General features: G+C 33.4%; 8 protein-coding genes across 15 annotated transcripts; 3 read left to right on the top strand and 5 right to left on the bottom strand.

The window, feature by feature from the left end:
• The first annotated feature begins 12571 nt into the window (after positions 1-12571).
• LOC129304857 (uncharacterized) lies at positions 12572-14711 on the top strand. Of its 2 annotated transcripts, XM_054944686.1 has the most exons (6): positions 12572-12894; positions 13011-13063; positions 13369-13597; positions 13884-14169; positions 14305-14382; positions 14486-14711. In XM_054944686.1, the coding sequence occupies exons 3-6, from the start codon at positions 13371-13373 to the stop codon at positions 14534-14536; spliced, it is 642 nt and encodes a 213-aa protein (XP_054800661.1). In that variant the 5' UTR covers positions 12572-12894; positions 13011-13063; positions 13369-13370; the 3' UTR covers positions 14537-14711. The 2 variants fall into 2 exon arrangements, with proteins under 2 accessions (XP_054800661.1, XP_054800660.1); XM_054944685.1 differs by lacking the exons at positions 12572-12894; positions 13011-13063 and having other exon boundaries at positions 13076-13597.
• A 1680-nt stretch (positions 14712-16391) lies between these two features.
• Positions 16392-20925, bottom strand: LOC129304858 (uncharacterized; the record flags this gene model as incomplete). The annotated part of the gene is made up of 13 exons (XM_054944687.1): positions 16392-16937; positions 17043-17128; positions 17477-17541; positions 17758-17808; positions 18216-18281; positions 18375-18598; positions 18833-18923; positions 19016-19081; positions 19261-19356; positions 19728-19826; positions 20251-20337; positions 20490-20555; positions 20773-20925. Coding segments are annotated over 12 exons (1122 nt in total), but the record flags the coding sequence as incomplete, so codon positions are not given.
• Positions 20926-23525: 2600 nt separating this feature from the next.
• On the bottom strand, positions 23526-27981 carry LOC129305097 (adenylyl-sulfate kinase 3). Of its 2 annotated transcripts, none has more exons than XM_054945017.1 (7): positions 27749-27981; positions 26276-26419; positions 25812-25961; positions 24844-24962; positions 24650-24734; positions 23912-23958; positions 23526-23819 (listed from the first exon to the last, which is right to left on the bottom strand). In XM_054945017.1, exons 2-7 carry the CDS (start codon positions 26397-26399, stop codon positions 23721-23723), a joined length of 624 nt encoding a protein of 207 aa, XP_054800992.1. In that variant the 5' UTR covers positions 26400-26419; positions 27749-27981; the 3' UTR covers positions 23526-23720. The 2 variants fall into 2 exon arrangements, with proteins under 2 accessions (XP_054800992.1, XP_054800991.1); XM_054945016.1 differs by lacking the exon at positions 27749-27981 and adding an exon at positions 26733-27094.
• A 1407-nt stretch (positions 27982-29388) lies between these two features.
• Positions 29389-30185, bottom strand: LOC129304347 (uncharacterized). The gene is made up of 2 exons (XM_054943972.1): positions 29818-30185; positions 29389-29707 (listed from the first exon to the last, which is right to left on the bottom strand). The coding sequence occupies exons 1-2, from the start codon at positions 30172-30174 to the stop codon at positions 29603-29605; spliced, it is 462 nt and encodes a 153-aa protein (XP_054799947.1). The 5' UTR covers positions 30175-30185; the 3' UTR covers positions 29389-29602.
• Positions 30186-31710: 1525 nt separating this feature from the next.
• On the bottom strand, positions 31711-33976 carry LOC129305761 (putative H/ACA ribonucleoprotein complex subunit 1-like protein 1). The gene is made up of 4 exons (XM_054945814.1): positions 33613-33976; positions 33088-33236; positions 32876-32991; positions 31711-32118 (listed from the first exon to the last, which is right to left on the bottom strand). The coding sequence occupies exons 1-4, from the start codon at positions 33743-33745 to the stop codon at positions 31962-31964; spliced, it is 555 nt and encodes a 184-aa protein (XP_054801789.1). The 5' UTR covers positions 33746-33976; the 3' UTR covers positions 31711-31961.
• Positions 33977-35214: 1238 nt separating this feature from the next.
• LOC129305759 (casein kinase 1-like protein HD16) lies at positions 35215-41869 on the bottom strand. Its single transcript, XM_054945813.1, is given in 18 exon segments — positions 35215-35861; positions 36180-36368; positions 36484-36641; positions 36861-36951; positions 37061-37235; positions 38271-38364; positions 38367-38400; positions 38501-38719; positions 38814-38943; positions 39020-39083; positions 39199-39293; positions 39408-39479; positions 39574-39629; positions 39708-39777; positions 39895-39968; positions 40065-40190; positions 40350-40793; positions 41712-41869. Coding segments are annotated over 17 exon segments (2094 nt in total). The 5' UTR covers positions 40737-40793; positions 41712-41869; the 3' UTR covers positions 35215-35801.
• A 15320-nt stretch (positions 41870-57189) lies between these two features.
• LOC129306376 (ADP-glucose phosphorylase) lies at positions 57190-60005 on the top strand. The gene is made up of 3 exons (XM_054946943.1): positions 57190-57810; positions 58697-58987; positions 59437-60005. Exons 1-3 carry the CDS (start codon positions 57334-57336, stop codon positions 59701-59703), a joined length of 1035 nt encoding a protein of 344 aa, XP_054802918.1. The 5' UTR covers positions 57190-57333; the 3' UTR covers positions 59704-60005.
• A 2274-nt stretch (positions 60006-62279) lies between these two features.
• LOC129304656 (YTH domain-containing protein ECT4-like) lies at positions 62280-66387 on the top strand. 6 transcript variants are annotated; one of them, XM_054944385.1, is made up of 10 exons: positions 62280-62468; positions 62941-63017; positions 63121-63226; positions 63366-63436; positions 63771-64089; positions 64207-64391; positions 64792-65301; positions 65395-65607; positions 65691-65837; positions 66019-66387. In XM_054944385.1, exons 1-10 carry the CDS (start codon positions 62438-62440, stop codon positions 66223-66225), a joined length of 1866 nt encoding a protein of 621 aa, XP_054800360.1. In that variant the 5' UTR covers positions 62280-62437; the 3' UTR covers positions 66226-66387. The 6 variants fall into 6 exon arrangements, with proteins under 6 accessions (XP_054800360.1, XP_054800359.1, XP_054800357.1 ...); XM_054944384.1 differs by having other exon boundaries at positions 63771-64107; XM_054944382.1 differs by having other exon boundaries at positions 62280-62465; positions 63771-64391.
• Positions 66388-70509: the final 4122 nt, after the last annotated feature.

Below are 70509 nucleotides of genomic sequence, written 5' to 3'. Positions count from 1 at the left end.
TGATTAATATGCATTTATATAGGCTAGACAAACCTTACTTAATGAGTGGCTGCATTCACCCTTTCTCTTCAATATTACAAGAACTAGCTCATTAAGACAAAATCGAGAGAAATAGTTAGAGGCTTAGGGTATCTATCTTAGATTTGTAGGCTTCGTTTATTTAAGAGTTTATGTGTATAATTTATCTTGATAATGCCAACTAGGAGATTGCATGTTTTTGCTTACTTGCATTATTTGATTCTTGATCTAAGTAGTGTATTTTGGACCCTAAATTGTATGTGAATTAATATGAAATCTAAATAGGGTCAAAATACTTGTAACAGTAAGGCGTGAATATATTTGTGAATGATAATGATTTAGATGTGAGATTACATGATTGAGATTCTCCCTGTCATTTTTTAAATTAAGGGGTTGAGAGTTAAAAATATATTGTACATGTTATTAGAGTATTGTGATGTATTGTACAGATCTTGTTAAGTCTATTGAGTATGATCTAAGCATGGTTGTCAGCTTACGACGCTTGGTTGTGATTTTAGATACCCTAATTATGTTTTGAAAGCATAAATGAGTAAGTTTACATTTTGGTATCTAACTTTTGATTGAAAAATGATTTGAATATAAAAGTAGTGCCATTAGTTAGAGCTTAGACAAAAACTTTCTACAAAAACCAAAATCACCTCAATCAAATATCAGACAGAGAAATGAGATGTGATGGAAGTCAGGCTAGAAAATCTGCGATGACAATATATGTTGTCATAGGTTTTGCATGTTATGCTGCCACATAAAATTTTTGCCATGGAATATTACACCATAATCTCTATTTTTGCCATGGAATATACATGTTTTGTTCTGATTTTACTTTATGAAATAATTTTTTTAGCATGTTAAGTTTTGAAAACTTGGGATTCTGTTTATGTAAATTTTATAAATTTGGTAATTTACTTGAGTTAGTTTCATAATTATCTCGATTTTAGAGTTAATTGTGAATTAGTGAGAGAGGCCTTACATTTCCCATATAAAGTCTTCATTGTAACAATGCATTAGTAGAATAGGGACTCTAATCCAAAGAGCAATCTTCTTAATTTGATTCATGAAAGGGCTAAAAATTGGTCTTCATCCTTGCACTACAAGACAATGCCCATATACCACCCATGGCCTATCATTGAGAACTTTTTGGTACAATTAAACATCATTTGTTCTAAATGTGAAGTATTTGTTCCCAAAATCAATCAATTCAAAGTTATACATACCCTATATCTGAGCCAACTTGTCACATAACTTATCTAGCCACATCTTCTTACCCATTAAGATGATGATTAGCTTATCCTTCCAAGGTTTGCATAGTTCTTTCAGGTGTTCATCTAGTAAATTAACAATGAGAAGTGAATATGCTATTTTAGTCCTCAAACCATTTTAGTGCATTCTGGGTTTCCTCCTTCAAAATCCTTTTCAACACTTTTCTCTTCTTTTCCAATTAGCTTAACCTTATAGGAAATTTGTTTAGGACAGTTGTCATCCCCTTTCTACTTAACTTTAGTGCTGTTATCTTTATCCTCCATTAAAACATCATTCTCAATTACTTCCCCTTACATAACCACATCACCATCGAGTTTTCTAATGCTACAATCCAAGACATCTTCCTCTTCTATCAAACGAGCACTACTTTTACCATCTCCTAAAGGATTGAAGGAATTTGAACCACTAGCCCTATCAAACCCTCTCTCACTAATTTTCTTACACATCTCACTTTTGTATTTCAATTTGTAAGTAAGCTCTTTTGTTTTTTTTAGGGTTTTTGGCAAGGGCACTGTTGGTATGGTGAGCATAGCCCATGCCATAGAGCCATTGTCGCACTGGGATCGTGATCTCCCTAAAAAGAAAAATTAATAAATATAGAAGTCATCACCAAAATTTCAAAGGGTAATTTTGAAAACCTTTTAAAAAAAATAAAATAGTTTATAATAACTAGAATAAGTTTTAAGAGTCGGTTGTGCTTGGGGAAGGTGTTAAGCACTTCACATTACTCGTCCATGAGAACGATTACTCTAAGTCGACTAAACAAAATTAATAAGGCCTTAAATGAAATTTAATTACCCTTAATCAATAAAACAAAAAAAGAATAGTTAAATTTTAAAAAAATTATTTATTTATAAGTTGGACTTAACATAAGATAAAACCCTAAAGTTTACTTATCCTTTAAATGAATTAAAGCTCACGTAATTCAAGGATAAAAATACCTGTCACCTTGTTGGTGACTTTTACAAGAAAGATATATTTTTTATTTTTTTAAAACTATTTCTTGATTGAGTTGGTGTCTTTTAATTTATAAAAGTGACTTATTCTACTATTTGACAAAACACTTTAGAAGAAAAATTTTTAGCATGAAGTTTCTACTAAAAATCTCACACAAAAATTAATTATTTTATGACTGTGAAAATTTTAAAATCTCACACGGCATAAAAATTATTTTTTAATATATTTATTTATTTATCCTTTAAAACATGGATATAAGATCATTATATGCAAACTAAGCATTTTGATTGATATGCCTATGGTAGCCCATTGCTGCACACGACATACCAATTAATCATATATCTGTGAAGACTCTAAAAATCTCACACGATATAAGTTAATGTGAAAAATTAAAAGAAAAAAGAGCAAACTAAATAAATTAAATAACTAAATAAAATGTGAGTTAAGGAAAAGATCAAATCCATCAAGCCATGTAATCACACTACATTAAAAAAGATGAATGGAGCAAGAAAAAGGAGCCAAACCAAATGGTGCATCAATCATCCATTAGTTATCATCCCTCGAAATGGAATCTGTTGCAATGTACAGATGGCTATTGCCACTTGTACCTTTGCATAATACACACTTGAAATAAAATGCGAGAAAATTAAAAATAAAAAAGAGGTATGATTTGTTGGAAGAGGGGTTTCTTTACTTTTCTTCCCTCCATTTCTTCCATGCTCACTATTCATTAATTTTATTATTTAAGAAAATTGTTTAATAAAATAATTTGAATGGTAAAAATGAAGAAAATGTAGGGAAATGGTTGGGGAAAAAAATAAAGAGAGTCCTCTTCCATGATTGTTGACATAAGGAGGTTGAATCCTTGAAAACAATCACATCTGAACACGCCAATTGTGATTATCAAGACAAAGCAAACATGTGTAGAATAGGATAGCGTAAAATGAGATAAAAACTTGGCCACAAAATGTCAATTCGGTTTCCTGAGCATAATAACAAGGAATGCTCTGCCAACAATCTATAGAGATAAGAAAAAATTAATGAAAGGAAGAGAAGATGTGTCTGGAAATTGGATATGCACATGCATCCTTGTCATTAGGGTGTTCATTGGCATAAGAAACACGCTAGACACATAATGTGCAAAATAAAATTAAAGGCATAACAAATTCCTTTCAATATTCCTTGCTTGTTTCTTCAAGTTCTCCTGTGTCTCCCTCTAACTAATTTTCTTTGGCCTTCACTTTTTTATAGATGAGAATTAAGACTTTCATTTTTAATAATTAAATTCATCAAATCACAATCTATGATTAATTTTATTTAACTTTTACTATTTTAAATCAAGGAACAATTTTAGAGATTGAAATTTCATTTTATTTTCCTAATTGAAGACTCATTAAGACACAAATTTAGAAATTTTTCATTTAATTTTTTATTTATTAATTTTTATTTTTTTATTATTAAAAAAGGCTTCTCAATTATTTTTGTTTATTCATTTATTTTTTTTACAGGGCCTGAACAAAATAAAATATTTACATGTGCACACAGATATACCATGTTTTATGTTCCAACCCTTTTGGGCCTTTCTCCCTAACCACTCCACAATAAACAACATCACTGTATCACCTTTTCTTCTTAATGGGTTTAGCTGTTAAAGATTTGTCTAATAATTCATAAAATTATACATTTGAATTTCACTATTAATATGAAAATTTTGTTAGGTTACAATCTATAAATATTTTTATTTGTGTCTTTTGAGTACGAAGATGTTGCTTGATTCTAGTAAGCTCAACTCATCTTTTTTTTTTGGGTAAAAAAATAAAGAAGAGGATGACACATATAAGAAAAAAATGATAATAAAATTCTTTTAAATTATATAAATAATAATTCAGTCTCTCAAAATATTATAATTTTAATAAAGTCTCTAAGGACTTTTATTTCAATAAATTTTAAAATAAAAAGACTATTTTACCCTTATTAAAAATAACAAGTCTTAATTATAATTTTTGTTTAAGAAATTATAACTTTTGCTCTATAAATTGCAAGAGTTGAACAAAAAATTATAACTTGTTAAATGTAATTTATGTTATTGAAAAATAAGTTCCAATTATAACTTTTGGTTAATGAATAATAACTTTTATTTTGTAAATAGTAATAGTTGAATAAAAAATTATAATTATCAAATATAATTTTTATCATTAAAAATAAGTTCTCAAAATAACAAATAGTATTCACAATTTTTATTTAAAAAATTACAACTTTATTTAAAGAATCGTAAGAATTGAATAAAAAATCATGATTTATTAATAAAGGAAAAATAATATTTTTAATTTAAAATTTATTAATAAAGAAGTCTCTAAAAACTTTAACAAAATTATGACATTTTAAAAAATTAAATTATTATTTATATAATTTAAAAAAAAATAAAAATAACTTTTGATCAATGTACTTTACTCGGTTTTGCTTTTGATCCCTATACTTTTTTTAGTATTTTAAGTCTTTATATTTTTATTTTTTATTGTTTTGAATTCTTTCAAAATTCTTATACTTTATTCGTAGATTCGTAGAGGGACCAAAAATAATAAAAATAAAAAATAAAACTTAAAATATAAAAAAATAAAAATTTAAAACAAAATGTGAATAAAATATAAAAATTAAAAATTATGTTTATCCTTTAAAAAAAAATTATTATCATTTTCTCTACGTATAAAAATGTAAGAAAAAGTGGATGCTTTTGAATCATTGAGTGCTTTTATCGTTGTATTTGCAATTAAAAAAGAAAAAGAAAAAAGAGGAAGAGGCGTTATATGCTTTCGTTTTAAAAGTCATGGGCGACTAACAGATGGACCATGTTTTTCGGCTGAAAAAAAAAAAGCCAAAAAAATAGTCTTTGCGGTTGAATGGTTCATCTTCTTCCTCCTCGTCAGCTTTTTTTTCCCCCCCTTTTTAATTCTTAGTAAAATATGCTCATGCTTATTATTTGTTAAAACAAGTCTTTTGTAATTCTGTACAAGTAACCAATTGACATTTTAGATTTGATTAAAAAATGTTTCTGAATTTTCATTTGTAAGATAAGTTGGTGCCGTTAATTAATCAATTATTTTTCTAACCCACGATATAAAGATAAATCCTTAAATATTTTTACATGCAGATCACTTCTTAACTCAGTAGATAATTTTTTCGTAAATAATGAACAAATTAATACTAGTAGTTAAGTTCTTTGCATAAGTTTATAAGTGTAAAGAATTTGATTTAACGTTCAAAGGTTATAGATGTTGTATAAAGATATCCCAAAATTTAGGAGTTACGACTTATGACATGTTCCTTCAACGCTTTTTTTTTTCAGCATTTTTGTGAAGAGAGACATTGTTTTTAAAAATTTATGAACTCAAGACATTATTTTTAAAAATTACCAATAGCGAGTTGCCTCACTAGGGACACCACCTGTTTGTAGAGGTGAAATCTACTCCTTCTATCTTTATATATAAAATATTTTTAACTGAATCACATAAATTAATAAAAGTTAGCCATCTAATTAAGAGCACAACATTTTAATTTTACCTCTAATTATTATAAATAAAAAATAAATCTCTTTTTTTAAAGTAAATTAATAAAATTACTTATCTTTTTTTTTTTTTTCAATTTAATAAGAGTATAATGATAAGTTCACTAATTATGTTTCATGTTGGTAGGTCTCTTTATATGTGTTGTTCAGAAAGAGGAGGACTCAATGATTATTCATTCACTAAAACTAGAAGTCAAAATTTTAGTAGATATAGATCCCATAAAAACGTATCTCAAGGAATGGGCTAAACTCGATCATTTCTCAAGAATAATAGCTAAGGACTTGATATTACTACTTGAATTTAGAACCTACATGCTGATGCTCATGATTTCAATAGCCATACTAGTGATTTGGAGGAAATTTCTTGAAAAATATTTAGTACCCATTTTGGCCTACTCTCCATCATGTTTATTTGGCTGAGTGGCATGTATTTCATAACAAAATCGTTCATTTATTAAAACATATATTGATAACTTTTTATATTTAAAGATCAAAAAAAATTTTAAAAGACCTCTTGTATATAAACGTAAAAAAAAAGGTTCAAACTTTGCTTTGACATGTGGATATGTGAATTGTGTGCATTTAAATGTTCCCTTCAAAAAAAAAAATTAATATGGTGGATGAATTTTTTATACAATATTTTATAGCCACACTACTTCTTGTTATTAATATTTCTGTTACTTAATTATTTTTAAATTTAGCATCCACTTTTTATATTTTTTATTCTAAAAATACCCTTACGCCAGCGTGATTATCAAAATTTCAATTTACCATAGGTTTTATTTATTTAGGTGTGTGTTTCCTTTTCGTCAGGTCAATGAGGTGTATGATTTGCAAAAGAGTTCCCTTTCTATCCTGTCCTAATTCATAACTAACCATTTTAATGCTAAAAAAAAAAAATCCTAACTAACCATAGATAGTTTACAATTTGATTTCTAATCATCCATTCAGAGAAAATGAAATAAGGCTTAATAATTTTGTCGCAAAAAGTGTGAAAATAATTATTCACAAATTTGACAAAATAATCTTCCCCTTTTCTTAATTGATAATAAATATTATTAAAAAACTATGAGACGTTGAGAGGGTTTTCGACCAACTTACTTGAAGAGAGTGCCTTCACGTCTCAGATAGTATAACCAGTCACCTTCTCTCGGGAACCCGACCAGCTTTATTTCCTGTAGCAGAATTCGTGAAAACTAAAAGTTCTGAAAAGAGGATTGCACAGCGAGTCTACCCTCGAAGTTCGAGCATCAATGAAAAACACAAGAGTGAAGAGATGGAGAACAAGTAATAAAGTATTGAGCTGAGAAGAAGGACGAAGGAGTGAAGCGAAAAACAAATCACAATAATATTACAAACACGGAGAAGAGACCACAATATCAGGAATGAATGTGTACATAAGAATATGAATAGAAGAAAACGCAACCAAATTTAAAATACCCAGTGTCCTCCTTCACTCATCCATACCCCCCAGCCGAATCACCAAAAACCCTCCCATTCTAGGAAGAAGAAGGAGAATGGAATTCATATACAAAGAACAAAGCTCAAGATCCAAATTACATTACGCTCATAATTAACTAGTCAAAATGCTCCTCTCAGAAGAGAAGCCCGAAGACGAGAGCGACCAGAGAAGCGGCGGCGGTCGGCACGAAAAGGGGGGTGGCGTCCGACACCGGACTGGGAGTCGGGGCATCGGCGGCCGACACTGCGGAAACTGCCGCCAAGACGGCGACCGCGACGAAGAAAAACCTCATCCTCATTGCCTCCATTTTTTTTTGTCTGCCGGAAAGTTTCTGGGTGTGTCGTGGGAAGCGAGCAGTAACAGAAGACCGGGAAGTGGTGGGTGAGAGAACAAGCGTGGACGAGGCGGATTCTTTATAGGAGGTTAGAGAGAGAGAAGTGAGGGAATTACGGGCAGGGTGTGGGGTTTTGCTTTCGAGGCGTTTAGGACTGCCCCTGTAATTTGGGGGATGGCTGACCCACCTGCCCGTTCGTTGGACAGAGTGTCTTCAATGGACTTCTCGGTGCCTTCCAGCTGTCTCCAACGGTATCCGGCCCCACTCTTCTTCTTATTTTTCATTTAATTAGTTATTAGCATATTATTTTAAGGTCGGGGCCAACCAAAAGAAACATTAGTTTTGAGATTTTTTGTAGTGTCGTGAATCATCATTATGTGCGTCGCTGATTCTGTGAATGGGACTCGGATCGTCTCGACAAAGGGTCTTGATTCCCATGTGCTTGGTTATTATTAAGTTTGTGTTCTATTATTCTGATCAATTTAACTAATGATGTTTAATTAATTGAGGTGAAACTCGAAGCCATGAGTTTTTTTTTTTTTGGTACACAAGAGGAGATATTGTTGAGAAGGTGAGAGGCTGAGACCGGTGATGTAATTTGGGCCTCTAATAGGAGAGTTAGGCAAGAACCAGAAATTGTTGTGTAAGGTAAGGACAAAGGAGATCACGAGAATGGAGTTCTATCCATCTGTGCATGAATCAAGCATCATCCTGAGTTATCTGGTAAGGTAGTGCCTGTTCGTGAACCTCATAATTCCTCTCTCTCTCTCTCTCTTCATGAGAGCAGAAATTTGAAGTTGGCTAGGCTTTGACAGGGACAGAGCCATGCTTTAGTTACGAGGAAGGCCCATGTTATATGTATTATATATGTAAAGTTTGGCCTTTCACTGGGAGATGTTTGGCAGATGAAGGATGCATGAGTAAAATGGACGCATGGATGGGAGCTTGCCTTTAGGAATATGGTGGTTTAGGGATCAAATATCAAGTCATTGAAAAGAAGGGGACAGAGTTAGCGTTAATTGTGCGGCTTATTTCATCGTGAACGGTTTTCAAATTTAAGTACTATTTTTGCAACTCTAGTTTTTCCTTTTCAAACGTTAGCTGCCCCTAGCTTGTCTGTTTTTTCCCACTTATACTTTTCTCCGGCCGTTTACTCCAAAAAGCAATGATCTTCCCTAATTGTTCCCATTTCAGCTCGCACAACGGTAGTAAGCTACAATTTCACAAAATTATTGTCATGATTAATTAGTTCATGTGATAACAAAGTTTAGTCATACTTACATTATTTCATTTGAATGATTAATTTTGGCAGACGCAAGAACTGAGTTGTGGAAGATATTACTGAGTGATATGTAAACGTATGTGAGGACAGTAATAATGAGTGCATTTGTAGCGTAGCGGAGACTCCAAATTTAAAAACAGATCGGTCCAAGGAATGGAGAGGGACGGAGGAGAAGAAATGGAAGAGGGAGGGAATAATAGATGGTCCCCTAAGTTGCTTCCAAAACGGAAGAAGAATCCAACTTGGATGGTTGGCCACATACAGTGTGTAGCCTCTTGTTTATTGAGGGTCTCTCTATCGTTGTCTGCTGAGCAAAACTCTCTCGATATTTATCTACCTTTTCAATTGGTAACGTGTTTCCGATTCATCACATTACATGGGAAATATGCCCTGAATTAATGTTGTGGTTAGGTCGTTTAGTTTTCAAACTCAACGACTTTTTATGCATCAGAATTCGTAGGATAGTTTGAAATTATGACCATCATACGAAACTAATACTCTGAGTGTGTGTGTGTGTTGTTGTTTTTTTTTTTTTGGAGGTTTGAAGACAATAACGTAGGCGTGTTTATCACTTACAAATCTCTTCAATTTATTTCTTGTTGGGTTTAATCTTTGACATGTCATCAATAAGTTATTTTATGCTTGGCTTGGCCTTAAATATATTTGATATTTTTTAAAAATGAGTTCATAATTGATGTAAGATTAAATACAGTCGTTTTTTAACAAGGAGAGAGTTAAAAAATGACAACAAATGAACTAGAGACGAACGGAGTGATACAATGTTTAAAACAGTCTCAAATAAATTAAATGTAGTTAGACTTTAAGAGATGTTAATATCGACAATTAGGCTGGCATGAAAGTTGCCTTTTGTGTCGGTGAGAAAAGAAGAAAATGATGAACCACCATCCGTTTTCTCTCGTTTCGTTTTCTTTCTTTCAATTTTTATTTATTATACATGTTTTTTTTTTTAAAAAAATGGAAGTCTCTTTTCTCCATTCAAAATGGGAAACTAAGATGAAGTAGGCTATCAGCCTCCCAACGGCAACAAAAACAGATGACAAACTGCTTTTAGTTGTGGCTTGAACTCATATCCATTCCTAAACTGAAACAACCTCGTTTTACATTTTCATCCGAAAACAATTATATGTTCCTTTAGAAGGAAATTATGGGACCATTCAGCCTAATTAACTCCATCTCTCTACGACCTATGTAATTTTTAGTTTTTAGATCTTATTGCAGCAACTAACTGTTGACACTAATTGGTGCAATTCCATGGGCATCAAAATCACAGGCAACTAAAGAAAATAAAAACAGAGATATTTTAGAGACTTTTTTCATCAAAATAAATAAATATGTTAATATAGGTGCCCACACAATTATAAAATTATAAATATCTTAAAGGTTATGGATAAGGATTGGTTTTGGTGCTCATCGCTTAGATTTAAATTACTATTATATTTTATATTTATTAAAATAAAAATTATAAAATATTTTTTATTTTTAATATAATCTAAAATTAATTTGGATGACCCAATTTAATATTAAGAGTTTTATAATTGATGTACATTAATTATCCAGATATACTTTGCACCATCTAAATCTAATTTTATGGTAATTTGGACGGTGCAGAGTATATTTGAGTAGTTAATGTATATCAATTATAAAACTCTTATTGGACCCTCTAAATTAAGTCTATATTATATTAAAAAAATAAAAAATTATTAATTTTTTTTATAATTTTTACTATTTTTATTTTAATAAATATAAAATATAATAATATTTTAAATTTAAATCTTTCAGATTAAAATTTAAATGATTCAAAGTGCAGCGTTGAGCATTGTTCACTGAAACCAATCCCATGGAACAACTACCAGCGAAGGAACTGATCGGGCAACGAAGGATTAGGCAGGCAGAATTTTCAATGGTCAGTCACCCACCACATGAGAAAACCTGCCTGGCCAAAGGGGAAAAAAAAATCCTTGTAATTCATTCATTCAAAAACTACTAATAAAACTTGAAAAATCAATTGACAGCGTGATAAACTAAAAAATGAATATAGAAATTAGAAAGCCTTGTCCTAGGTAGTAGTTTAAAGACGTGTTTGTTTAATATTAAAAAATAGGTGATTTTTAGATAATTCAAATTTAAATACCTTAAAAAAAGACATTTATTTTGTAGATATTTTATAAAAAGGATATATTATTTAATGGCTAGTTAACTATTAGTTAGTTATTTTTAAATTTTATCATATTTTCTTTAATTTTTGTTTTATAAAAGTAATTTATTATTTATTTTTTTAAATTTTATGATATCTTTATGTATTTTGTATTTTTAAAACATTCTTTTCATCCACCGCATCATATTATTTTTAAAAATTCTTGAAGCAATTTTTTTTTTTTGAAGTAAAAGTTGGAAGCTTCATTCCATGAGAAAGCTAAACATTACAAAGCCGTAACATAACAGAAGATAACAAAACACTTACAAGACTAACGCCTCTTTCATCATACTCCATTTTCAAGGAAAGATGGTTTAGATATCCACTAACTTTCAAAAAATGTAAGCCAGTGGGCAACGAGATCTTATTGTAGCAACTCTTCCTCAAGTCAGATTTGTAATTCCAAGCTAACCAGTCACAGCATTCGCGACTATTGAAATTCCCTCAGAGCTCTGCTATAATAACTTCCAACCAGATTTCTTGGGCTATTTCACTGCTATAATAACTTCAAACCTGATTCGAGCATGTGGATATTATAAAAATAATTAAAAATATATATTTTTATTTTGATTATTTTTAAAATTTTTAAAAAAATATTATAAAAATTCACAAAATATATATTTTTTCAAACAAATAAATTTTTTTCATGAAATTAGCTGAAATAAACGGGCCCTAAGAAAATGACCGTACCATCCGTCAAATTATATACAATTCAATATATAAAATCCCAATATAGATGGGTGGACAAAACAAGCCTTCATTTTTTTAATTAATTTATATCATCTGTCAAATTATATACAATGCAATATATAAAATCCATATCTAGCTGGGTGGACAAACAAGCCTTCATTTTTTAATTAATTTAACATTTAACTAGATTGATTCTACCCTAATATTTGATTTTATTTTTTAAACCATACATCGACGCATTAAATTATTGACTCATCATTCATGAATGTGCGTGTATGTATAAAACTAAAATCAATATTACTGTACTGCATTCCCTAATCAACATGTTCAATCAGGATTATGGACCGAGTCGAGCAAACCCAATTCCCACATAAAACACGTTTTTAATTTTAATCAACAATTAATGGGTCAATGGGCCTCCCAGACACCACATGTTTCAAACTTTCTCTGGGTTTCAGTCCAGAAAAATGTTTTCGGAATCATACAATAAGGAAATGGGCTTACGTAAAGCCCAATTTAATTGAAGTGTGGCAGGTCAGCCCAATAACAACCTCATCGTATCCATCTTAGGGGAAAAAACCACAAACAAACAAACCCACATTAGTCCTTGTTTTTTGGGTCAATTATTGAGGAAAGCGTGCGAGAGGGGGGACACGTGCGAAAGTCCGACGGGGAAGGATCGAGCCGTTCATTTTTTGAATCCGACGGGTATAATTGTCTCTTGTTCTTTTCGTCGCTAGGGAAGACGGATAAATGGAGAGGGAGAGCAGGACGAAGAATGAATAGCCCTGCAAACACTTGGGGAGAAACGCAGACGCAGACTTAGGAGAAGAACCAGAGGGAGAGAGAGAGAGGCAGCCTGCACAAACAGCAACAGCCTCTTCTTAATGCCTTCACAGAGGTGAGAGTTCGACGCAGAGCCGGAGTTGAAGAAGACGTTTGGAAAACGAAGAAAGATTGGAAATTTATCCACAGAGAGAAGATCTCTAGTTTCTTCCTTCTCTGGGTGGAGGGTCTTGTGAATGTTCTGTTTGTAGAGTGAACACGCATCTTTTGTTCAATCTGGTCATCTGACCTGACGTTGCATCATTTGAAGGTTTGTTCATCGTCGTCATCTTGTGTCATTTGCGGTTGTTTGGGAAATAGATTTCCGTTTCCATCTTCTCGTTATCTTCTTCTCATCATCGGTTTTTTCTTCTTCTTGTTTCTCAGGCTTGCTTTTAAGGACTTCTATCTGATTACAGGTCTCAGGCGTAGATCTTGAGGTTGGAGGCAATCTTTGTCGACTCTTGTATTTTATGTGTTTTTTCAGTTTCTACAATGTTCTGCAGGTTATTGCGGAAGAAAACCGTACTTGTTTTGAGGCTGTATGTTGTTGACAACCCACTGCATCCAGAAGTTGAATTTCTATTTCCTTTTGTTTATTTCACTTCTGAGTTGCCAGACTGAGGGAGGAAGGCCTAGTTCGATTTGCCCAAATTTCTGAAAATTTTTCTGGGCTTTTGAGTTCATTGTGAAAATTTCCTCAACGACTGAACTAAACCTATTTGTTATGCGATTCTGATGGCAGATATGGAGACCGAAGAGAGGAGTCAGAGAGGATGTAAAATAACGGAACCAGATTTTTTCTTGCAGTGGGGAAACAGAAAGCGGCTGAGGTGCGTGAGGGTGAAAGACCCTCGGATTTCATCGCGACTCAACGGTGGAATCCGAAGGAAACTTACATCAAAGCTAGATCGTTCTGGGGTTGCTGCTCCAGACAAAGAAAGCTCTCATCTTCATCCTAATCGCCTCACAAGGTCAGAAACGACGGGATCTTCCCATTTTCTCTGTTTTTGCCGGGCAACCCCTGAGGGAGGATGAGAAAGAAACGAATGAGAAATTCTCACTTCATCTCTGCCGCTAGCCCAGAATCTGAGGCCCTTAAAAAGTTACAAATTTTACTCACTAAGCTTGTACACGAAACTTAGAGAATAAAGGGGCATGGAACTAACAGTTTTTGGGGAGATGTCGAAAATTTGCGCGTGTAGCATGTTGAATATGTTTTTGTCCTGATCTACAAGAAATCAATGTTTTGGGGTGCAGGAGTTCCGATGGGGCAACGCTTCGGTCCGCGGGTGGAGAGAATAGGAAATCGGCGTCGCCGGAGAAGGAGGACAGGTACTACACGACGAGGGGGTCGGCGGTTGCCGACGAGATCGGAAAAGTTACCGGCGACGGGAACAACGGAGAGGAGAGAGCCCACGTGTGGCCGAAATTGTACATCTCGCTGTCCAGCAAAGAGAAAGAAGAGGATTTTCTGGCCATGAAGGGGTGCAAGCTTCCGCAGAGGCCCAAGAAGAGGGCCAAGATCATACAGAGAAGCTTATTGGTGAGTATTGCCTTCAAAATAAAGGATTTTTAAAAAAATCGGGAATTTGGAAAGGAAGAAAGTGGGATTTTTTTTTTAGTGAAATTCATTGAACGCGGATTTGATTTGATTGTGGATTTGGTGGATATGATGCAGTTGGTGAGTCCAGGAGCGTGGTTGACGGACATGTGCCAAGAGAGATATGAAGTTAGGGAGAAGAAAAGTAACAAGAAGGTATGGGTGATGTGTTGGTGTGGTTTTGGAATGGTTTTGCTGTGTGTTGAGTGAATGCAGGTTCTGACAGGATTTGGCTTTTTTTTTTTTTTTTTGGATGCAGAGACCCAGAGGGTTGAAGGCTATGGGGAGTATGGAAAGCGATTCCGAATAGGACGAGGCCGAAGGAAAATGGGAAATATTTTGGAGATAAGATTTGAAGAAGAAGAAGAAGTTCGTGTTATGTTTTTAAGTGGAGGAGGGAAGGTATCTCCACTCTCTTGTTTTTGTGTTTTTTGGGGTTACCCAGTAACAACCAATCCAATTATTATTGAAAGGAAATTGCTTTACCCTCTTCTTCTGTCTTTCCTTCTTTGCCTTGGACTTCTCCCTCTCCCTCCATGGCTCCCTTTTTCTCTCTTTTTTTTAATTTCTTTTATTATTCTTCACTCAAAAATTTTCTGCTACAAAATTTGAAATGTTCTCCAACTTTTCTTAGTTTTCAGCGGGTGGTTGAAATCATTTTCTATTTCTCGGGGGAGACTTTGAAATGAGGGGGGTTATCAAGGAAAAATCTCATGGATGATGGATTTATATTTATAAAATTAAGGTGCGATTTTCTGAAAGCTGTAATTATTTTTATAATAAAACACTAATGATTATTTTGAAAGATTAAGAATCTCGTCAAATCTTATTGCATTTGTAGCTAAAAGTTTTTCAAAAACTATTTTGCTAAATCTTTTAATTAAATAACATTTCCGGGGAGGGTGAAAAGGGAAACGGAAAATGGTGGGGGAGATGCGATTTAACTTTACTTGAATGAGGAGAGATTGCCGACACTGCGATTTTGTACCTTCGGAAATTAAACCATGGTTTGTCGCTTAGACAAATCCAAACCAAATAAAAATTAAAATAAGATAACCAGTCAGGGAAAGAGACGATCTCAACACTTGAAGCAGGCAAGCCAGGCCCAAGACTGCGCTTCATTAAAATTGGTGTATATTTGATGCCCCAAAGCCAAGAAACGGTCTCAGATTCTCTCGTCTCCACTAAGTCCCAAGTGATGATAATACCATATGAAGATGGCAGTTACCCCAGACCTTTCGTTGCGAAGGAAAGAGATGCGCGCGCTTTCACTTTCAGGGTGACGCACACTGATGAGGAGGTCATGATGATGCATTCATTTATGTTGAACATGAAGCGGCAAGCTCGAATATGCCAAATATGCCTTTCTCGTCAAAATAGCTGCACATTTCATGCCAGGCCTCTTGTTTCATAGACCTCTGTCTGCTTTTTCACTTGAAGGCTAGGGGATGATCCTTGCATTATTCCCAACAGACAACACTCGTGGTGACACGTGAAGCTTCCTCATTCAAAAAATATATATATATCAAAATCAAAATCTCTTGTTCGTTTGGTTAGAGTAGGGTATGGAACGGACGTCGTGCAAGGTGTGAAAGACGGATCAAAAGAAGGTTGTCTTCTATTCTCATCTAGATTTCAACACCCAACTTATTTCATTCCATTTTTGCTCAATTTGGTTCTTTTAAAATAATGTAAAAAAAAAAATCTGCTTACAAACGAACAAAGTTCCACTTTTGCCAGGAATTGGTGGCTCTAAACTATATGTTAACAGAACATACATAACTAAAAGGCTTAGCCCCAAAATTTATTCAAGGTAACAGAACATGCTATCAATGATCATGATGGCTCTTCCAGTGTGGAGGTAAACTGCAATTTTGCATCTGTACGCTCAAATCAGGATTCCATCGCAACCCTAAAATTTGTAGCCGTATCCAGGATAACAGTGAAAGATTTCTCTCGTGCCACAACAACAGTGCATGAATAGGCTCCATCAACACTAGGGCCCAGGGTTGGTGATTCCTCAAGAGCACAAGGTTGGGTGACGTGGGGCTTATCCTAGTCTATTGATGACTAAAAGCATGCGCACTCCAACATCGACGTGGTAAATCTTTGTTTCAGCGAAATAGTTCGGTTTCTTAAATGGATTACTCATGCACCAACTCAGCTAGAAGAGAACATCTGTAGATAAATTTCGCATATAAAGGACAAACGCTGCTTGTCTTCCAGGGACTATTACACTGTTTCCATCCAAATTTTGGATGTTCTCATTTCTCCTTGGATATTTCGCACTACAAGTGGAAAGTGAACAAAACTAGCCAGTTTTATTGTCCTTTTATCCCTGAAATATAAAAGAACATGTATCCCTTCAAAGGTACCCTGCTTGTCCCCCCCGGATGAAGGATGAGTATGAATCCTGCGTTTTGCAGCACTTCAGCCCAAAGAGACAAGCAGGGAAAAGAACTTTTCATGCAATCCCATATTTCAATTGTCTCTTTACCTGCTTTTTTTGGCAAGCAATATTATAATTTAATTAAGACTGAACTTGCCCCAAAAAGGAGTTCCTTTCCTTTAACAACAATATATTCAGAACTAAGCAACTCGGATTCATAATAACCCAACATATAAGCTTCAAGTTGGCCTGGAAAGCAGCAGACAACCAAAATCTCGTCAAGCTTCCGAAAGATCTGAGCATAAAATAGGATACAGAATTTCTGCACAGAAACATGATTCACTAATATCTTACCGATAAAAAAAATAACACTAATAGGTGAACAAAGAACATCAATGAAATTAAAATATCTTCCAAATGTGCTCACCTGTAACTATCATTGATGGAGGAATGGATTAATCAGCTTGACTCTTGGCGACTTGAAGCATCTCAACAATAAGAGTTTTCACATCCCTAAAAAGAATAACCAAAATGAGGGGGGAAATCTTTCAGTACATCAATGCCCACCAGAATGCTGCAGTGTACGTAAAGCAGATTCCGTAACCTAATATCAAGTGGAAGGTCATGACAAGATATCCAGTGAAGGGTCATTGACACGCCACCTAATGAATCCCATCCCAGGAAAAAAAAAAGGGGGGGAAAAAGGAGGAGGAGGAGGAGGAGGGGGCGAAACAGTGAAGGAGGTTTTAATACTAGGGTTTCAGTAAACCAAAAATACAAGAGCACATTTGAACAACTAAATATTGATGTAGCCTTTTTTCAGGAGAAGATGGAAATTTCTATTGGATAGTGATGTCTTACTTTCTGTCTTCTGCAGGTCGAGGGAAAGGAACTCGGAGCTTAAAGTTATCACCCTGATAACCAGCCTGCAATAAGATATGTGACTTCCGGTAAGAAGGTAGAGAATTCAAAGCTTGAGAGAAAAAAAAAACTGCTTCAGAGGACCAGAAATATCAGTAACCTTTCATTTGCTATGTTAATGGGAAGTTGGGTGTAAAAGTTTTAAAAATCAAAAGTAGCTTTCAAGGAATGGAAATAAACAGAAAATCATATGGGAAAAATAAAAAAGCCACTAGCAACACCTTAACGTAGAAACCAAGACTGTCCAAATCTGTCATGAGTGCAAAGTCCACCTGCAAATGACCAAAATAATTTGCATCAAGTCTGAAAGCCACAAACCCCCTCCCTGGCACAAAAGGGGGATTTTTTTAAGGTCCACATTGAATTATCATAACTACAATATAATTGAAGCATGCACTATAAAAAGATATCATTGTAGTATTATTAGCCTTTTTTAGAACTTAATGTCCCAACATTGACAGCATCTGTCAGGTGTAAACATATCAATGTCATCAGAACTTTGATTTTCCCTCGCCCTGTACATTTGCCCCTTAACTGAATAGGACTATTCAAGCAAGCTTTATTAAGAGATTCTGAACACCAACTCAACCATACAATTTTACATGATTTGAGAGATTGCAAGACTATCTCTATGGCTAGTATTGTATACCAATACCATACAGTTTCCAAGATGAAATACCGGAACTGATGTCCAATGCTGCACGATCACTTTTGTATCTTCAGCATGGTCTTTATTCATATGAGACTGTCAAGTAACAGCAACATTTCAACAAGGATGAAACAAGGCTGCTTTATGGAAGATACTGCTATCATGAGATGATCAGTTAGAATTAAGTACCGCCACTGGCTTGGAAAACTGAGCTATGGGATCAACTTTTGCAGCTTTATACTCAGCTTCACTAAATCTGAAAAGCAAAAACAAATTCAGAATAGCATCATAAATGAGTAAAATATACCTGAAATAACTTATCACCTCAAAATGTCTAAAATGAAATAAAAGAAAAGGCACTTTCTTCACAATAGCCAGATAAGTCTCTTTTACTCTCCTGTTTTCATGCAAAGCTGCGAAATTAGAAGAAAGTATTCTCAAGCTCCTAAATATAGGAATCACCACCCACATGCTGGAAATCTATATAATGCACAAAGACATTTGTTGATGATAAATTTCAACAGCACGTAACCAACATTAAACACATCACTCAATATTATTTAAATGAACAGAGCCTAAAGCAGCCTCACATGACGGCACTAATAGAAAGGCAAACCCACAAGAAAAGAGTTGTATGGCTAACGAACCTCCTGATCCTAATAAAGCTGTAGCAACCCCTGACACAAAACGTATCACTTTTGGTTCAATGCGCAGAAAGTTGAAGTCCCCAAAGTCAACCTTCAATAAGCAGATTTAATCAAATTGTGACACATGGACATGCAGAAGGAAAGAGGAGAATAATTTTGCGGAACATAAAAGGATAGAGTTACCCAAAATGCATTGGGATGTCTTGCCAAATAAGCAGCTCGAATGGCTGCTTTCTCTTTTTCAGGAACCTGATTGAGATATCAAGAAACATATTTACAATAATGTCATATAACTATGATTCAGTAATATTGAAATCATATAACCTCAATTTCCATACACGTGGGTATTAGAAAGAAAGAAAACCAAAGGAAGAAACTATCAGCATATAAAATGTAACTAAAAAAATGTTGACAACATCATAACTTACCACAATAGCATCACCAAGTAAAGTGATCACTAAATCAGTCCTATCTTCAGGATCTCTAGCCACAAGCAGTGAACATTTGGGATTTGCAATCAAGTCCTGCGAAATGTAGAAAGCATCACTTGTATCAATGGAAGTAAGCCTTTTCAGTGGTTGATTTTGTTTCTACTTTCTAAAACACATAGAGAACTCAAAAAAACATTCTGATCAATTACAAGTCTTACAGAGAGAAGAATTTGATCAAGCTTGATATGTTAAAAATTACCACAAAAGCATAATTAATCATTATGACTTTATGTGGATATTTCAAGCAACTTGTGCCTTGCAACAACAAAGCCATTTGCTTAACCTTAAATTTTATTCCTCATGTATGTCATTTCATTTCACAACCTCATGCAAATTAAATTCTAAACTATTTCATCAGCATTATTTCCCAGCAATAGCAAAACAATGTGGAGGTTGAGGGGAACCTTTGTATGAACTGCTAGGTTGCTCACTGCTAGTATAGGAGATCCATTTGCATCCAATGCATAGTCAACCATAGACCCTGATGGATAACCCTCATGCTTCTGTGAATGAAAAAGTCAAATGAAGATTAGATTATAAGAGGGAATTGAAGTTGTCTGCCAATAAAAACTAATCAATTATCATACAGAAGTTGACACTGCGCGATTGTATTAAAAGATTTTCTCGAAGTTCTCCTCTCACTGATCTAGTTTGTTAATCAACTTTAGTTTACGTCCCAGAAATATATAGTTTACTTACAGCAATCCGAAAATGAAATAGATATATGCTGACAAGAACAGACACAGGACAATTGAGATCAAAGAATATAGTTTAGCGAAGGTTTTTATCCACTTGAAAGTAATTAAGCACCTTTGATAGTAATTCAGTCTATCAAGTAAAAAAATGAAAAAGAAAAACCAACGACATCAACAAAAACAAGAACAACATCTTCGGAATTCATGACAATTAAATGGAAAGTCCAGAAACCTGAGAGAATGTAGAGAGCATCCCCCGTACACTTCGGTCCAGCATAGTACGAATTTCTTCAACTGGTGGAAGTCGAGCAGCTTTTTCCTGTAATAAACAGAAAACAACCAGCGTAAATCGTTGTCTCAACTGATCGTAATGGTATCTACGCGAAGATGTCGCTCCCAATGAGACAATGGATACAAACTACTTTGACGTTCATAAGTAGAAATAAGCATGTAGCAGACTCAATATCATACCTGATGAGCTTGAATCAATTGGAAAACCTTATCTTTGTCGATATTAACATCTCCTGGCGACACAGTCTAATTGAGAAATCAACATCAGAATAATACTGCATCGGCCATCACACAATTGTAACTTTGCAAGAACAAAACTTTTTTTAGGACGCATGAAAGCAAATATTAAGAGACATAAACCAAATAAAAGAGAGATGAAGAAGCAAAATGACAGAACATGTGACACTGCATAATCTATTAATCTTCCATCCATATTCTCTCAATAAGCTTTACGGGAACTTACGTAAATTTGATTCAAAGCCAAAACAGTCAAGTTGACCACATAGAAGCTAGTAAATTTTGGGGAAAGAAAGATAATAGATGAGAAGCGCGTACCGAGGCGTGGACTGCGATGAAGCGGCCATGGAAAAGGGGCGAGGTGGGCGAGTGGAGAATGTCAACGAATTTGGTGAGGAAGAGTTGCGTAAGAACAAAGAGAGAGGAAATAGAGGGACATTATGGCCATTTAAGCGAGAAAATAGGGACGCCCTTAATGGCGTCACCATCGTCTTCATCCCTCTGGTGTCGCGCTTCAACTCCCACCAGGTTCGCACCACTCTCACCCTTTCCCCACAAAAAATGTTATTCTGTGTCCTAAAGGAAGGACTGCGGTGCGGAGGGACGCTGTTTAGATTCTACGCGAGTTTTGCCTTTTTTTTTTTTTCGGTCTTCCTTTTTTTTTTCCCACCTCAACATTTTTCTGGTCTAACATTTTTGGGTTAAAAAAAGTTAAAAACTCATTTCAATTTTCATCCTAAAACCTTGGTTTCATATACTTGGATTTCACCACAAGTTATAGATTAAGGATTCACCGTAGTCTTGTAAATTAAAATTTTCTAATAAAATAAGTGTACTACTTTTATCTTGTGTTTATTATATTTCCATTTGAAATAAAAAAAATAAGAATCGAAACTTTCAAATCTAAACCCAATTATGTCCTAATACACGATTGCTTTCAAGTTTAACGGCTGAAAAAATAGATAAATTGCATATATAATTGATCAACTGACAAGGAACTTCAACAAAGAGCATGTTTTTTTTTTTCTTTTTTTCGCCAGAAAATAGAGCAAGTTAAGCCAAATTAAGGTCATGTTTTATCATTTAATTTCTTAATTTACCATCTTAATTTTTTTTGTCCCCCGCTGGACGTCCTAAAAAATTGGAATAATTTAAAAAAATAAATTTACTATTTATAATTTATAAACAATACAGATTATCAGGTACACATATATAATAAATTTTCTCGATCAATTACAGCGAATTTGCATGTATGTGTTCAGAACTTGATATTTCTTATGTGACTGGGTTTCCACTGATCAAAAACATGAAAATATGCATGTCAATAACAACAAAATGTGCAGAACATAAAGATAACTATTATGTCAAAATCAATGCAATAAAAAGCTTTGACGAACGTTGGAACCTTCTATGAACAAGAGTTTTACAAGAGCAGGGCATTAGTGGAAGTCAAGAATACAGAATATTACTTTGGACCGGCTTAGTTTACGTGTAGATTGCTTCTTGTACGGACTGTTTGATCATGTGATCACGTCAGAGAGCCAAGAAGTGCTAAATACCAAAAGATACAATCCATAATTACAACATATGATTAGATTAACAACAATTTAGATCTAAGCCTCACCTGCTCTATGGTACACATGACTAGATTAACAACAATTTCATTCTCCCTTTTTTTTGGGGGGGGGGGGGGGGTACATTATCTTAACTGCAACATATCATGGGAAAACGATCAGCAATATTACAACCAAACAAGAGAGATCATAATTTATATAGACAATAATCACTGGGCTCAATCCAAAACCACCGTACCCATCACAAGAAGATTCTAGGGCATAATCAATGCAATAGTTAGAAAGAGACGACAGAAAAACAAATCTGAAACGCAAGGGAGCATACAACGACAGCGATCATTCATTCATCGATCGAGAAATTAATCGGAGTGGATAGGGGCGTCATCAGCGGCGGAAGGGGGAAAGGCGGTAAAACCGAGGTAAGTGGAAAGAGAAAGGGCCAAACGGCGGAAAGGGAGGCAGAAGAGAAGGCGCAACACGGTGTCACTGCTGAATCTCTCGGGATTACAGGATATGTATTGGCACAGATTGGCTGAAACTTGGGCCACCCACACCGCTGCTCCACTGTTTAACACCATCTCTTTCCTTCGCTTTCATCACAATCCCCGATCCCCACCTTCCAGGCCTTCGTTGTTCCTGAATAGCTCAACTCAATCGATGCGTTCCCTGGTCGGCGCCGCCTCCGCGGGACAACAATCGTATTTAATTATTTATTTACTCCTTTTTTGGCCTTTTTTTTTTCGAACTTTGGCCAATTATTTATCGATCGTACTTGTTGGGATCGTATTGTGCAGCCTGCTATCAGAAAATAATAAATATAACTCTCCCCGTGTCACGAGGGCAGGAGGATTCAACGCTTTATCGGGAAACTGCCAATGTTTTGCATATTTTGTCTTTTACGAGACTGATTTACTTAATTTTACATATTCAATGGAATTAAAATAAATAAATTTTAATATATTTAATAATAATAATAATAATAATAATAATAATTTATTATGAAATAAATAATTTAAAAAATTTGCATGTCTTAATTTAATTAAAAATAAACATATTAAAAATATAAAATTAAGTATATAAATTTTTTCTTTATTTAATTACTATATTTATTATCGGACTCCTTTTTACTGCTTTAGAATTCACATTTGATTGATCCTTTGGGATTTGCCTTTTTTGGGGAAAAAAAAAATTGCCTTGTTTGATTAAAAAAATTAAATTTAGTTTTAATATGACTTGTTAACTTGGTTAGTTAATTCACCTATTTAACGCAAGGACCAGGCCACATAGTTATTCATCTGTTGGAAGGCTCTGTGTGAGACAGGTAAGCACGTGCAAGGTATATTCGCGCTAGCCTGCTTATCATAATACAGTAGTTGTGCTCCCAATTGTAAAGAAAGATCAAGGATACAAAGAACACAATCATAAGTCAAGCTATATAACATTTTTTTTATCCACTTAAGACAGGTGGTTGCTGAATCCCACAAGCCTCCTTAGTCTACATTATCTCATCACACGTCTTCCCGGCGACTCAATTAAAAAAGAAAAAAACAAGAAGAAAAAATCGCAGAAGATCATCCAAGAGAAGAGTGGGATCAAATTCCTAGAATTCAAGAAATCCTTTCTCTTCCAAACAAGAAACTACTTGTCCAGCCATGGCAGTGGGTGCTGGGCAAACTCCATCTATCTGTTTTATTTCTATCTGAAAAATGGGAAGAGTAATGTCAACATACAAATAGAAGTAACACATCATATACAGGTGAAGGAATCCCAGATAACTCCGTGAACAAGTACCTCGCAATTTAAGGGCGGTTCATAAGGATCATCAATACCAGTAAAGCCTGTGCAAATCAAAACAACGCAGTTGAGTTCAGAAGTGTTCCTAAGCAATCATGCAAGTAATTAAAAATCCAAGGTGTCGGGCTTTTTTAGACGTTTGTGCTTAATAATTCAACGACGAGTTAAAGCAAAAATGATGCTTGAGCCATTTCAGAATTTCATGAAAGTTCATCGCAAGGTACATCCACTAATACTAGAGCCAAGACGCAACACCACTGCTTTCTATGCTTTCTATAGAACGCTATTTCTTAGGACTTGAAATTTCTAATTTAATACTGAAATTGAAATTCATTTGACATGTCAGCTAGGAAAGGGATAAATAACACCAAGGCTCAAGCCTAAACCAAGAGCTTATGAAAGCCAGCTCTTGCAAGTAGGGTTTATTTAACAAGCTCCAGGTGAGGGAGAAGATGCCAACTAAGGCCCACTGACCAAGGTGCTATTACAGCTTTCCGTCTTTTCAAAATCACATAAGCTACCAAGTCAAGTACAATAATGGACGATAAACAAGGACGTCCTAAAATCAATTTACTAATGCCCTGACTCAAAAAGCAATATACTAAGCGCTTCTTCCCACTGTAATAGTTTTCACTTCTGAGAAAATGATATGCTGCCATGAGATATTGTGACTATCAAAATTTTTTATCAGGAAAGCTGCGTGAAAAGCACATTAAAAAAATTATGAACGCACACCTTTGATCTTTCCAGCACGAGCAAGCTTATAAAGGCCTTTGGGATCTCGCTCCTCACACAGTTCTAGAGGCATGTTCATGAAGACCTGTATATGTGGGTAAAATGGATATCCGCCATCAAATATCAAACAAGCAAAACAAGTTACCAGCAAAAAGATAAGCTATTTCAAGGAGAGGTTTCTTGCCGAGCCTTGCCTCAATAAAATTAGAATCAGTCATCATAGAACGGCACATATCACGATCTTTTCTATATGGAGATATCAGACTGGCAACACATATTAGACCAGCATCAGCAAAGAGCTTTGCTACTTCTCCTGAATTGAATAATTTGCTCATCAGAAAAACCAAGTAATGGCTCCCCATGGTGGGAAATTGATGAGGGGATTGAGTTGTTTTATTTTGACTAGTGTATTTCCATGTAATTCAAAAAAAAAAAAAAAAAAAAACAAAAACCAAGTGGGAAAGCATATATGCCTAAGTTCTATTGAATATAAACCATCTAGTCTTGTAATTGCACCCACTATTAAGCTATTGTCATAACCTTCTCCCCATTTCTCCAACTGTTTGAACAAACTACAATTAATTGCTTCACCAATATCACACCACTTAGTTTGTAAGATCTTTCACAGTCTCAATGCTCAATACAAACACATTTGGCCGTCAAGTTTATTTATCAATTATGAGTGCAGACTCAAGTCTATGCAATTGCTTATTATTGAATCGTCAAATTGAGGTAAACACAACCCAATCAAAATATGCAGCCATATTTCTGCTTCTGGAAACAGTCCATTGGGAAATTTATGATAAATACGATTTGCCTTTCATAATTAAAAGAAAACAATATTAAAATCATGGAAATTTTGAAATATTCGGCAGTTGGCACATAACATGAGTAGAAGACAAATTCATGATAAAATTATCCCAACTAATACTTCTTGTATTGTACTTCTAAATGAGCAGATATGCACGGATACAACTAAAAGGTCTGTTTTGATAACTAAAAGGAAATTTTATACGTATCAAGCATTTTAAAACATTGATTGATATCACTCTTATATCTACTCTCGACGTACAATGAATGAGGGGGGGAACCCATTCAAACCAGTCATGGCACCCATGTCACCTCATTTCCTCAAAAAACTTATTTATATAAGCAAGCTTACCAGTTCTGCGTATATTTTCAGCACGGTCTTCAGGTTTAAAACCAAGATCTTTGTTTAATCCATGCCGAAGGTTATCTCCATCAAGGACATAAGACAATTTTCCCCTTGACTGAAGTTCCCTGCTTAATGAACAGGCTAATGTGCTTTTTCCTGTGTGATTTTACAAAGTGGGGAGGAAAATCAGTATGATAATGACAGGTTGGGATTAAAAAAGTGTTGCATGACCGTTACAGAATGACCCAGCCCAGTGGTTAAGATGGGGAAAAAAGCAATCTCGATTTTAAGGAGCAACTAGAAGAAAGTGATGAACATCACATGTTGCAAGTACATGTTTCCAATGGTAGCCTACCAAGGGAGTATAGAAAATACAGAATATAAAGTCTGCTTGCTATTCAAAATCAACATAAACAAGATCTAGTATTAAAAAATTCAAGCAATAATCATATCAGACTAACAATATAAACCTGATCCACTGAGACCCGTGATCCACACAACGCATCCCTTTTGGTTAAGTAGCTTCTGCCTGTCAAGCTTTCCTACTTGGCATTCTTGCCAAAATATGTTAGTTGAATTGCCCAAAGTTGACATTGTAAACAGTTCTGCTGGCCCTATTTATAAATTTGAGCCATTAATTGCAACCCAACAAATAGTAAAGATTCAAAATCATAATATTAGAACAGAGCTGCATGATTGTAATGAAAACTAAATAGAAATGTGAGAGACTCTGGGCAATAAATGGCAACAGTGATACACTATTTTTCCTTCCACAAAGAGAATGAAGAAAGTTTCTGCGCTACTATGTTTTATATAATCCGTTTTTAGAAAATCCTAACAGAAATAAAAGAGAAATTTCACCAGCAAATGAAAATATCAGGATGTGAGAGAAACTTTTAGTCAACCGACATAGTATATACAACCTACACAGGCATTTCTTTTTCAATCTTGACAAGGGTGTTCTATAAAATGGTCCACCAAGAAGCAAAGATGTAAGCCAGGCATCATAGAATGGTACAGAGAGCACGAATAGATACATCAATTTAAGGATAGTGACACCATCATATCCACTAGATTGAGTCGATAAAATAATCTGAACAGGTTAATACAAGAGTGTCTACATACATTGTACTGACAAAAGCATTCCATAAAGATAATGATGAGATCTTAATGGGAAAAAAGCAAAGAATACTTGGGTAGAAAACATCAAGCACAATCCCACTCAAATTTCAGAATACTTCTCCTATATATATATATATATATATATTTAAAGCATATACTTGATAAATTACTTGAAAATAAAATAATCCACGATGAAGCCTGCCACCCATTAGTCCCCTTAGAAGCCTCTACTTACTATAGAGAGAAAGTAAAGCGTTCTTGGCCTATCATTCAGAAATGTGGTTACCGAGAGAATCTGTTCGGAATCTCCACTTCGCACACCCCTGATTGAATCATATGCCATTTTCAAACCCTCAAAAGGTTTATATTCCCGCAGTCCTAACAATGCGATGCTCCGCCCCTCTCTCCTTTCACCAATTGTAGAGACAGATTCACAGTTCTCAACTTCGCATGCAATTCGGGACATCCAAATATCCACATGCGGTTACATTGAGAAGAATATTCTCCTTTCCCAGCCCCACAAAAGGCCGAGAAAGTAAAAATAAAAAAAAAGGAAAAAGAAAATAGTACAAATCGAATTATCGAATAAGAAGCAGTCCAAACTTCAAACAATCAATTGACAGAGTGACAAGCATTAACACAGCGTCATATACCCAAAGTATGATCCCGAAGGCTTAAAATGAACAACAGAAGGAAATGCAGCTTCAATCAAACTCCAAAGCCCGTATAAATTAAAATACAAAACATCGAAACTCAGCCCATAAAGCAAAATCGAGTTCAAACCCAGAAGAGGAGGAGAATGATACATTGATAGCAAGTACCTGGGAAAAAAAAAAGGAGGAGGAAAAAAAAAAGGAGCGGTTGGGAACCAAAGTCGATTGTGCGTGAAAATGATCAGAGCTTTAGCAAATGAAGGTATAAGTACGTAGGCCGAAAACGCTGCGGGGCAAAGGATGCGGAAAGGCGAAGACAAAGGCGGAGGAAGTGGCGCATCATAGTCTCAGATTTTTTTCGGGGTGATCCATCTTTCAAAGGAGTGTCCTTGGCCGTTCGGGTGAAATAATAAAGGGAGAATCAAAATAAAGACCCTTGGTCAAGTTTATTTATATTCAAAAATTTTAAATTTTTTAAATTTTATTGTATTTAAAAAGTATTAATTTAATGTTAAACTTAAAAAAAAATGATGAAATTATTTTCTTTTTAAATTAATATTAAGAATTTCTCTACTTTACTTATTAATTATCTATTTTATTTATTCATTTACAACAAAATATTATTAATTATCTTATTTAATTTATTTTTATTTGAAGTGTTAATTATTTTACTTCATTTATTTAATATCTTATTTAACTTATTTATTGTCATACTTTCACTTAATTTTATTTTAAAAAAATAAATAATTAAAGTAGAGCAATTAATAACATTCATAAATAAATAAATAAATAAAGTAAAGAAGTTTAATATTAATTTAAATAAAGATCAATTTTATTTTTTTTAAAAAAATTAATATTAAATTAATACTTTTGCATTATAATGAGATTTTTAAAATTTAAAAATTTTAAATGTAATGAAATATAATTAAAGGTTTTTTATTGACATTCTTCCAATAATAAATGAATGAACCTGGACGCCCACCCTTTCTCGTTTTCGTCCCGCGCTAAGTACTAACTGGAAACTAAGATTACGGTCCTTGCGGGTCATGGTCCCCGGTCCATGTGCCCCATTCTATCACTTCTGCAATAAATAAAAATCGGACAAGAATTCTTACCTCCTTCAAGCACAATGAAAGTGAATTGTATTATATGAAATTTACCTTTTGTTAACTTCTGAAAATAGTTTTGCAGTGCATTAATGTGACTGCATGGAATTTATTATTAATATTAATAATCAGTGAAATAACTATACCTCCATATGGATTTAAATCCTCTGGGATTAAAAATGGTAAATTTAAGTAAAAATTTTTTTAAAACTATTTTCTTTATTTTATTGTTTTTTATAAAATATAAAAAAATTCTCTTCCTTAAAGAAAAAAAACTTTACAGAGATTCACTAATTACAATTGCAAAAGATTTAAATCCACTTGCATACAAATGGGTGGGGCGATGGATTGATTAGAAATGATTTTAATAAAACACGTGGGAAACTTTCACTTAGTATGACTTGATCTTTTTAAAAGGTTATAATATAACATTTATGTTAATTTAAATAACGGGGGATCTACATTGATTTTTAAAAAAATTAATTAATTGTTATTCTAAAACAAAAAATTATAAAAAATATTTTAAATTTTTAAATGGACGCATATATATTTCATTTATTGTTTACTTTTTTTTCTGGCATCAATTCGCCGTAGAATTAAAAAAAAAACAAAATGTTTTTTACAGTAGGCGTTTTGTCTTCAGGCAGCCGTCTGGTTGGAACGGACCTTTTCTTATCTTATGCAGATATACAAAGGAAAGAATGTTGTCAAATCGGCATTGACATGCCCCTTTTACATTCAAATGTAGAGCAGATGAGGTGGAAGGCTTCTGGAAAATAATCCAGAAGAAAAACTCTTGAATTGTTTATTCTAAATCCGTATGAAAAAAATCAAGAGAATTTGCATGCACATTATTTCTCACAAGACTTGTACAGTTCAAATAATGAAGAGAAGAAGAAGAAGAACTCTGGAGTTGCTAAGAGCCATTCACTTGGATATCCGTGTTGAGGGACCTCAAATTCCTCCACAGGTACTTCCCACTGGCCATGTCCACCAATAACCAGAATCCATTCCGAATCATCTGAAACATTCAGCTCACGCAATTCAGGAAAGGGCAATCAATTTAAAATCAAACAATAAAAAAAAAAAAAAGGAAAGGCCGTAGCAGATGGAATTGAAGGGCGGACCTACCTTTTTGAAATTAAAATCTTGGGTTTTCGAGGGAGATCGATCGGTGGCGGAAGAAGTCTCGAGTTCGGAAGAGAAACGCAGGGTCGTCCATGCGAGGTATCCGGCTAATAAGGCGGAGAAGAGGACCAAGATGAACCTGAGAGGACACATACCTGGGAAGGAAGCAAGAATATGAGGGGAGATTTGGGAGCTTAGCTTTGCCGAGAGCTTGTTTAACAGAGGAACGAGAGATTGAAGGAGAAGGTAGGGTTGGATTGACTTGGGATTACTTGGGGAGGCAGTTATGTATCGTGTGTGTGTGTGTGTGTGTGTGTGTAGTTGAGAAGAGGAAGCAAAAGCGCGTGATGGATCATACATGACTGAGTTTTACCATGTCGTAGTTTGGTTTTTTTGGCCAAATACCATTTCATAGTTGGCTTTTTCTTTTCCTGATCTGGCCTGCTTCCACTCTTCCTTTCTTTACTCGTTCTTGTTCTCGAGCTTTCGCCAATACTTGCACAATTTCTTATTTGAGTTTTCATATTCATCCGTCAATGGATGGATGAGAAATAAATTAAAATCATGATTAATAATTAACATAGAAAAATATTATGCGTCGAGTCAACCCATTATGATATTGTAGTGAAAATAAATGTGGAAATAGGATAAAGACATGTTTTTTTTTTTTTTTGTTTTTGTTTGGGGGGGGGGTCACAATAGAAAGTTTTTCAAGGAAGGAAAGCTTCCGTTCATTAGTACACACAGTAACTTAATCTGTGTTTATCCATGGACTTGGTAGTATTGAATATTTATATCTACTTCTATTTAAATTCAACTTTTAAAGTTGAAGGTTAAATATGTAACGAGGTATATAAAAACTCAATCCCATTTATTCTTTGAAAAGAGACACGGGATATGATTGTTCTGGTGGTCCCGCGAATACCCTCACCAAAAAAAACAAAGATGAGAAATTATCAAAAATAGTATTTTTTTTTTTACTATTTTTAAGAATTTTTTCTTTCAATTTTCATTGGAAAACTAATAATAAAATCACTTCAAATTATATAAATCATAATTTAATCTCTCAAAATGTCAGAATTTCAATTAAATCTTTAGAGACATCTTTGTTAATAATTTTTTTAATAAAAAAATTATTTTACCTTTACTGAAAATAATAAATCTTAATTATAACTTTTATCTAATAAATCACAATTTTTATTTTATAAATCGTACAAATTAAAAAAAAATCATAACTTATTAAGTATAATTTATATTATTGAAAAAAAATCCTAATCACTTTTACTTAAAAATAATAAATTTTATTTTATAAATTATAAAAATTAAATAAAAAATTATAATTTATCAAATGTCATTTTTATTTTAAAAAATAAATTTTTAAAATAATAAATTTTATTCACAACTTTTATTAAAAATTTTTTTAAAAAATTATAAGAGTTAAATAAAAAATTATAAATTATCGATAAAAATAAAATAATTTTTTTAATTTAAAATTTATCAACTAAAAAATCCTCAGTAAAGTTATAATATTTTAAAAAATTAAATTATCATTTATATAATTTAAAAAAAAATTATTACCACTTTCATTCCTTCTTATTTTTCTTTTTGGGTAAAATTTTACAAAATAATTTTAACCATCACATTGTTTCATGAAAACTTCAACACATCATTTGAAGAGAGATTGCTGCTTAAACAAATTAAAGGCATGTTAATTTTGACAACTACACAGATACTCACTTATATCACACTGTTGTGTTTAGCAATGTGATTACGAACTTTACAAAATGACCACTTTGATAAAGAAAACTGCTTCAATGCTTCTAAGCAATTAAGAGACTTCTATTTAAAAAAATTAAATGAAGTCTTTCTAGAACTAAAATATTGACATCCTCAACAAAAAATGGAATTGTTTCTTGATTCCTTCATCCTTTGCAATAGTTCGTAATTCATCATAATATCTGCCTAAAGAGATTTCCTACATAAACTTGAAATTTGAGATTCAACATCATTAAAGAAGCACGCGATGGAATCATTCAATTAAAAATATGGCTAATTCTGACATCGAATATCCTTTGATTGAAGGTCCTATGTTATCTCGAAAGAGAAATAATTTAAGTACTATAAAAACATTACACAGAACGATCCTCTCATCTTCCCCTCCCCCTAAAACCACCCCCACGGCCACCACCTCGAGGAGGTCCACCTCTCCCACCCCTTGGGCCACCCCTTCCACGGCCTCCTCCACGACCACCTCTGCCTCCACCACGGCCACCTCCTGGCACCTCTGGCAGCTGTGGCTGTCCCCTGCCCCCAAAAAAAAAAAAAAAAATCAGCTTATCATGTTTACTATGATAACCTTAACAGCTTTAAAGCCACTAAAAACGAAAAATAAGCTACGCATCATTCCAACATCAGATCAATCTTGTTATACAATATAAAATCTATAAGATGTTAAATCATTCACAAGTCACGAACGGTCGGACCCTTTCCTCAAATAAAAGTATGGCTGGAAGTATAGATTTCACAAAGGTAAATTATATTTGAATTACTAATATTGAGCATGCAATGGAACTTTTGATAAGGTCTATTTGAAGTGGAAATGTAAAAGAACATCATGATGAATGTTTTCCAAACGCTTACAGAGAGAGCCAGAAATAAAATAAATAAATAAATAAGGCATGTTAACTCAGTATGTGGCGTAGATCAACCCAACTCTATCTCCACATAAATCTCAAAGCTGATTCATGTTTTTTTTTTAGCAAAAAAAGAATAATGTTCTTGCGTTAAATCCTTTCTACTATATCCTTATCCTCCATCACGTTTACAGATCAAGAAAAAAAATATGCAGCTACTACAAGTATTGCCCAGTTACCAGATAATCTCACCGTAGCAATCAGTGAATAAATGACACCACATGGTATTGTTGAAGTAAGACGTGCTTGAACAATTATAAAACACAACTCACATTTACATGCTTGAACACTTATTAAAAATTGAAGATCACGTTAATTTGCCATATTGACATGCTAATTTTAAGCAGTGAGGTGCATAGAGAACATACTTCGGTTGTGGAAGAAATCTCGCAAGAGGCAACAGTTTCCTCGGGTCAATATAAAACTTGTCACCAGCTGAGTAAGAAGTAGCAACAATACCTTCCATCATTTTAATTGAGAAGTACTGCAATTGTGCAATTGAAAAGGAAAATCATATCCTGCTTCTTTATGGGACGAAATTAGAAGGCAACGGCAAATCAAAATACAAATTAGAACTCACGGATTCATTAATGGGGCCAAATATTTCGTCAACTTTACCAATTTGAGTCATGTTCTTCAGATATATAGGAGCATTGAAGAAAGGAATTTTCTCATTTGTAAGTTTTGTGACTGCATCTCCTTCACATGCATGCATAAACGTTGACACCTCTGCACACGTCAAGGAGCCTCTTCAATATGCATCGCAATCATATGTTCAACATGAAAGCAGATAAGGGCACGAAAAATATAACATAAAATTCGTGACAACAAAAGGGCAGGACACTGAAGATTTTGCCCTACTAGCAGACGAAAACATTTGCATCGCTAACCCAGAGAATTTACTGCTCCAACTGAATCTTCAAAACAGTGCATTCTTTTACCGAACTGTTTCACCCCGAAACGAAAAAATCAACCATCCACTCCACACTTAATGAAGCACAATAAACTTTTTCATCCTTAAAAGACTAATGTTGAATATCCAAAAGAAAGCTGGAAAAGTATAAGCATACAAGTCTTCCAGCTCGTGAATGAAAAGGCAACAAACCTACGACTTCGGTGGGTGGGCCTTCATCGCGGAAGCCACCGCTCCTGCCGCCGCCAAAACGACCACCTCTTCCACGGCCACCATCACGACCCCCCCTGAATCCGCCGCCCCGACCGCCTCTTGGGGGTCTCATTGTTAATGTTTAGCGATCTGACAACCACCTCCTTCTCCCACAGGCCACAGTCGCTTGCGCGTTGATACTTAAAACACCTGCAGAGTGGTTTAGGGTTTAGGGATGGTCCTCAGATCAGAGTTGGGTTAACTATGTGAGCAAATTTGGACACGATGATTCACATGTATTGGGCTGGGTCTGTTTTTAGAACTGGACCCTCATCTGGGCTCATATATTACTATTGGACTTACAGATAGTAACCCTACTTTTTCTTTTGTGGTTCTTTCACAAACACGACGTCAGGAGTACGCTGACTACTCACACCACACAACCGTAACTTTGCTTTCTTAGTTTGTTTTGTTGGCCTCCTCCTCCTCTTCTTTTTCCTCCTTTTTTTTTAAAAAAAATCTTGCAGTTAATATACGATTTATTATTATTATTATTGATAATTGATTAATCAAACTCCTCAAGATAAATTGGATAATAAGAAGTCTAAATAATTGTTGTGAAAGGACTCACTCCTATCCCTTGCATGAGGATATATTAATTGCTTTGTGAATTAAAAAAATTATTCCAAGTCTTTAAAAACGTCAAAATTGCTTTCAATGTAATATATTAGTTAGAAGAAATTATTTCTGGTAAAAAAATTAGAAGAGATTATTTAGATATTTAGTTAGCTAGAAAATTTTGTTAGGGAAAATCAAAGCAAAACATATTTAGGAGAGAAAATTTAAAGTTGACAAGGACCATAAGCAAGGCAACCAGAGCATATATTTAGAATAACATTTAATTAGATGTTGATTAGTAATTTAGTATATTGAAGTAAAAGTTGGCACTTTAAATAGGGAGCGACATTTCTTGACTCTTACATAGGACGCTCAGAAGTGAAATCATAGTTGGGAACCAAAAAAAAAAAAAACATGTTTTACTGAAAAAAAAAAAAAAATATTGTTGCGAGTTAGTTTGAAGGTTGAGTGATTAGCTGATCAAAAAGTTAGCCAGTCAAGTTGGTATGACTGACGTTGAAGCTGGGAGAACTCAGCGGCTCATCATCCTGCACAGAAAAATGAACTGATGAAATATTTATATCCTATTAATTCAGTAACTTAGCGTGAACAAATTCCTATGATTGAAGGTCCAGTTTAATTTATTCCGTCAATTTTTTTACTGAGTAAACAACGAATGGCATGGTTTACACATGAAAGACTAATCTATTAACAAGCAGTGCCGCTCTAAATAAAATCATCAATATATGCCACCGACACGACAAACCTTTAAGACATTATCTCCACTAGGACAGAAATCAAATTGTTTCCTTCGTCTACGGCGTGCGTTCGGAATAATCACTACTTGCAATTATTTGCGAGGTTGAAATAATTGATTGAATTTTAACGGGTAATATTGGGAGTTATCTATCAATTTAATTAGATCAAGTATCCACGACCTCATTTCTTAGATCCTCACCAATATAAAAACCTGAACACAGCAAGTATAATACTCAATTAATATAAAGAATGCTGTCTGCGTTCGGGGAAGAAGAAAAATCTCTCGTGCTGGATTATGGAAATATGGAGTAACGATTCTCATATTTAAAAATTTTCAACGTGAAGAAAGTGAGTTGACTAGCATTCAGCACATGATGTTCGCTCTATTTTATATGGTGAAAGTTTCGTACTGCCAATCCTGCTCCGGGTATCAAATTGCGATTCCGAATTCCGGCATGGACCGCATTGCATCTAGGAATTCTGGGCTAGTGCAGCTCTTGGAAAATCTGATAGCACAACATACTAATTAGCAAATTGTTTGAAGCACATCTGTGAAAACATTGACAAAATATGGCCTTCCCTCCTATCAAAATGAAAATGATGTCAACAAAAACATTCTCCCACTGGCTCGGCTAGGTTGGGGGTACCAGCTCTCTCACTCTCGTTCCCGTTTTTTCATTCCTATTTTTACACTTGCGAGAATTTTACATGGAGACCCAGGAACTTTAATCTACCACCACTCCAATTCAGAATCGCTCTCATCTCAATGTTGACTCATTTGTCATTTACCTACCAAGTACACGCCCTTGCGGCTAACAAACAGTCCGCCCATAACATATTGAGGCGATATAGAGATTCTTGGTCCATTTTTCCTGCAAAATCCAACACATCAGACGTTACTGCTCTACTTTAGCTTAAACTTAGGTAAAGGAAAATCATAGAGCACAGGATGGAAGCAGTTGCAATTTTGGATATTATATTTTACGCATCCTTCTTGAGGTTGGACTGATTTCTCACCCACAAAGTGAGCATCAGTCCCCAGATCCTCAAGTAAGATAATGTTATCAATTAACAAGCAAAGGGATTCAGGAGAAAAATATTATCACCCGTTGAAACAGGACCGCATTAGAAGAGCTCATCCACAAACCCACCATCTAACCCATCAAAAGGCGAGTAAAAATTGTAAATACCTTCACATGGGTGCTAGGGAAGGCAGAGGTACGTAGAGTCTCTTGAGTTTCATCAAGCAATTTGCGTTTTGGTATGCTAAGAATGAAGGCTGCCTGATCAGCAGTAGCAGCCATAGATGTTATCCGGTAACCACTCTCCCATCGCCGATGAATACCTTCACTGGGGTATAAGAAGTCAAGCTCCACAACCTTGCATTATCAAACCGGAAAAGCAAGGGAAATAAAATATCATCAAGTAGGTTCAAGTAGACAAATGAAAATAACTCCAGCATAAGCCAAAAATAAGTTAAATAGATTTAGGTACCTGATCAGAATATCCTGCATTCCTCGACATGACAACGCCCCATCGACTGCCAGCAGTGGTCATGGAGGTAACATGGAATCCTTCTTTCCACTTCTTATTTATCCATTTGAAAGGAAATGATTCACTTACTTTGTAGGACTGCTGGGTGTATGGAGTTCCTAGAATATAAAGATACTAATATAAGTCAATGAAGAAGCAACCGGAAAAAGATTCAGAAAATGAACATAAAAATTGCACATGATATGCGACTATGTTTGGTTGTGACAGCAACAATGATAAGTAAATTTGGTGAGGTTTAAGGCACTTTATACTTGAGTAATCTATATAAATGTGATGTGAAAGAAGGGAGTAGCCTATATGAGCACAAATGCTTAAACCTTTGGACATGACAACCAAGGAACTCCCATTTGTTGCACCAGCTATAGAACTAATATAGTAATTTTTCTCCCATTGTTCCATAATCCAATCCTGAGAAAAAATGTAAACACCATCCGTACATTAGTCATATCACTCATGCTGATTGCTCAATAGCATATGGAAAAAAATAATAAATAAATAAAACTTCAGAAGCATCCACCTTATGCAGGAAGACCGGTGACAACTCATAGACCTGAGAGGAGAAACCCGTTCCTGCATCCATGGTTAGGGCCCAAAGATTTGATGAGGATGCAACACAGCTGATATATAATCCATCCTCATTACCCTTGTCCACATGCTGTCGAAGCCTACTGTCTGATACATTATAGTGATACCTGCAACAAAAAATGGCCAAGCAAATGAAACCCTATTTCTAGACAAATCAGCCAATGCATCATATAGACAGTCGATTTAAATACGTTCCTTCTAGGAGCTCAAAATTCATAAGTAATTGCAAAAATTACTGCTTCGTGCAAGACTTAACAGCGGACAGTATCACTACTATAATTGCAAATTTGCGATATTATAACAGGTTAAAGTCGGGCATAGATAACAATTTGTAAATACATTGAAATAAATACAACAGTTATCACAGGTTTGAAAGCAAGTATAACTCAAATTTAATTTAAATATTTGTGCTTATATGCCATAAAAAATGTAATTAGTACGTGTGGTAGAACCTTATAAGTTATAATAGTCTTTAAAGAAATTTCAGAAGGTATCAATCTCAATGTTCCCTTCACAATTATTCTGAGAGAACTCTCATGATTCAGTAAACTTTGTTGAAACAATCAATCATGCTATACTTATGTTTCATAGTGAATGATATAATTATGCATATATATATATATAGAGAGAGAGAGAGAGAATATTGGCCAACTAAACAATACAAATTCATTTCCTGAATATTAATATATATAGGTTCTATAAATGGTAAATTATAGATTTCCTACTCAAGGATGAGGTGAAAGTTACAATATCAGATATTGCAGGATGGTTAGGCAAAAAACGGGGTTGCAACATAGGTCAAAAAATGGCTGATTCTGTCTATAACTTCATTTGTAAACAAAGCCATGTTTCTATATTTCAGGACATGCCTGCCAACAATATTTCTGACATGCTAGAAATCAGAAAACATTACCAAATTTCAAGTCACAGTAAAAATACAAGCTGACTATCTAGGTAGCAATTACAAAAGCCAGCAGATTAATATCTTCACAAACTCGCCTCGAGTTTTGGACTTGTAAAAGAACCACTCAGTCGAGCAATAACACACCAAACTCAACCATTAGAACAAGATAATTTCATGCTCATCATATTGCATGGGGCAATATTAACAAGAACAGACAAATTGAGGACATAAAAATTACCTCTGTTTCATGGGACGCCGTGCATTATACACTGATATCCACTGAGTAGCAGGATTCCCCAATCGCACTTTCTTCTTTGGCTGCTCGTCTTCTCAAGATTTATAAGCATTCTAGCCCTTTTTTGTCCAACCTATTCAGCAAAGGCTAGCTTTATTATGTGCAACTCAATCAATAATCATATGTAATGATTTAACACAAACAAAAAATTGCAAGCAAACAATTACAACAACCTTTAAAGCTCCATCAATTCTGATTGGTCTCAATAGAGAAGATGGTTCAATTAAGCTATCAAATAATGATATAAGCTTGGAATAGTTGGGCTCCTCATCAAATCTCATGTTAGTAACAGCTTCAAGGAACTGCTTGAATGGAGCAGGACAAAAGCAGCACATCAACTCTGGAGAAGTGCCCATCTTTTTCTTACAGACAAGAAAACTTTTATTGTCACCCTGTATATTGCGAAAAAGAATGCAAGCAAAATTATTTAAAATGAAACTTCTAAGAACCAAAATATCAACATATAAATTAAAATTATGAAACAACCTGATAACCCTGCCAAGGTAACCTCCCCCTTATAAGAAATATTAACGTGTATGCAAGGGACTCAAGATCGTCCCTCCTACTTCCAGTCCTACCTAAATGTGCATGAACACTGGCATATCTTATGGTTCCCCTGACAAGCAATGAAGAATGCATATTAATAACAATATGTCAACAAACACCACCTTAACGTCATAAGATTTACAAACCTAAATACATCAGGCCTCTGATCATATTCAACATGTTGACCAGATGTGTCCTTCCATTTAGATGCTGGAGGCAAAAAAAGGTTCAGGCATTAATATATGCTATAAAATTATCAAATAGCAAAAGCTTAAGTCAGTAAAGAAAGTCAATGACAATGTAAGTGCTTTGAAGAACAACATACCCAAACCAAGATCAATAAGATATAACTTCTTCTCATCAGGTGATCCAGGTTGACCAAGTAAAAAGTTCTCTGGTTTAACATCTCCATGCACAAACCTTTTTCATGACATGAGAAATCCATTACAACAAGAAGTCATATCCATGGCAACATAACTGGGAATAGAGGGCATGATTTTAATTTTAAAAAAAAAAACCATCAACATGATTTACCCTTTCATATGGAGCTTCTCAAGAATTGATATTGCCTCCACTGCAATGCATGCAACCATATTTGGTGACATCCTGTCCAAATGCTAAAGCATTAACTAGGAAAAAACAGGATCATTTTAAGTCGAATGCAAAGAGCAATTAGATAGAGGAATATTTCAAATCTTACGCCTGGCCAACAGAATTCCATACATCCCAAAGACTGGGCCCAAGCATGTCCATGACCTGTAGTATTAGAAATACCTTTAACGCAATAAACCAAGTAAAAAGCACGCTGATATGAGTAACTCTAAATCATCTCACCAGGATATAGAATTCTCCTTGGCGGCCCTTGTAATGAACCCATGGAATGCCATAACAACCATTCAGAGTACTTGTAAATGCCAAGGAAACAAGTGTAAGAATGAGACCCAAAAAAAAAAAATCAAAACAATGTTTTCGGAACATAATCGAGATAAACCTGTTCAGACACATCCAATAGATTACTTACTTGTAGACTTGCCACTCATAAGGAGGCCCATAATTGCAGCCTTTACTATTTCTGTGTTCAAACTTCAGTGCAACCTACCAAAAAAACATTAAAAAATTATGAAGTAAGATAGACAAATTATTGATGGTTCATTAAACTTTTAAAAGAGAGATTAAACTTCTGACTCATACCTCCGTTGCGTCAGGACCTGTACGATCAGAGCCACCACTTACTCTTCTACCAACATACACTTGGCCAAAACCACCCTTGCCCAACTTCGTTTCTATCTTATATAAAGGAGAACCACCAACTTGTACCTGACTCAGAGAGCAAGAAATCATCTTCTTAGATGACGATATATATTAATTGATGCTATGAATAATAACCATATAAATATTTCCAAACAGTTCAAGCTAGTATCATTCAACTTGAGAGTTGAAACTGTTAAACTAGCAAAGCCGTTAACTTAGGGATACCGTTTCAGGAACAGGGGTTGCGCATGCCTCCTCTTCAGCTCCTACCACCTTGTCTGCACTTCCCCCCGCCATCAAAATATTATTATTTGCTGCTACCTCTTCACGATTAAGAACAGGTTCAGGGGCCCCAGGTGCAACAGGTTCAGGAATAAGATCAACCAATCTACCTCCCCGGCCCCTACCAGCTGCAGTTCGCCTTGTGGGTACTGCTGGTGAAGTTCCTTTTGCTACAGCTGGAGCATTCCCGCCTCTTCCTCTTCCACCTCCAACTCTCCTTCTGGTCTTGTTTGGAGCAGTTTGCGCCAAATTCTCTTCAATAGGTTGTGGGGCAGGCTGAAGATCACCAAGCCGCTTTGATCTTCTAGCTCCACTTCTCAACTCTGGCATCCTCTCCCCATTCAAATCATAGCCCACTTAAGTCGCTCTGAAAATTTCAACAATCTTCTGCGGTTTTTTTTTTTTTTTTAAATCAAACAGCCAATAAGTTCAAAGCATACATTGAGCAAGCTTTTAGGCAACAAGTGTTGCGCATTCAGGAATAATTTGTAAAACTACATACTGAGGAACCATCGTTCTTAAAAAAGAGGGTTGCAGGAATATAAATAGAGGCAGCCTGAGTTTTTCTCTCAAAACAACATAAAAGAAAGAAGCATGCTGAAAAAAGCGGTATATTCCAAGAAAAGGGGCTACTTTCAGCAAATATACTCCATAACCAAGCAGCAAAAAGAATGTACTTTGCAAAGAAATCTGGGCTTTATGCGTTGCAGACCTAACATAATACTTCTGATATCACCCTTTGTCGGTCGCGAAGTTAGAATACAAATCATAAATGAGAAAAACCATCTAAAAACTGTTTTTATTAGCCCAATATTTCATCGACAAACCAGATTTTATGACTTCGATACTGCAAATTTGTTCCATTGTTTACAACTGTTAGCAAAAGAACGCCAAATAAAGAGATATTTTGAAAACAAATTGAACGCTTAATGAAAGAAAAATATTCCATCCGATCACTGATATCTTTCAAAAAAGAACTGCACAACAAAAGGGAACCGACGACCAGAGATAAACTAACAATTTTAAAAGAAACGAAAAACGAAGAACGGACAAAGTAAGAGACATATGATACTAACGGATCGACTCCATTAGCTGCAGAAAGAAGATGATCGGAGGCAACAACGGACGAAGGCGGTTCCAATAAAAAGAGGAGAGATCGCAGGCGGATCCACGGTCAAGAGCAAAGAGAAGAAAAACGTAAGCACGATAGATGCATTATCAGGAAGAAAAGCTTTATCCTTTGGGGAATGCAGTTATAGGTAAAGCAGCGTGGAATTTAGGGTAGGGAGGGAGATGGAAACTTACAAGAAGTATTAGGTGGCGACAAGGGATTAGCTTTTTGTTGCTTTCTCTCTGTGAAAACGTTTGTATAAGATGAGAGAAGAATGCGATTATGGCGAGTTTAATCGCTGGATGATCCTTTCATCGTCCCACCACTACTGTCTTGGTCTTTTCTCTCGATGTGTGTGTATCGTAAAACTTGTTTTTGTGTATTTCATTTATAGGGCATGCAAATTTGGCTTCCTATTAGCCATCGAGATAAAGGAAGTAATAATAAATTATGTAATTATCTGCTCTTCCTTTTTCCTCCCTTGTTTTACTTTAACCTCTATTTTATTGCTTTCAAAAAACCCTTTTATTTTATTTTGATTTAAATTTAATTAATTCGTTTTCTTTTTTTGCCATATAATTCATGGTATCTTATTATTGCACAAAACATTATTTGCGAATGTGTATGTGTTTCAAAATTTGGAAAAATTCTGCCCAAAAAATTGAAGGACCAATTATTTTAAAACAAAGAGAGGGATATTAAAATTAAAATGGTCCTTAATCGCAGATCACGCGGACTTTTTTCCGCGCCAAAAATTGACCTGAACTTTAGGGGAAGAAATTATTTTATTGTTTGGAAAAAAATTAAAAATTGAATGAAATGACTTAGGATAATCTTTATAACTCCATTTTTTTTCCATTGTTAATGGATAGATCATAAAATAATTTGATATAAATAATATTATTATAAGATTATTTTATCCTTCTCACCTCTCTTTCTCTTAACCTTACTTTAAAAATAAAAAAAATTCCAATGCTTGGTACCTTAGAAAACTTAAGGAGATTGCCATCATCATTAATTTGAATCCTCAGTGAATTATTATTATTATTATTATTATTATTATTGGTTCATGAATATTTTGAGGATGCGTTTACTTATAAATGAAAAAAATATAATTATAACTAGTTTAAATATATTGTTTTTAATGATTCTTAAATAATGATTGAATAAAATTGTTTGTTATTCCAGTAAAATTGTTGTTTATCGAACAATGGAATGGTTCATTCTATTATGATCTGTCTTACTCCATTTCATTAATAATTATTTTGTTCTACGCCATCTTAAAATTTTATCTTGTATGTGGCTTAATTGATTGATGATATCTTTTTTGCTTTTTATTATTTTGAAAAAAAAACTCATATACTTAATGTGCTTATTTTCAATTTAAAGTAAGATATGTGAATCTTGTATAGATTATTTATTTTATATTAATTTTTTATTATTAATTTTATTAACATATTAAAATCACATGATTTAATTAAATATAAGTATATTAAATATATAAAGTAAGCATACAATTCTTACCCTATTGCGAATTGATTGAAATGTTGTCCCTTAATTTGAAATTTTGTCAATAAGAATATCAGCAGTACACTTGCATGTTTTTTATTTGTTTTATCTAAAACTCACATTTAGGGTGATACTACTTCTAAGTTATAAATAAAACTAAGAGGTTGGTAAAAAATATAGTAAAATACTTTGACACCCTTTCTATTTTATCTTAATCACAAATGCTTCCCTTGTATTTCTAAAATTTATACAAACCTTCCATGTTATAAATAGTTACGAAAACACAAACACTATTTGTATTTTTAAAATTTTATTTCCATTCACCCAGCCGTTAGTTACATGTATTGATGTAACATCTTAAAATTTGATCCAATGGTTAGATTAAATTAACTGAGAGATTTAATGAGTTAATTTATTTAACTAGAGGCTAGTTAGAAAGTTTGGATGGCTTGTTAGGTCCATTAACCCTAAATAAGGCTTGGAAAGGGGCTGGAAACCAAAATAATGTGCTTAAGTGAAATTCACAGACTATGCCATGGCAAACGCTATGATTTTTAAATTTCATATAACACATTCTAGTTGTTTCAGGAGTGGAATTTTTGGGTAGAGACCGATAGTAAGGCATGGAGGTTTTGGGGTTCATCCAAGGAGGTGATTTAGGCCTTTGGAGCTTGTAACCTTATAGGTAAGTCTTCCTTACTCTCCTTCCACCCTCTTATGTGTTTTTCTTCCCTTTCTTTTAAATTGTGAGAGTAGGGCCAAGTTGTAGTTGCTCTAATGGTTTTAATGGAGTCTAATGAGGCCTATTTAAGTTTTTAAACCTTAGGTTTGTTTATGGCAGTGACTAGAGTTGTTAATAAGGGGTTTGAAGTTAATAACAATGCTAAATAGCGAAGTTTAAGCTAATAAGGTTAGCTAACGGTGTTTATTTAAGCTTGTTAGAACTTAAATGAGTTAATGAAAGTGAGTGTTAGGGTTGTTTTTTCTTAATTATGCTTAATAAGGTTTAAGGCCTTAATTATAGTTAAGGTTGATTATCGAAGATTAGGCATTAATGTTGTCTATTAATTATTAATTGTATATTGATGATTTCTAAGCTCGCTGGGCTTGTTAAGAAGCTTCCTCAAAATCTAAAGTATACTCTCAAAGTGGTAACCTAAGGGTGAAGGTAACCAAGAGTTAAATTTTTATAGATAATTGATATTTATAGTTATGAGTTGTATATTATTGATTGTGATGAAAATGATAATGTAGGTGTGCAAGCATGTTGGAATTAATTTGATTGGAGTTGTGTGGTCTTACCATGTTAAATATGATGATGGCATGAGTTGCATAGAATGATTGGATGGAGTTCTATATGATTGGCAAGCATGATGTGATGATAGCATTGTAACCAATGTAATCTTAATGAACATGATTACAAGCATTTACATGAGGATGTGGATATGTTTTTAACATGATGCTAAAAATTGAGTATGAATACATGGCTTGATAAGGTAATCTTGCGCATGAATAAAATTGTTTAAGTATATGATAATTTGTCACGCAGCATGAGCTTATAATATTAGCATGAAATTTAAATATTGGTTATTTATTATTAGACTGACAATATAAGCTTGAATATAAGATAAGTTAATCAAGTTTATATTTATAACATGTTACAAAGCAACAGGAGTATGTTGCATAATCATAGATGGGTGAAAGTTCACTCAAATGAGTGAGGATGTTATGAAATCCACATGGTGTTGTCTCTACCAAGATTTGCGCACTGTGGTTGGCATATTTGATTATAATGCATTCATGTCCATTGTGTCTTGGAAATGGCATATGTGAACACACCATTTGGGATCGCCGGTTTCTTGAAGGGGTGGTATGGGTTGAGCAATTATGATACCTTGATAATTTAAAAATGAGAAATCTATAGCTCGAGAGTGGGGAGTGAGTATCTTAGACAGTAAAAACCCCCCAATTAAACAACAAGCCTAATTCGGTCATACGAATTAAGCCTATATGGTTTGATAGCCAATGAATTCAATCAAAAGATATAAGGAGATGAATAAATGTGGAATGCATATGATCATGTATCACACCTCGAAAATGAAGGGTGACTAGTATGAGATGTGAACTGTTTCACACATCCTCGTAAGCCTTAAATTATAAATTCATTCTATTTCTAAAATGCAATTAGATTTATATTGAAATTATAACACTTTTAATATTAATCATTATAACAAAGTTTCAACATGTTCGTAGAAATTTCGGCAGTACTTTCCCTTTAAATAGGATTTCTCAAAATTTTTACAATATGCTGATTCAGTCAAAATATCAAATAAATCAAGAACTCAACTCCTTTTAACTAACAAATAGTATATAAATCAAAATAAAATCATAACAATAACCTATGTGGAGCAACTAATCTTTCTTCTAAATTAAAATACACGAGTCTTAAATATTTACATCAAAAAGTAACAATATCACGCAAAATTACCACCCAGTATAGTTGTATTACCCCTTAGAGGTCAGCGATAAGATCAGCATCAGCTAATGAATCTGAGACCAAAATAAATTTTTTAATGAATGGTATCCCCATAAATAAAATTGAAAGAGTAAAAATAATAAGCTTAAATAATCATGTACAATAATTGAAAAGGGAATAACTCATTATGAGAACTAAAAAACGTCTAAACTTTTAATCATAAATGAGAGTAATTTGGAAGTACTTTATTCTATCATGCTTAAAGAAACAAATCATTCATACTTAAATCAAAATAATATGCTTGCTAACCAAAAATCATTGAAATTTCAAAAATACATGTTAATCAAAATTTAGAATTGTGAGAACTTAACAGAATAGATAACAAACGTAGATACATATTCCATAAGGATAAATAACCAAATATAGCTTATGCTGCAAAGATAAACATGGACACACAATCCATAACGATAAATAACCAAACGCAGCCTGAGCTACGAAATAAAGGTAGACACATAATTTATGAGGGTAAATAACCAGACACAGTATCAAGGCCATGAAAATCAAATGCAAGTATGAAGCCCATGAATAAAAAACATGAGGACCAAGCACATGAGACAAACTAGCTAGTTATTAACCATAGCACTACAAGTTAGCGAAACTGTCATTGGCAGTAGTGTTTTGTTTAGAGTCCTATTAGAAATTACATTTTAAATGTGTGAGAAAAGTAATTATTTGCAATAAAATTTACATTCTCAATGCCAAACTTGCATGAATTGTTTCAAATCTCAAAATTTACCAAAACAATACTTTATAGCTAATGTACAAGCTTGCATTAATTGAGTAACTAAGGAATTCCAAAATTTAATAAACAAAGATGTCTTCATCAATTTTGGAAATATATTTCTTAAGAAAAAATAAATGCTCATATCATAATTTAATTATCTTTCATTAATATTTCATAATTTCCAAAACTAACATAACCAATAAGAGTAAAATATTTTAGTAAAAGACTACTAAAAATAAATTAAATGGGATGTTGTTTACTTACTCATCGAATTTTTAAATTCTCCAAAGATATTCTTCATTTAATTATTATCAAGGTCCTGTTCTTTCACACATCCTATAAGGATATAAATAAATACACTGTTAATAAATTTTTAATTTATTACACAATCTCAACCAACTATCATCATTTAAAATTTCAAAACCAAAATTCATGCTTTAGAGTTAGTCCAAGTATTATCATTCATATTACTAGTCTCCTCCAATTTGTCTTAATCATGCCAATCTATTTTCTTGAAACATAATTTTCTCTCAAATTTTGCACCAAATGCCTTAGGTGCATTACTTCTACCCCTTCAATTTAAAACATCCAACAATTCACCAATAACCGAACAAGTTTCAAGAATTCAAATAGCTACATACAAGCTCATAATCAAATTCCTTTACAAATCTAAAGGTTAATTCTTAAATCAATAATTTCCATAAATATTCAAAAGTCAAGTTCAATTTTCTCTTACAAGCCTTTCAACAAACATCTCATAGGTACCAATATTCAAATTGTACATCTAAGCTATTCTCTTCTAATTTCACCTTAATAAATTCTTAAACATCAACCAATTCAAACAAAATTAATTTAACTCCAAAATTATGATCCATATGTATATCATTATCAAGCTTTAAGTCAAATTTTCAACTCAAACTTGAATCTACTTCTTCCTACAATGCACGAAGGATCTACACAACTACTTGAGTTTGTTCATCTCATTCCTCTTAGTCTAAGTTCGACCAACCACATGCACTCAATCAGACACATAGCCACTGCACGCCGGAGTTCGACCAGTGATAGGATCGCTCATCTCTATATCTCCTCTCAATTTCAACTCCACACACACAAATTCATAGCCATGGCATTCATCTCCTCATTTGCACACTCATCATAGCTTCTTCTCCTTTGGTTTCAATTAGTAGCATACTCATTCATTCACAATTTAATCAAGCAAGCATCTATAGTAGCTCTCATAGGTATCTTCCTTAATTAGTCATCGAGGAAGATTGAAATGAAGAGCTATACCTTCTCTAGAGTTCTTCAAAGAAGATGATATTTAAACTTGATTTTTCTTAACTCCTTTTCATTTTGGTTTTGTTGTAATTCACTTCTAATTTCACTAATTTTTTTGTTGCTATTGGCTTGGTGATTCAATTCTAGTTAGATTGAATTCTCCGATTGATTTCATTCCTTTAAGAGAATTAGATGTTGTGTTTTGGCTCTTTAATTGGATAATGCACACTATAACTTTGAATTTATACTTCAATAGTTGTTGTTATATAATTATTAATCTATCCAATCCTTATGGTGATGTCTAAATCATTTAGCTTCTGTTTAGGTCTTAAATTAAAGTTAATTGCTTAATTCTTGATTGGTTTTAAGAATTAGAACATGGTCAAGGTAAGGCAATGTCTAATTCTAGAATCAAATCATGGGTTGACATAATTTTCAGAGGGATTGTGTCTTAGTTTAAGTTACAATCACTTAGTCCCAATGATAATTAGTTATTTGCTTAATGTCAAATGAATTACAAGAATTAAATGAATTGAACTTAGAATTCTATGATGCTAAAAGTGGATTCAAACATTAAAAAACTCACTTGTTTGCTTGGTTAAATCAATCCTACTTCATTCCATATTTTCTTATAAAATTTAGAAATTATAAACACTTTAAACCTTAAATTTTTATTTCAAAATCAACATTATTTTTAACTTGTGAAAAATGGTTTATGTATTGAAAATGTTTGCTTAATCTTGCTTTCTTGGGATTTTAATAACGTAGGATGTATTCAACTACATTCTAGTTTCTTTAAGAAGTTTAATACGACTTAAGGCTTTTCAAGTAGTGCCGTTGCCGGAGAGAAACATAGCCAATCAATTTTAATTCATTCACTATTGTTTAATTTGTTTTTATGTGATTTTTCATTGATTTTCAGAGCTTAAATCAAGTTAAACCTTACTGTTTCATAAAAATTATTTTAATTTTAAAATTAAATTGGGAACAGCTAAAAATGATTTTATGCTTAGGACTAGATTTGTTAGGAAGCTACATATCTGAGCTTTGAGTCCATATTGAGAGTGCAAATTTTAGACTTAGGAGCTGTTTTGTACATTTGTTGCAAGAAAACAAGGTTCTAGAGGTCTGTTATAGAAATCCAAAATTTTGTGTCATATTTAAATGTGCACAAATTTCACTCTACTTGTTGAATTTGTTTAATTCTTTCTCATTTTATTCATTGTTGTGTTAACTTTGGTTCGTATGTTTAGCTCATCCTTTGATTTTGCCATTAACTTGGTGAAAAGATTGAAAAATTTTGACAAGATACTCTAGAATTTTATTGATTCTTATCTCATTTTATTCATTACTATGTTAGCTTTGATTCATATGTTTGGCTCATCTTTTGATTTTGACATTTACTTGGTGAAAAGACTAAAAAATTCTAATAAGGTACTTTGGAAGTAGTCTTGAATCTCGAAATTTATTAACTAACGTGTGCAAATTTTTAGGAGCAATGAAGAAGGAATTTTGACATAAAATTTTTGCAAAATAATCCTTCTTATATTAGCTATTTTAGGTAAAAATTTCAAAGGAGTTTAACTTGGGGTTTAGCTTTTGTGTAGCTCACAAACTCACTAGTTCCAAACTGATATTTGTTATCAGTTCAAAAAAGTAGACCAATTTTGAATGAGCATTTCTCACTCCCTACTCATCTGAATTGCATGATTTTTGTTTTTGAATTTTTTTTAGCATCTTAGCTTCATTTTCTTAGTTGTGTGTTTTTGCTAATTCCTCATTTTTTATCTTTAAAAAAATGAAATTTTTTTTGCTATTATGTGTTTTATTTCTAACAATTTTTCATATTTGTGTGATTTATGTGTTTTTAACTCTTTGAGTGTTTTTTTTTAGTTATTTTGGCTTATTTTAGAGCATTGCATGTCTTATAACTCTTGTTTGAAAATTAAGAAGGCATTCCTTGACTTTAAGGCTTAATAGTTGGATCTCATTGCTTCTTCCTCTATTTGTTTCATTGATAAATCTTTTGTTTTGGAAAGTATGGCAAACAATGATGCAAATAGTGATAGATATATGCATAGTCATGAGGAATCAATTCTTATTAAAAGAAGTATTAGAGAAATGGTTGTACCTAAAGATACATTTAGGCATGTGGCTTGAATATAAACTTGTAAGAAAATGTTAACTATAAAATTAAGTCTTCTATAATCAATGCCTTACCAAAGTTTTATGGACTTACAATTGAGGATCCCAATAGACATCTCTGAGTTCTTGAGAGAGTTTGTATCACAATGAAGCCACCAATGGCTAATTTAGAGAATTTCATGTATACTAATAATCACGTTCCTCGATCAATGTTATATAATATTGAAATAATAACAACCATGTGGCTATATGATGATATGCATGATTAATGTTATCTTTATATCATTTTGATATCTCTAACATAAAACTGTAGGCTATTTTAATGTATTCATCCATGTAATTAAACTACCCAAGCCTTCTACTTATGAGGAGTTATTTATCTAAGGCTACTGCACTTACTTGTAGGACATGGTTTCCCTTAAATCTCATACTATGGAGTATCATACTTCTAAATTAGCTTTCTCGTTGAACAAGTGAAAATTAGTTAGGTCTGAATTTCTAATTAAACAAGTGAGACAGTTTCTCATAAAATAAGTGAAACAATAAAATATAAATGCAAGCTATTAAGCTCTAAATAACAGCTATATCATGTGAATTTAAAACATCTACTCCTATCTCTAAGCGAACTCTCGGCTCATGTGATCACATATGCAACTCATGCTTATTCATAACATATACATTTGCTTATCAAGTTCTTGGCATGCGAAATTTCATGCATTGAATTCATGGCATGCACAATTGCAATCATCAAGTTCATTCATAGCATGCTCACATGTCATACTTATAGCATATAACTCCTCATACAACAATCTCATCACTTTTCATAATGGTATACATTTTCTTAACACGGTTTAGCACCATTCAACATCTTCACAGTCATCAAATTACATGTTAATTTTGCTTGCACATATCATAAAGTTTTTTATCAAAATTTCTAAACACTTGCACTAAACAAATTTACAAGCACCATATGATTCCTAAATAAGTTCTTAAAATCTTATAATTTAATTAAACAAAAAAATGTACAAATTAAATTTTTCCTAGTTACCTTAAACTTTTGAAAGATTAAAGATTTTTCCCCTCAATACAAGTACCTCCTTACTTAACTTGAATGGTACCAAGAATAGTCAATTTACAATTTAATCGTACCAACAATCATTAATATCTTCATTAGGATAAATTCCAACACTCTAACTTAACACTTCTACTACTCTAAACTCCAATATCTAGTATTTAAAAGTACCCATTGGGTTCATTAGTTTATCTTAACTCACATTAGTTATAATAAACCTTTAAACAATCATTAATGGCATCTAACCATCTTTAACTACCTCTATTAATGACAATTTCAAGTATTAATGACTCTCCAACTCCTAACATGCACAAAACCATAACATGCTATGTTGAAATAACTTAAATATCTTTTATTAACTCTATTTAAGTCAATAGATTTGGACCCTTAGCCCCTATGGACTAAAAATCATCTTACTCAAGCAAACCCTAACTTAAAATTTGAGAAAATGGAAGAGGAAGAAGAGAATGGGCATAGGAGGCTTATATTTAGTATTTATAAGCTTAAAAATGCCCTTAAAGATCTAAAATCTTGAGCCCTACTAGAGCTTTGTGCATTCTCTTCACTTTCTCCCTTTTTCTCTTTCTATTTTTCAAACAGATGAAACTTCACTTATTTTGAAATCCGATCATGGACCATGACGCATGTAACAAGCGCTATGGGGGATGGTATAAAGAGGGGTGCCCTCCTTTCACCCTATGCGTTATGGCTTGTGACACAGCAAGGGTGATTATGAGCTTTCCTTCCTCTTTCAGACTCGATTCCTAAGCTGCAACCACAACCCATTAGGCCTATTAGTTCTCTCATACTATCCTTTATCCTTATATCAATTCAATTTACTCAGTTACTCTCATTTAGCTTAATTAATCAGGGGTTAAATTTTTGAAATGTTACATACATAAGACTACCAACAACATTTGAATAAGGAATTCTTAATATTTTTTTGATATCTTTTTCAAATTTTAGGAAAAGATAATCAAATAATTGAAAATGAGCAGTAAGAGGAGTAGACATAAGTTCACACTCATTCATATTAAATTGATCAAGCGCCTTTAAAATATATTCCTTTTGAGAGACACATAATTTATCATATTAAAAGGCCTGCTCGATACTCTGATAATGAATTAGTTTCCTATGCATTTTTTGCTGCACAGGAGATCCCTGAGGGTGTTGAGCCTACTAGTTATTTTGAAGTTATTTCTCGTGATGATTCATCTAAGTGGTTATTGGACATAAATGAAGAAATTGAAACTCTTCACAAGAATGGTAATTGGAACTTATGTGAGTTTCCTAAAAGCAAGCGAGCTTTAAGCTATAAGTAAATATATATATATATATACATACATATATATATATATATATATATATAAAGAGAAATGGTATCCTATAGGTTTTTTTGTCCCTCACATTGAGGGTTTTTTCACATTAAATTTTCCATATCATCTTTTATCATTTTCTTTAACTTCTCTGTAATTTTCAATTATTTTATCATGTTTACTTCTGCTTATTATTTCTGCACCATAGCATCCCAAAAATTTTAACCTCAAATAACCATGGTAAATGAGTTTAAGTTAGCAATTAAAGGTAATTGGGGAATCAGTGTAGTGTGTGGTTTAAGAGGGCTAACAGGCCTATTGGGTTGTGATTATAGCTTTAGGATTAGGTCCAAAATGATAATGGACCATTTAGGCCCTAAAGAGGGAAGAAAGTGTGAGAAAGGCTAGGGTAGCTTCTCATGTGTGAAAGGCTAAAGTAGTCTTATCACATTAGTAAGCTCATTATGTAATAGCTCACAATTTAATGCCAAGACATAGGAAAGATATAAGGTAAGTGTGATCATGCATATTGTTATTAAGGGAATATGGTTGTCTGCATTATAACCTTTGTAATGAAATTATGTGAATTCACGTTATTTACCACACAAAATGCGAAATAAGCCTTATAAATGATAAATTAATATGTTTGTGAGAATGTTTAGCCACTTGCATTTTGAAATTAATTGACATGCATTAGTATTGGTTAAATATACCTTAATTATTAACAATTATACTCTTCAATATCATAGGTGCTAGCTTGTCAGGACAAGAATGAGGGAAGCAGCCCGAGGCTTAAACTTGTTAGCCTAGTTATTTTGAAAAATTTATATGTATAATTTATCATAATATTGCCAATTAGGAGATTGCACATTTTTGCTTTCTAGCATTATTTGATTCTTGAGATAAGTTGTGTATTTCAGGCTTTAGGTTGCACATATATTAAATGAGAAAATGAGGAGTGAGCAAATTTATGATGGATGATGAATTATATGATGCTTTATACAATTGAGACTCCCCTTTTGTTTTTGCTATTAAGGAGTTGAGTATTGAAAATACTGTTAATGTGCTATGTACATGTTATGGTGTATTACACAGTTGTATCGTGGATTGTCGAGTGTGGTCTAGAGTTAAGGTTAGGCTTTTGGCACTTGAATTGTAAATTGGGCACACAAGTTGTGTTTTGATTGTGAAAGGGGTAAATTTAAAAATGGGTATCTAACTTTTGATTGAGAAATGAGTTGAATGTGAAATTAATGCCATTAGATAAAGTTTGGAGAAAGCTTTATGTAGACATCTAAGTTACCTTAATCGGATGTTGAATGGAGAAATAAGATGAGTTAAAAATTCACATGGCTACTATCATTTGATAGGATCATTGTTGTCATAACTATGCAATGTGCTGTAGTATATGGCATAGTGTGGAGCGTGCTGCAATGCATTAGTTACATGCTATAGCGTACCTCTTGTCTTTTGTGTTGAATCATTATTTTTAACTAAAATGTAAATGCTTTGTAATATTTTAGTATCACATTCTTTCGTACACTTATTTTACTTAGATTCAAGGTTTATAGAAAAATATATATGTTTTAATGGTTTGAAAATTTGAGATCCTATTTATATAAAAATTTTAGACTTGGTAATTCTCTTAGATTAGTCCTATAATTACCTTTGTTTTGGGAGTATAGTATGGATTAATAAGGATGACTTTACATGTACTTCCTAACAAAAGCGATACAGTCTTTAATCGTGCCTTGTTTCATCATGGTTGCTCTTATATCCCAGCAAAACTAATCATGGGTTTTATTGCCATCCATTAGAACTCCCTTTTGTGATATGGCTAAGATGTGTGATAAACTTTATGATTTTCTACCTCTCACCATGTTTCTCAAAGAGGAATTATGGTTTTTTGCTCGTCAACATATTTAGTTGGTAAGTGCAATCCATTTTTCAAATGTTAACTTATAGTTGCTAGGACTTAAACTTCCAATGGAACTTGATTTTAAATTTATTGCAGGTTTGAATTTGGTAATATTCTGTATACATTAGTAAGAACCTTTGAAGATTATATATTGAGATGAAATTTCATAAACCTAGCAAGATTCGAGCTATCAATTTGTTGATAATCTTAAGCCTTCCTTTTAATGATCCGACAGCTCGGGCACACAATAGTTCAAGTAAGACAATGTGTTTTGTACTAGGGATGTTAAGTCATGTTGGCCTTAAGCTAAAGGCTCCTCAAGCTCTTCACACTTGTCCAACTAGGGAATTAGCTATTCAGATAAGGTTTCGTGCTTTTCATTCCTTGTTCTCTCAGTAAAATGTGTTATGAAAGTTCTCTAAGAGATAGGAAAATACATTGCCACTAGTTCAGGATGTAATGTAATAGTTGATAGCTATTATATTCTAATAGCAAAATGGGCACCTATTATGGCACAAATAGTGATCGGGACTCCTGTAGTGGTTAAAAAGTGAATTCATTTAAGAAATTGAGTGTATATAGAATAAACATTCTTGTCTTTGATAAGGTGTCTAACCTAATGCTAGCTAAAGGATGAACAAAAATTGTTATTATCTTCTTATTTAATTTTGACATGTATAGGCATTAATTTTTTATATTTACATCATCATAATAAAAATTGTTTATGTACACTCCAAATGCTTGACTAATTTATCATTACACTATTATTTTGTTGTATTGTTTGTACAAGCACGTAGTTAAATATAATGCAATAATTTCATATTTAATTAGTCAAAGTAATTTTTATGAAATTATTGCTCTATTATAACTATTGTGGAGTATAGGTTTGCACGAGAAAGTATATGCTATTTAAATGTAGGGAGGAAATAATTTCTCTTCTTTACCAAGCTTTCTTTGAGCTAAAGATTGAAGGGGAGATAATAAAAAAAAATGTAAATCTTTGAAAGCCCAAATCTCTAACTTAGCCTCATTGTCTTTGATCACATTTCTCACCCTATTGTCATTTAAAATCTCTTTCAAATCACTTTCACTTTCGAGCTCATTGCCATAGCTACTATCCTTGATTTGTTGACTTCAGTATGCTTTATTTTCAACCTTTTCGTTTTCAAAAATAGGAACCTACCAAATAGTAATATTAACTATTTTTGTATGATACCATTCATTTTTACTAAACATAATTTTATATTTATATTAATCATGTAGTCTTTTCTTAAATTTTAATGTAACTCTTAAATTTTAATGTAACTAGCAATACACAGGTCATGAAAATGTGATTTTAACTCTCTCCCTCCCCCCTGTTTTTTTTTATAATTAGAAACAAGAACATAATCCCATATAGGATGCAAAGAAAGTCAAATTACATCAAAGAGACCTAATCTTCTCATCATCCACCACCTCTTGACAAAAAGGTAATGGTTAATCAGAAGCATAGGGGCTCCTTACAAGATTTAAAGCATTCTGAGCTAAATAATGGCTATAGAAATTTGCTGCCTTATACATAAAAATTCAAAGATACAATCTTGAAATGATACATAAAAGGCCTGGCTTGATCAATTATATCCATGAAAGGGTGGTGACTAACATCATATCCTAGTTAGAAGGTTGATAACCTTTGCACAATCAATGATCACATAGATGTTTTGTAGATTAAATTGACAACATAAATTAAAACCATGAACAATACCAATAATCTCAGTAATAGTTGGTGGATAATGACCAACATTGGAAAAGAAACCAACAACCCAGTCCATATTCCCATTTTGGATCACATTTCTATACTTGGTGATACAATCCTTGCAAGAACCATCAATATCTAGGTGTAAACTATTTTCGATCGAAAACCATTGACTATTAGATCTCCTTGGAAACTTGGCCAAGGTTTTGGACTTATTCAAAAGATTCCAACAAGCTCTAGCTTTATGGAAGCTAGCCTCTATTGAGAATCCTCCTTTAGCCTTCTCATCATTGAATAAGACTTTGTATCTAAGACACCTGATATTCCAACACATATATTCAAAGAGTACATCCTATGGTACTTGCTTAGTAAATTCTCTTCCCACTTGTTTCTTCAAAATCCATAGGATTCATTATTCTCCATTAAGGGATTTAAATATGCTCCAAAGCTTAAGTTGGACAAGATCTTTCCACCATTCCACCATACCTCAGCAGATGGACAATCATGATAATTCAGCACTCATTTAATTGAATTCTTGAATTTAACCCAAAAATCATGATAATTCAACAATATTTCCTTTATCATGATCATAACTTCTTCTTATCTCATTCATAACAAATATTTTTTAAAGAATAATAATAGCATTATTTATAAAACTATCAGAAACTAATTTTTCAATAAAAATGGAGACCCAAGGCTTCAAAACTACTTTTAAAAAGTAAGGACCTGTTTGATTACCCATTTCAAAATATTTTTCTATCTTGATAAACAAACAAAAATAAACAAAAATGAAAAAGCCTGTTTAGAAATATATTTTCTATTATTTTTTTAACTTAAAAATCAGAAGATCTTTTAGATGTTTTTTTTATGTTTCGTTTCTACAAAACTAGAGGAGAGACAAAAAGCACCATGTTTTTATTAATAACAATTATATTAATAAAATAACTCATTGTTTCACTCTTTATTTCTCCAATTTATATACGTTTTACCAAATAATAATTTTAAAACTTATTTTTAAAAATTATTCTACAAAACTGTTTAATTAATAACATAATAAAAAACATGATTAAACAAGCCCTACTTTTCTCCCTAAATTTTATCTCCAACAATCCTATCCATTTTCACAATTTCTTAACTTTTTATTCACAATTTTAAATTTTAATTATAAAAATTTTAAAGAATTTAGATTATTTATAATTTGAATATATCTTCTAAAAATGAATCTAGTTTTTAAATTCATTCTATGTGGAAGTTACAGGAAATTTTTAAATCATTATTATATTTAATCCATTATTATTAAAAAAACATCAATTACTTTAATTTAAAAGTGACTTCCCTTTAATAATAATACAAGTTAATAATTTAACTTGCATCTTATTATTGATTTAAACCAGTATTTATAATTTTACGCATAAGTGCATCGCACGGACTGATACTAACAAAGAAAATTAAGATCGAAACCGTTCTCGACGCTGAGAAAGAATCGGGTGGCGAGGGCGTGGTGACTGGTGAGACCTGTAGGTGAGGAGGGTCCTGGAAGGTAAAGAACAGTTAGAACTTAGAACAGGGACGAAGCAAGAAAGATGTCATCTTCGGGAGGTAGAACACCAGAATTGAGGAAAGACGCTGTGTCAAATCGTTGGGTCATTTTCTCACCGGCCAGAGCCAAAAGGCCCTCCGATTTCAAATCCAAATCCCCCACGAATCCCAACCTGCCCCAACAAAAATGCCCCTTCTGCGGCGGTCAGGAGCATGAGTGTGCGCCCGAGATCTTTCGGGTCCCACCCGACAACCCGGACTGGACGCTCAGGGTCATCGAGAATCTTTACCCGGCTCTCAGCCGCAATCTCTGTGAGCCATTTCCCTCGAGCCTTGATTCTGCCCACGCGATTGGTAATTGTGTCTTGGATGGGTTTGGCTTCCACGACGTCGTGATCGAGACCCCGGTCCACTCTGTTCTGCTGAGTGATCTGTCTCCGGAACAGATTGGACAGGTTTTGCTCGCGTATAAGAAGAGAACTGAACAACTTGCTAGCCATGAATCAATCAAATATGTGCAGGTTTATTTCCTAATTGGATCTCTCTCCCTCCCCACTCTCCTGGGACTGTTTTATCTTCTTACGCTTCCGGGCCCAGGCGCACCGCTTCTGCCCAAAGCTCTCTCTTCTGCTTCACCTCAAATGCCCTTTGTTAGCTTTGATGTATAGTTTAAATTTCTTACAGTTAACTGTCTATAAAGTCACTCTAATTTTGTAAATTTTGACACCATCACATCTCCATCTTTGCATCGTTCTGGTAAATTTTCCCATTTGTTGCCTTTTCATCAAATAACTTTTGAATCATGAAGTTGAAAATCTTGTATTCTCGGACAGTTTTAACACTCACACACACATTTGAAATATGGCGCAGAAGGCTGGTTATGAAATTATAATAACTTAAGATGAGATATCGCCTTACAAATTCAGCTACCTATCTGTATCTTGCAATACCGTGCCCACAATACTACCTATTTTCTATGGTCTCAAAAGTCAGAAATGGCGCGAGTCTTGGAGTTTATCTGGTGCTTAGAAGAATACGATATTCTGACACAGTTGCAGCATGCACTAATAAATCACGAAACCTGTGCATGTTCCTTTGGATTTCGGAATATGATAGCGGCTGAACTATTGGCAATTGATAGATGCACATCAGCTACTGTAATTCTGATGCGCTTTTGCACTTTAAACACATCAATTTTGTTGAAAGGGTAATTACTGGCTAGTGGCTACATTTTTGTTGTTATTGTCTAACCCTTTTTCTGTGATGAAGTTACGCAATGCAGTTGTATTTAGGCTGGCCTTTTTTAGGGAGAGAAGGGGGGTTATATTCTTCTGTGTAGATTGATAATTTTCTTGCTTTTCACCTATCACGTTTAAACTTCTTTATGGATTTTATTTAATATTGAAGGTATTTAAAAACCATGGTGCTTCAGCTGGTGCATCAATGAGTCACTCTCACAGTCAGATATTGGCCCTTCCCATCATTCCTCCTACAGTTTCTTCTCGTCTAGCGAATATGAAGGATTATTTTGAACAGACAGGGAAATGTTGCATTTGTCAAATTGTATCTGAGGATCTTGTGATTAATGCTTCTGCCAACTTCATTTCACTGGTTCCTTACGCCGCCACTTTCCCCTTTGAGATATGGATTGTTCCCCGTTATCACTCTGCGCATTTTCATGAATTGGATGCTGAAAAGGTAACTCCTCCTTGCTCCGAAGTTCAATTTTTTTGGTGTCCTTTCTATATCATTGGCATACTCTGATAGATAAAACATTTGACGGTGGGATGGGGCAAAGATTTAGTATGATATTGACTTAGAAAGTTATCTTTTTTTTTTTTTTTTGGGTAAGTACTTAGAAAGTTATGTTAATTGGTCTGGATCTTCACCACCCCCGGGGGAAAGGGCAACGCTTAAAATTTCTAGTGAAAAATGGGGATACAATGTTCTACTGTGGAAGCTATTGCATCATTGACAAGTGTTTTTCCCATCACTAGCGGAATGTCCAATAATATTAGGACAGATAAATGAATGTTTTTACTTGTCTGTTACATCTATGTTAATAGATAATCCTGGATGGTCTGTATCCATATGATCCTCCTACCATGTCACAGATTAGTAATCATTTCTTGACATTCACTTGGCAGGCAGTTGATCTCGGAGGTTTGCTGAAACTCATGCTTAGGAAGATGTCCATTCAATTGAATAATCCACCATTCAATTTTATGATCCACACTGGTCCCCTGCATGGCGAGGGATCCGAGAAAGCATACATTCATTGGTTTTTACAAATTGTACCACAACTAACCGGGATTGGAGGCTTTGAGCTTGGAACCGGGTGTTACATAAATCCTGTGTTTCCGGAGGACGCTGCAACTGTTCTGAGAGAAGTAGAAATTCAAGAATCCAGATAAATCAAGAAGAAATATTCTTGAGAAAGCAAAACCCGTGATTTTTATGCAGTTATGAAGGTTAAGCTATATTTTTTTAACAGGTCTCACTCCCAGGAGCCTTAAGCGACACTATGAGGGGTTCTTCAGGTTTTACGCGTACTCTAACCATGGTTGTAAAAGCCTTGACGTATTGACCGGATCATTATGTATGAATATGAGAGGGGAGGGGACATTCATTGATCTTGAAAGGGAAGAGGAAAAGGCACTTTCCAATAATTTGTGTCTTCATTGATTGATGTATGAAATATTTTTGTTTGACGCAACTTTTGCTCTTCTCCTCATTCTTGGTGAACTGTTTTACTTTTATCCATTTTCATGGGTGGGTGGAATTCTAAGCAACTGAATGTTACTACTGTTATGCAAAATGGTAGTGATAGACGCAGTCTGGGAAAATCAGAGGCAAGTCCTTTTTTTTTGGGCGGGGGATGGGGGTTGAATATTATGACGAGTTGGATTCCAAACTTGGGCGGACTGCCAGGGGAGGGCATGCTTTCATATCAAAAAGCATTTACAAAAGTGTTTATGAATCACTCATTAATAACATCATTGTATTGATAGTTGGATTTGAACTCACCATTTTATTAATTATGAATTAATTTTTTATCAATTAAACTAATTTTAGTTGATCGTTGAGATATGTCTTGATAAATTGAACTTGTGCACAAAAAGCCAGTGAAATTGTATTTGGTCATATATTTGTGGATGAGGCTTGTGCGTTGTGATCTGGAATATCAAATCATTTTAAAACAATCTTATATCATCATTTATTAGGAATTTTTCTATAGGAATTCGTAGAAAATTTGATTTTTAAAAGGATAGATAATAATTTATAGAGAATTTATTTTTTGAAATAGTCTTATATCATCATATATAATTAAAACAAACAATGACGGTCAAATCAACTTTATAATATTACGATTTTGGCCAAAAACAAATCACCTTTATAATATTATGTTTCATGCTGGCCAAAAAACAATTAACTTGAGTGTGTTTCGTGTTTTCTTTGACCCAAGTGTTTCGTGTTTTTTGCGCCATAAAAATCGCGTATGTATATTAAATTATTAACCGAACCACCCGCCAATACAGTAGGGATGGGTGACTTCGAATTTTCTAAATTCTAAAATCTCTCTCTCTCTCCCCGTATAAATGAAATACAAAATTCTAAAAAATGGTATCATTGCGAGTAATTAATAACATGACTTATATTTCAAACTTTATGCTACACAATATCATATCAAATATAGTAAAAATGACTAATATATGCAAATAATTTACACTAACTTTATCAAATCAAAATCAAAATTAAAAATTAATTATTATCTAGGGAATTTTCATGAGTTATATATAATATGGATGTGGATTTTTTTGGACTCCTTGTGATGGACGGAGACGCCTCTAGCTATTGTATTGTCCTTATTTTTAGATACCAAAAAATATTTAGAAATAAATCCCAGTTAGATTATACTATTTATTTTTTATTTAGTATTTATCTATTTGAAGATGTTCATATTAGCCCTCGAAAATTTCAAAGCAGGCATGATTTTTAGAACAGATGCCAATGACGCAGTCCCTCCTCGTCATACAGTCACACAACAAACATATTGGGCGAATCCTCAAATATGAATTTGAAATTCCAAACCAAAATGCATTAATTGTAAAGATTTTTTTTTTAAAACCTGGATACTGGCTTAACTGATGAATTTTGACGGAATTCGCTTGAAGAAATATTTTTCTTACAAGTTTAGCTGGTAATCTTAACCAATCTATATTTACACACAAGTTAAACATTAAAGCGTGGTTTTAATTTTTTTTTCATAAAAAGATCAAATATAGTAAAAATAGACATATTAAAAGCTATATGAATCCCATCCTAATGTATAATGATACATAGGGTGAACATAATTTTTTGTCCATGTACTTTACTCACGTTTTGCTTTTGTTCCTTATGTATTTTTTGGGTATTTTAGGTCTCTATATTTTTATTTTTCATTATTTTCGATCTCTCTATGAGTAAAATATAGAAACTTTAAAAGGATCTAAAATAATAAAAAATAAAAATGTAGGAATTTAAAATATAAAAAAATATAGGAATAAAAAACAAAACATGAATAAAATATAGGGACTAAAAATTATGTTTAGCCTAATATATACTCCTCTCGTTAAAAAATATAAGTCATTTTTAATAAATTAAATGTTTAAAAATATAAGGCATTTTTAATCTTCTGAAATGTAATCATCATCTTTTTTTAAAGGTGTCCCTATTAACAATAACTTTATATTTATTGTAGAATATTTTATAAAATAAATATAAAAAAATATGATTAGTTGATAAGTAAATAACTATCTTATTAAGGATAAAATTTAATTAAAAATATCTTATATTTTTAAATAGAGAGTATCTTAATAAGCGGAGTAATATTATTTTTTTAATTTTTTAAAAAAATGGGATCGAGAAACCGGGACAGTCGCGGGCGCGAGGGATACCGATTCGAGTTATATATATATATATATATATATAAATCGGAACCCCTTAAATTTTCTCCGTGCCTCTGAAAGCTCTGCTTAGTGGCGACCCCTTCTCCAAGCTTCTCTCAGCAAAGGGTTCCGTATTTCAATTCTGCCTACGTCGTTGACCCCAGTCGCAGGGTCAGTCAAGGTCTACCTTTCTTTCGTTCTCCACATCATCTTCTCAATCATGGAAGCCGCTGCTCCATCCCCAGACAGTAGTATCCTTGTTGCTTCTTCTCATTTATGCCGTGCTAGCTTCTGTTCGGGATTTTGTTTCTTTTCCTCTAAAATATGAAATAACTCTCGTCGTTGTGATTGTGCATGTTGTGTGCTTGTGTAATTTGATCATAGGGTGTATTTGTTATTTGACTGTCTGTAGTTTGTGGTTCATGCCTTTTACTCGAACTGATGACGCACACAAACGCACACAGATACTTGTAATAGAACTCTGTAAGCATGTAATTAAGTGCACGAAACCCGTCATATTCTCTGGAAGAGATACACATTTATGCGCGTGCGTAGCAGATTACTGTTCATATGTGGCAGAATATAATATAAATTAGTCAAGTTTTATAATATATTGGAGTTGCTTTGGCTTCCATCTTGTTTAGCCTTTGGTTTCAACTGTCTTTTAGTTGTTTGAAGCTTTTTTTTGAAAAGAAAATTGTTTCCTTTACCTGAATACTGTAGGAGCTGCAGATTTATTACAGAAGTTGTCCATGGATTCTGAGTCCAAGACTATTGAAGTGCCGGGCCATGGAAATAGGGTATTCTTATGTAGTTGCTACATATTCATTTGTATATAATCTATATCATATTTTTTTTTAAGAAAAAAATATTACCTGATTCTTTTACTCTACTTCTATACAGAGTGGACCTGCTTTTTCCGCCGTTGCATCTAAGGGGTTAAGCAAACCATTTTATCCAAATGCACGCTTTGTTTCAAATGGATACCCTGCTGCTTATTGTTATGGAGGTAAGGACGTAAGGTAAGCTATTATGAGAGCATTTATATTGAGAAATTGGCAAAACATGTAGACCATGTTGATTCAACCACTTTTTCCTCCTCAAGTAAAATGACTTTTGTGGTAACTGGCATGTATTTATTTCTTCAGGGTATAATGATCAGAGTAGTGATTGGAATGGTTATTCCAGCTATGTGAACCTTGACGGCGGGATGGCTTACGTAAGTAATTCTTATCTGGACCCTCCCCCCCCCCCAAAAAAAAAAAAAAAAAAAACAAAAAACAAAGTGTGTGTATATATATATATATAATCTCAAAGCTGTAATCGTATGGTACCTCAATTTTAATCATTCTGAAACAGAAAAAATTGAGGTTATTAGGTAACACAATCTTGCAATTGATTTTTTTGTATTCATTTATTCATTTATGAACCTCTAGCCATTCCTTGTTTTCCCTTTTGTCTTAGAACTGCCATTTCTCTTGTCAATTTTTATATTAAAAAAATCACATCTAGGTTATAATTTGTTGTTACCTTTCAATGGATTTCAATAACAGGGCGTTTATGGAGATACCTGCTCTTATACGCATCATCAAGGTTATGGCTTCACACCATATGGAGTGTATTCACCTGGTTCTTCTGCTCCAGCCATGCAACATGATTCTGCTCCAATTATGCAGCATAATGGACAGCTCTATGGGCTGCAACAATATCAGTATCCTTGTCCCTATTATCAAGCTCAAGTTTTTGAGGAAGGACCTAATGCTCCAAACAAACATTGTGTCGCACAGAGGGAAATATCAGCTGCAGTTACTGTTAATCATGCCCCTTCATCAGTCGTCATGAATAAAGGAAATAAAGTCAGCCTTGTCAATGGTGATTGTCCAAATAGCAGTGCGTTTAAGGCACCTCTAACAAGTTCCTTCAGCTCATCTATGAATTCTAATGATTTTTATCAAGGCGCTAGCTTTCCATCTTATGTTCCTTTGTCAGGATACCAGGATACAAGATTTAGTGCTGATGAAATCCAATCGGGGATCCCTTCAAATGCTTTATTGTTTTCTGAGAGGCAATCTAAACATGGAGCAAGATTTGGATTATCTTCACCAATGATTCCTGGCAAAGATTTTTCATCTCAGAGTAATCAGAATCTTGCCCTCTCTCTTCCACATTACATGGTATGTTTGATCCTTCTTCCCTTATCCTGGTGTGTCCGTGCATATTGAGGTGAAGGCAAATCAGTAATCTCCCACCCCAGTGCGCCCCTAACTGACTTGTTTTGCAGCATAAAATATTTCATTTGTATGCTTTTGGTTTGAATTATTTTTTAAAAATAAGTTCGTCATGCAATCATTTTTTATTTTATTTCATCTGATTCTTGGTATAAGCGAAGCAGTGGATGCATGCTTCTTTCACTTGTTCATACCCATCGAACAGGATGGTTGTGATCTCTGTACATATCATATGTCATACAGTCGATAGCTGTTGTTTTATTTTTTGTTCAAAGTGTGGTTTGTTCGTCTAGAATCATTTTAAAACACAGCTTAAATTCTGTTGCAATCGCTGCACAATTTGCAGGGTGCAAGACCATCGCCTGGATTGGAACTGGTTTCTGGTTTCATGAACAGGATGTATCCAATCAACAAAGCGTATAACCAATATGGAAACACATGGTCTAGTTCTCCATATATACCTGCTGCTTATGGATCTAGAGCAGGGTATATTCCCAGCAGGGTTAAAGCCTCAAGTAATAATCGTGGGGGCAGTGGCAGTTGGAAAAAGAATATGGACGGTTTTAATGAGATGACTAAGGGACCTAGAGCTACGAATTCTGACAATAAAAGTGACATTAATGGCAAACCAGTACCAATGGTTCCCATGAAGCACCAGTACAATGGGGAAGATTTATTTGAGAATTATTTTGATGCAAAATTTTTTGTTATCAAATCTTATAGTGAAGATGATATTCATAAAAGCATAAAATATAGTGTCTGGGCAAGCACCCCTAATGGCAACAGAAAGCTAAATGAAGCATATGAAGAAGCCAAGGAGAAGCCTGGTGGCTGTCCTTTATTTTTGTTGTTTTCAGTAAGTATATCATATGCAGCACTCAGTTGGGTAATTTCTAGAGACTATTAATTTCACTGAGCTACCTGGCTGACCTATTCTATGTCGCTACAGGTTAATTCTAGTGGGCAGTTTGTTGGTTTAGCGGAGATGGTGGGTCCTGTGAATTTTGAAAGTACTGTAGAATACTGGCAGCAAGACAGATGGACTGGTTGCTTTCCTGTGAAGTGGCATATCATCAAGGATATACCAAATATCTTGTTAAGGAAGATAACACTAGAAAACAATGAAAACAGACCTGTAACGAATAGTAGGGATACACAAGAGGTATTTCTGCATTCGCTTGTTTTATTATATCATATGAACCACAACTCTTTCAGATTAACAATGTTTGTCCATACACTCATCAGGTTATGTTTGAGAAAGGCATTCAAATTCTCAACTTTTTCAAGGATCATCCACGCAAAACATGCATCCTGGATGATTTTGACTTTTATGAGGGACGGGAAAATGCGATGCAGGAAAGAAAAGCTAAGGAACATCAATCCCCGAGACATGTAATGTGCACCTTTCTATGCTTTACTCTGGTCAAATTTACTGCATTCGGCATGTGGATTAGATTTTTCACAGCTGTGTCTCCTCTATATTAGCTTCTTTTAAATTGAAGATATTGGGAATTGTACCATTTGATGGCCTTTCTTCCTGATCAAACCTTTAATCACCTTTATACATTTACAGGTCAGCGAGCTTGGTGACAATGAGATAATTCAGCTGCCCGAGTCTGTTGGTGGAACTTTGGCGAATCAATCAGCTCCTGCAGACTTAGCATCCACGAGTTTGGATTCAAAAGCGTCGCCATTAGAAGAGTGTGGATCGACAGGAGCTCTTGAAGACTCTCTGGTGCTAGATCCGAAAGTGGCTCCAGATGAGGTTGCCAGTGCCTGATAATTCTTTCCTTCTCTCTTGTTTTCTCATTCCAGTAGCAGGGGGATGAGTTCTTGGTCCCTGATGTAGTGAAGTATTTCGTTTGGTTTTCTGTGGACTTGTTAAGTAAGTTGAAGATATATTTTAATAAAACAAAACTCAATACATATAAAAATTGCACTAGTAGAACCATTTTTTTTTTTGAAAAAAAAGTTACACTTAATGTGAAAAATTAAAAACAAATAACGACAGTGTTACTGCACAGTGAAAGAACAATAAAGTAATAACATTGATTGTTATGGTTCATAAGCCATAACTACACCCAACTAGTGGTTATTAACCAAACGATGGACTCAGAGCCCTCGTTTGGAATAATGAAGTATTTTTTGGTGTAATGAGAATAGGAGTGAGAATGAAAATAGGATTGTAAGTAAGATTTAAAAACATGTTTGATTTGTTAATGAAATATTGATATAATTGTTATTTGATATTTATAATATGATAACAAAATATTGCCTTTGGCTTTGGAAATAGAATCTGCACCATGAACCAAACACAATCTCAAGTCGACCAACATGCACAAATTATTGTCGATGGTTGGAGATAAAACTAGAGATGAAAAATCAAATAGGCTCAAATCTTAAGAAACTAATTTTTAAGCTTTAAAATGTTGATCAAATCTTGAGGTTCACCTTTTATTGAAAGGGTTCAGAGCTAGACTTAAGAGCTCGATTTCAAAAAAATTGTATTATAATTTAAGTTTGTTCTTGTAGAAAATAATTTAATTCAATATCATAATATTTAACATTATAATTTAACTTTAAAATTTAATATAAATTAAAATAAATTCTTATCATCTAGAAAATAAATAACATATTTAAAGTTCTAAATACGTGTTAGTTGATATTATCAAAATTCACAACAAGGTTTTAAAAACAAAATATATGAAGCATATTGATATAATCCTCACAGTATAAGATGCGAAATCAAAATTTTTAAATTAAATTGATATCTTAAAAGTGAGCATTAAATTGAAATCTCAAACATCCATGGTTTTAAAAAAGCTCTACTTTCTCCATTTAAAAATGTAAGACATTTTTTGAGAAATTTGATGTTAAAAAATATAAGGCATTTTGAGTCTTTTAAGATGTAATTGTTGCTTTTTTTTTAAATACTTTTATTGATGAATGACTTTATATTTATTATAGGATATTTAATAGGGTTAAATATGAATAGAAAAGATTAATTTGAAAGTAGGTAACTACTTTATTGAGAGATGAGATTCGGTTAAAAATGCCTTATATTTTTGCACTGAGAAAGTATGCCAGAAGATAAATTACCTTAGAGTAAGACAACCAAAAAGCCAAAGCAATAGAACATTAAGAGAAAGACACTGAATAGAGAGACATTGAGTCAATAGATGAGAGAGAGAGGCAAGTCGAGAAATTGAGAGAGCCAAAGGGTGAGCAAAGTGGTGTCAAGGAGGAGCAAGATAGCTAGAGGAAAAGAGAGAGCGAAAGGGAGAGGTTGAGTCGAAAGACGGAGAGAGTTGGAGAAGTTGAAATGATCGAATGCTTGAGGTTTTTTCACATTTGCTTAATGTTGCATTCCAAAGTGGAAGGAAAAAAAATAACAAGTTTGGGGTTTGCTGTAGTATGAGCCCTATTTTTTGGACTTATTAGGGCCAGGTTCAAAAGCTTGATTACTCTAAAAAATTTAAACTTGAATCTTTAGTTAAATAAGCCTTTAAGCCTGACCCTTATTTCTAACTCTAAATAAAACTACAAACCCAAAAAAAAGGAAAATGATCTAAAAATACCACCCCAAATTGAGCAAGAGCCCATGCCAATTCACAACAAAACAAAGAAGGTGAAAGAGGCTCAGGTGGTGCTGTGCATGGGTCTCTATTTCAATGGCCAAACATTTTCATCAATAAAGGAACGCAAACATCGAATAGAGAAGGACCTAAATCGTGGACAGTGGAGAAGAGCGTTGAACTCTATTGAAGAAAAGGCACGACTCCCCTTTCTTGACTTCACAATTGCAACAAAACTAAAGTGAACAAACAATATTTGTTCATCAATGGAGAAGTGATAGTGATCTCGGATTTGGGTTGTCGACGTTGAGGGAGACAACTGGAGACAACAAGGAGATAATTGAAGATAGAGGCTATTGAGAAGGGAGGTCACTGTTGTTAACATTCAGAGTTGAGTAAAGGATGAAAATGAGGACGAGGAGGTTGGAAGGTGGGGGTTGACAAAGGAGGTCCAACTACAATCAAAAGGAAGGTCTTGCTAGAGAAACTGTTGGAAAGTAAGGCAAAGAAGCGATTATGGAAAAGGTGGAGAAGGTCATTTGTCGATGAAAAGGAAAGGAAAGGAGAAGGGAACGGTGGATATATAAATTTTAACTAAGAATAATTTGGTCACCTAAAATTCCATTCCCAAGAAATGAATTTATCCCTATTGTTTACTAATGGCATGTGAATTACCTCGGATAAGGTAAGAGGTCATTATATTGAAATGACTACTCCCATACACCAAACAAGATAATGAGTTATTCTTACCCTAATTCCCATTTCATTATCTCCCATTTCATTATAATAGGATTGTGCAAAAGTCTAGTGATTCTATCAAACTCAATCAAATCCAAGCAAATTAGGTTTGATTTGGTCCTATAAAAAAAAATTAACTTCAAGGACTAAAAGGACCATCAATACCAAACTTCATCTTTAGGTTGGGCTAGATAGGAAACTAAGTTTTCAAACCACTTAATCTGGTCCGATCCAATAAAATTATTTAAATATAAATATAATTATTTTTATTTTTTTAATATAGTTGAATGTGAAATCTAAGACCTAATTGTTGAACACGATGTCTCACTTAATTCCTTAATTCCCTATCTTTCTTCTCTTCACTCCATCTTCACGCTACAAGGTAGCAAGAACCAAAAGTCTTCTAGCCTTAGCCTCTCCCATGTTGTCTACTATTTGCCATGTTGCTCCCTTGCTCGATGCTTGTGTTCTTTTGATAAAGGATTTTGATGGCTTGTGTTCTTGATGTTAAAGGAGATGATTGCATGAAGATTGATTAAAGTTTATTGTTAACTTGTTGCTGTAGCATAGTTTATTGTGTGTTTGGTTTTTAATTTATCAAAAGTTTACTTGCTAAAAGTTTATTTGGTAAAAGTTAATTTTGTAAAAGTTAATTGTTATAACAAAATTTGTATTTAAATACATTTTTTTAAAAATCAATTTAGTAAACTGAAAGTTGTTTGAATTGAGAATGATTTATATTTTAAAATGTGCTTTTGAATATATAATGACTAGAAAGGACATTGATCCATGATAACTTGTAATTTCTTGTTATGCAAATAGTATAATATATTAGAAATGTTTAAAAATGTAAAATAACACAAAATTAACATGTTAAATAATAAGAATAAAAAATATAAAGTTTATACTTCCACTATTAAAAAAATATAAGGCATTTTTTAAGGAGTTAGATATCTAAAAATATAAGAATTTTTAATTTTTTAAGGTGTAATCATTACTTTTTTTTAAGGTGAAACAACATATTAAATAAGGGTAAATATAAAAAAATATGATTAGTTTGAAAAATTAGCAATTTCATTGGGAAGTAATATTTAGTTAAAAATATTTTGTATTTTGAACGAAACGAGTATGTTGGAAAAATTATATAATAAATATTTCAATATACATTAATATTAAAAATTAACATGATTCAAAAAATATATATCATACATTTTTTATTTAAACAATTTAATCAACTGGACAAATCTTTGTTGGATGATAAAAATTTTAAATAATATAAAATTTGATATATTAAATAATGAAAGTATAAAACATTTGATTTAGTGGACAAAAATTTTATAAATAGTTGAATATACATCAATTCTAAACATTAACGTAATTAATAATTCCATTTACAATGTTAAAAACTTAATCTTTAATTATTATTATTTAAATGAGTATTATACTTTTAATAAATTAACAGTATTTTTTAACTAAAAGAATAATATACTATGCTTGGAATATCATGATCACATTACATATTACTTTTTAAATTCACTTTTAAAAGCTTTATTATCTTATATCCATCAAATTCATTTTCAATAACATTCTCGAAGTACTTTAAGAATTATTTCTTTTCAAATAATATCCCACATTCCAAAAACAAAAAAGTACTCCCCAAGTGTTAAAAGTGGGTTATCCAAACACACTTTTAAATATGTTGAAGTTTGTTAAATATTTTTATATATTGAAATTTAAATATTTGTTGTTGT

This window comes from Prosopis cineraria, unplaced genomic scaffold, assembly GCF_029017545.1.
Source record: "Prosopis cineraria cultivar Desert tree isolate PC_DT_omini unplaced genomic scaffold, ASM2901754v1 PC3, whole genome shotgun sequence".
Taxonomy (NCBI): domain Eukaryota; kingdom Viridiplantae; phylum Streptophyta; class Magnoliopsida; order Fabales; family Fabaceae; genus Prosopis; species Prosopis cineraria.
Note: the sequence above shows the minus strand (reverse complement) of the source record. Positions and strands in the feature narration are given on the sequence as shown.

What these genes read in the sequence shown, in the direction of transcription:
- LOC129305761 (XM_054945814.1), bottom strand. Translation starts at nt 33,745, where the DNA reads ATGAGACCCCCAAGAGGCGGTCGGGGCGGCGGATTCAGGGGGGGTCGT. An exon ending in CCCACCCACCGAAGTCGTAG is followed by an intron (nt 33,237 to 33,612) that starts GTTTGTTGCCTT and finishes TGACGTGTGCAG; the next exon opens with AGGTGTCAACGTTTATGCAT. An exon ending in TTGGCCCCATTAATGAATCC is followed by an intron (nt 32,992 to 33,087) that starts GTGAGTTCTAAT and finishes GCACAATTGCAG; the next exon opens with TACTTCTCAATTAAAATGAT.
- LOC129306376 (XM_054946943.1), top strand. Translation starts at nt 57,334, where the DNA reads ATGTCATCTTCGGGAGGTAGAACACCAGAATTGAGGAAAGACGCTGTG. An exon ending in AATCAATCAAATATGTGCAG is followed by an intron (nt 57,811 to 58,696) that starts GTTTATTTCCTA and finishes TTAATATTGAAG; the next exon opens with GTATTTAAAAACCATGGTGC. An exon ending in ATGAATTGGATGCTGAAAAG is followed by an intron (nt 58,988 to 59,436) that starts GTAACTCCTCCT and finishes TTCACTTGGCAG; the next exon opens with GCAGTTGATCTCGGAGGTTT.
- LOC129304857 (XM_054944685.1), top strand. Translation starts at nt 13,362, where the DNA reads ATGGCAGATATGGAGACCGAAGAGAGGAGTCAGAGAGGATGTAAAATA. An exon ending in CATCCTAATCGCCTCACAAG is followed by an intron (nt 13,598 to 13,883) that starts GTCAGAAACGAC and finishes TTTGGGGTGCAG; the next exon opens with GAGTTCCGATGGGGCAACGC. An exon ending in AGAAGAAAAGTAACAAGAAG is followed by an intron (nt 14,383 to 14,485) that starts GTATGGGTGATG and finishes TTTTGGATGCAG; the next exon opens with AGACCCAGAGGGTTGAAGGC.
- LOC129304347 (XM_054943972.1), bottom strand. Translation starts at nt 30,174, where the DNA reads ATGTATGATCCATCACGCGCTTTTGCTTCCTCTTCTCAACTACACACA. An exon ending in AAGATTTTAATTTCAAAAAG is followed by an intron (nt 29,708 to 29,817) that starts GTAGGTCCGCCC and finishes TGAATGTTTCAG; the next exon opens with ATGATTCGGAATGGATTCTG.
- LOC129304656 (XM_054944381.1), top strand. Translation starts at nt 62,438, where the DNA reads ATGGAAGCCGCTGCTCCATCCCCAGACAGTA. An exon ending in TGCCGGGCCATGGAAATAGG is followed by an intron (nt 63,018 to 63,120) that starts GTATTCTTATGT and finishes ACTTCTATACAG; the next exon opens with AGTGGACCTGCTTTTTCCGC. An exon ending in CTTTATTTTTGTTGTTTTCA is followed by an intron (nt 65,302 to 65,394) that starts GTAAGTATATCA and finishes ATGTCGCTACAG; the next exon opens with GTTAATTCTAGTGGGCAGTT.
- LOC129305097 (XM_054945016.1), bottom strand. Translation starts at nt 26,844, where the DNA reads ATGTATCTATTCGTGCTCTCTGTACCATTCTATGATGCCTGGCTTACA. An exon ending in CACGGGTCTCAGTGGATCAG is followed by an intron (nt 25,962 to 26,275) that starts GTTTATATTGTT and finishes AAAATCACACAG; the next exon opens with GAAAAAGCACATTAGCCTGT. An exon ending in CTGATTCTAATTTTATTGAG is followed by an intron (nt 24,735 to 24,843) that starts GCAAGGCTCGGC and finishes CCACATATACAG; the next exon opens with GTCTTCATGAACATGCCTCT.